Source organism: Suricata suricatta, chromosome 3 (genome assembly GCF_006229205.1).
Source record: "Suricata suricatta isolate VVHF042 chromosome 3, meerkat_22Aug2017_6uvM2_HiC, whole genome shotgun sequence".
Lineage (NCBI taxonomy): Eukaryota > Metazoa > Chordata > Mammalia > Carnivora > Herpestidae > Suricata > Suricata suricatta.
Window position 1 is genome coordinate 93591886 of NC_043702.1, and position 72089 is coordinate 93663974.

At 37.8% G+C, this 72089-nt stretch overlaps 1 protein-coding gene and 1 pseudogene across 2 annotated transcripts; one reads left to right on the forward strand and one right to left on the reverse strand.

Moving 5' to 3' along the window:
• Window positions 1-5913: 5913 nt before the first annotated feature.
• On the reverse strand, window positions 5914-43386 carry SLC35F5 (solute carrier family 35 member F5). 2 transcript variants are annotated; one of them, XM_029934684.1, is made up of 16 exons: window positions 43084-43386; window positions 42156-42246; window positions 41881-42022; window positions 37908-38051; window positions 34653-34715; window positions 32233-32314; window positions 31263-31453; window positions 26014-26095; window positions 25327-25414; window positions 23679-23743; window positions 21611-21715; window positions 18270-18429; window positions 14101-14191; window positions 9466-9620; window positions 8840-8933; window positions 5914-6751 (listed from the first exon to the last, which is right to left on the reverse strand). In XM_029934684.1, exons 1-15 carry the CDS (start codon window positions 43121-43123, stop codon window positions 8858-8860), a joined length of 1575 nt encoding a protein of 524 aa, XP_029790544.1. In that variant the 5' UTR covers window positions 43124-43386; the 3' UTR covers window positions 5914-6751; window positions 8840-8857. The 2 variants fall into 2 exon arrangements, with proteins under 2 accessions (XP_029790544.1, XP_029790543.1); XM_029934683.1 differs by having other exon boundaries at window positions 41881-42025.
• A 13478-nt stretch (window positions 43387-56864) lies between these two features.
• On the forward strand, window positions 56865-57185 carry LOC115286534 (annotated as a pseudogene).
• Window positions 57186-72089: the final 14904 nt, after the last annotated feature.

The window sequence follows — 72089 nt, forward strand, 5'->3', positions numbered from 1 at the left end:
TCTCATATTTCATGTCATACTAATAAAAGGAATTAGCATTTTCAATGCCTCTCTCTAGCCTCTTTCATTCAGGTTTTCAAAAATAGGTATTTCAAATGTACTTGCAGTATCCATCGTGTGGGGAAAACCCTCCCAACCCATGCCGCCCCTGGGGCTCACCCTGCAGACACCCAGCAGTCAGTTGTTTAAGGAGACCATTCTGGATGGATGCAAATGCTTTATTCAAGTTCCAGTTAGTTACACAAGCTTTTTATTCTATGTATTCATCTCCGTATTTACGGTATAGCAGATTAAGATGGTGGGGGGAAGGCAAAAAAAAACCCCTGGCTGTCTGTGAATATTTTAACAAGAAGGACTTAAAAGATGAAAAATCCAGCAGTACTTTAGCCTGGTATTATTAGCATCCCAATTTTTAAGATTAAAAATTCACAATACTGAGTACACTAGTGACTACTTTTAAATAAAACACTGAACAATTTCGTGCTATAAAAATCATGTGCTCACAATTTTAGCTTGCATTTGTTTCGCAGATTATTTAATGCTGTCTAGAAGCCACGCAGGTAATGAAAACTACATATTTTGAACAGGCGTTATTGGAGGCAATGTAGTGAGACTCTAATAAGGCCAGTCACTTAGAAAAGTTGGCGCATTTATCTGATATACTCAGGCTCCATAAAACAGTCAGGGATGCAGACTGTGCTGGAATTTAACTTCTGCGGTGGTGTTTATAAATCTGACTGAAAGCTTTTTAGAGTCCAGATGCTAAGCCCTAACAAAAGCAAAACAGAACTACGGTCTAAGCAGGATTACTGCTATTACTACTCTCTCAAGCACCACACACACTAGAGTGTTTGGCATTCTCTCTTGACCTAGAGAACTTTCCGAATCACAGGATTTGGGAGCTGGGAGGAACTAAGAGGGCACTGATGTCGCTCTTCAGTGTCCACTTGAGAATAGTGATGGGGCACTAAGCAAGGAAGTCGGCATTTATCAAGCACCCAGGCACAAAGGGCCGGGCACTTCTGATTTCACTGTTTTATTTTAGATTAAATAATTTCCCCCAAATCAGATTGCTAATGGGGAACAGGAAAAACCCAACTTCGAAATGCCTTTTCCTCAGGGTATCTACAAAGTGTGGTCTTGGGACCAGTACCAGGGTATTCCTAGAAACTTGTTAGAAATTCAAATTCCCAGGCCTGCTCCCAGCCCTACTGGATGGGCCCTGGGGTGGGGGGGCGTCCAGCAAGCCCTGCAGGTGGTGCTGATGACACACAGTGAGAGCCTCTGCTCTCTAGCATTTCTGCTCTTGTAAGCTTTCCTTGGAGCACACACATTAGAGTATAATCTTACACTAAGTACACATACAAAATGTATTACTATACTTTACACCAGAATAAGCCAAGGATAGCCCACAACACAGTTTGGTTTTGATGTTACACGGTTTAACGGACACTGATTTCTTTTCCTAAAAAAAAAAAAAAAAGTGAAAGCTATTCCAATTAAGCATATACTGGCAGTAAGATTCTAAAAAACTGTTTTCACCTTGTGTCAAAAAATAAGATTCTTGAAACAAATCTGCCTGCCTTTCAAGTACCTGCTGAAATTAATAAGTACTCTTCCCTGACTGATCTTATTTAATTACTTGCTCTAATTAAAACTAGATATAGAAAAGCCAAGTAAAGGGGTGCCTGGGTGGCTCAGTTGGTTAAGTGTCCAACTCTTGATCTTGGTTCAGGTCATGATCTCACAACTTTGGAGATGGAGCCTATCAGGCTGCTCAGAGCCTGCATGTATTCTTTTTCTCCCCCTCTCTCTTTCTCTGCCCGCCTCCTGCTAGCGTAATCTCTCTCTCAAAATAAACACTTAAGGAAAAAAAAAGCAAAGAAATACTAAAGGGTTAGTATATAGGATCTAATTAAAGTTAATAAAAGTAGCTCTTAAGAATGAAACAATATGTAAAATTAAAAACTGAAAAGTTCATGAAGTGCCTTGTTAAAATTTTCACTTTGGGGCACCTGGTGGTTCAGTTGGTTAAGCGTCTGACTTCAGGTTATGATCTCACAGTCCGTGAGTTCGAGACCTCTGTGCTGACAGCTCAGAGCCTGGACCCTGTTTCAGATTCTGTGTCTCCCTCTCTCTCTGCCCCTCCCCCACTGACTCTCTGTCTCTCAAAATAAAATAAAGACATTAAAAAAAAGTTTCACTTCAAAAGTTCCAATTTGGAAATATTTCTTTTCCAACTTTGAAATATCATGAAGGGAGTATCTTCATCTGAGTACTTCTCCACTGCAAATTCCCAACTCAAAAATAAATTCACATTCATCTTACCAAAAATTCAACATGTTCTCATTGGATATTTTAGCGTTTCAGCAAATATGCCTAACCAGAGTATTAGTTTCCCTAAGTAACTTTTCCTTAAATATATGTCAATGATTTCATTGACTGAGATTCTAATAACATGTTGCACATGAGAAATTTTATCAGAAAGTGTTGTTTTAAATGCAATGACCTTAAGATGGTGCTTAATTTTTAAAATATATAAACCACAATTTTTCTATATAACCAAAAATAAGAATGAAAATAAGATGACATAAATGAGAGTTAAAGTTAAAATAACCATTTCAATTATCATGCAATCATTATGTCTAAGAGCAAGGCAGAAAAGCTTTATGCCAATATAACAGTAAATTCCCAGGTCATTATTTGCTTCTAATTTATAATGAACTCACCTCTCTCCCCAGCTTATTAAGATTTAAAGGGCTATTACCTGTGTACATACAGTAGGTGAACTACAAAACAAAATTTTTGTAGAGACAAGTACAGCTGATAATATTAAAATAAGGAAATCGGGGAGCAGTGTAAAAATTGCATGCCTATGTAAAAAATATATCTCAATTTATCTAAATGAAATTTTTAGCACATGACAGACATACTAAAATAGAACCCTAACTTCAAATTCTGTAAGCTGAAAATTTCATATTAGCCACATCACCATTATAAAATAGAAAATAAATCTGCAGATGTCACATTTACTATTTATCTATTTCTATGAATTCTTCCTAAAATATTATTCCATAACAAAGAATATTTAAAAAGGAAAGTAGGAAGAAATGAAGGATTATAAAAACTAGAATTGCTTAAAATAAAAATAACATTTCATTTATTTGCTAATATGATTCGTGAAAAAATATTTTCTAATTAATTCCTACTTTATTCTTCTTTCCAGATACTTTGTTTCTTCGTGCTCTGCACGAATGACCATAATGGGATATTAGCATTCTTCCTGCAACAAGGCTATATTCCTTTGAGCACGTTAACATTTAACCTTGTGAGCTCACTTCTATAGAAACAATAAACTTTATTCATCAGCTACACGAGGAAAATCAGTTTGAGAAGGAATTAACTAAGTGAGGCCAATAGAAGCTTATATATCAATTTCTTAAAAGATAAAACTTATTGAAATAAAGTATGGTATATTACATATACCTAATGGCCTCTATGAGCTCCAAAAAGCATTTATTGAAGCACTTGTAAGACTGATTCATTTTTCAGTTTCGTTTCAGTACAGAGTCTATGTTCATCAAACATAAGGTCATAATTTGAAACATTCAATAGTGGGATTTAAATTACATGTGGGGGGGGGGGCGCCTGGGTGGATCAGTCAGTTAAGCGTCTGACTTCTGCTCAGGTCACGATCTCAGTTTGTGGGTTCGAGCCCTGCGCAGGGCTCTGTGCTGACAGCTCAAGAGCCTGGAGCCTGCTTCAGATTCTGTGTCCCTCTCTCTCTCTGACCCTCCCCTGCTCATGCTGTCTCTCTCTCAAAAATAAACAAAACATTAAAAACTTAAAAAAAATAAATTACATATAGGAAGAAGAGTAGAAGACTGAAAGAAGGAATCAGAAATCCCTATTTTGTGAATTTTAAAAAATTTTTCTTATTTTAGAGAGAGAGTGTGTGTGTGTGAGTAGGGGAGGGGCAGAGGAAGACAGAGAGAGAAAGAGAGAGAGAGAAAGAGAGAGAAAGAGAATCTCAAGAAAGCTCCACTCTCAGTGCAGAGCCTGTGACGTGGGGTTTGATCCTACAAACCTTAAGATAATGACCTGAGCCAAAATCGAGAGTCGGACATTCAACCAACTAGGCCATCCAGGAGTACCCCGCGCCCCATGCCGTCTTTAGATTAAGAAAAATATAACTGCGGGCCTGGGCTGCTCTAACAGAGGAAGGGCAGGAGCAGTTACTGGAATGTATCCCTCCCAACACTTGCAAAGGCCTGCAATGTGGCTGCTGTGATCCGGGGGCCTTGATACCTACATGTCTGAGAAATCACAGAATGGAAGTTATCCACAACTTTATTTCTTGAGAAGACGAACCCTGAACTACAAAGGTGCAGAAAGGAAGTTCTCAATTGCTCACATGCATGGCTGCAGTATTCAAATAAAAAAAATCATTCAGACACAACCTGAGAGAAAAGTAGATGAGCGAAGCAGCAATAATTTGTACTTTCAGTTAACTGATTTAACGATGGTTCCTTCTTAAAAGGTTGTTCTTAGATTAAAAGAAAAACAAAAGCAAACCCCAAAAAAAACCCCAGAACAGTAGCCCAGTGGAAGAAGTCTATCCCGCATTCCAACTAAGGCTTATTACTGAGTCCGAGTGACAACATATCTGTAAGACATATGAACACAGAGCACACGAAAAACCAAAAAATTCTAAGTTCGACCTCATTTCCTACCATTTTTACAGAGTAATTTAAAAGTTGAATTCTGCCTTCACTGTTCTGACAATTTTATCCTGTAGTTTGCTGAAAATATTGGTGACCAAACAAACAAAAAAAAACAGAAAGTAAAGGTATCTAGATAATAAACCTCAACTGAAATTAGTTTGAGCAACTGAAATGTTACTTCATTAAGTTCTTTTTAAGAAAAAATCCTTAGGGGGAGCCTGGCTGGCTCAGTCAGTAAAGCATCCAGCTCTTGATGTTAGGGTCATGAGTTCAAGCCCAATGTTGAGCATGGACCTACTTTAAAGAAAAGGGGGGGCAGGCTCAGTTGGTTGAGCACCCAACTTTGGCTGCCTCAGGTCATGATCTCATAGTTCGTGAGTTTGAGTCCTGCCATCAGGCTCACTGCTTCTCAGCCTGTCAGCACAGAGCCCACTTAGGATCCCCTGTCCCTCTCTCTCTGCCCTCCCCCACTGCGGTTTCCCAAAACTAAATATTTTTTTAAAAAATTCATCCTAAGTGCATATTCTTTACAATGCCTTTACCGTGGGTCACGGTAACAAAATCACTATTAAGTTTAGCTTTACAAGAATTATTGGTGGACCAAATAGAAGAACAGCTATTTGTTTTTTTAAATTTACTGTTATAAACAAACAATCTTTTAAATTAATATAAAAGATCTCAGGACAAGCAAAAAGATGACTAAATTCCATTTTAGACTTATGGTAAAACCAAAACAACTTTAAAAATGTGAACAACACAAACTGAAGTTGAAGTCTGCAAAGAGACTTTTAAAAATCAGATCTGTTAAGAAATTTTGAAGAGAAATGAACTATTCTCACAAAATTTGAAAAGGAAATGGGTGATTCATCAAAAGTCTAGATGAATCCTCAGACACATGTGCACCCACGGCTGTGCGCAGTGAGCAGAGGCAGCTGCAAAGTACATGTAAAAGTCATGGTTAAGAGTTGTAATTAGGAGTATTTTACATTTAACTTATGCTTGGTAGAGGAACAAAGAAAAATTCAAATGGAATTTTTTTAGTAGAATGTCTTTCACCTTCCTTGTTACTTTTACCATTAAACATTTATTTAGGATAACTAGAATTATTTAAGAGACCTCCAGTTCTAGAGTAATTTGGCACATGTGTGAAAAAAATCAGAAACCAATTCATAGATCTATAACACGCAAATACATATATATAAACATTTTATTTTAATAATACTCTTTATCACTTCAATTCAAATCATTCCATTATGAAAATGTCTTAATTGAAGAGAGAATATTTCCTCAAAACTCTAAATTAAGCAGAGCTTTATCAATTAAATTTACAGCAATACAGCTTTAGAAATACATAATTCTTCATTTTACAATAATACTTCCCCTTTAAAAATTTGTCATAGTTTGTCACAGATTTAAAATACAAGGCACCTAATGCTATGAGAAGATAATACAGCGTATGTAGTGTGAGTGAACCAGATTTTTCTCAGACATTGATTCTCTTTAAAGTCCCACTAAATCTGCATGGATACACTTGCATAAAATTAAACATTTTTTCTGTGTTGTTAATTTGCAATGTTCTACGAAACTTAAAAATATAATCTGTGCCTATTATAGGCAGCTTATTTTATCATTTTATCTGTAAGAAACACTGATCTATATACTTCTTGAAAACATTTTCATAATATAGTCCAGCATTTAACAAATAATGTGAAAATAAAGTCTTCAGAACATTAGAATTTTATTCTTTGATTAGTTCAAATTATTTCGTCAGCTCAACTCCTTGAGATGTGTAAGGCAGGTTGGTCTTTTAGAGGGACTATGGATTGGAACTTCCTATAACTGTGGTGATATGTACACAGCTACATAGCAAAGTACTTCATTATGAAATGAAGAAAACAGATATGAGGAAAATATATTTTAGAGTTCCAAAGAACTGAAACTGTTATTTTTCAGACTAGGCACTGAAACATTTTCTACAAAAACTTGCCAGGGATTGTCTTTCCGCTGCATAATGTTCCATTATCAAGCTAAAAATAAAAATAAACACAAAATCATCATTAGATTACAACTGTCATAGCTTTAATTTTCTGTAGTTCATACTGTAAAAAGCAAATTATCTTAACATTGAAATGTATAACAAACACAATTTATACATTTAACAACCGGATACTGGAACTGGAGGTGAGTACTAAAAACGCACAGAAATGAGTTCTACAACACTGCTTACAGATCCTGTGGTGACAGTTTTACTCCTGCCACACCTGTCCTTCACACTCTGCCCAAGTCCATCCTCACTATCTCCCCCTTCCCCAGTTCTCACTCACAAATATCCCGAGTCCTTGCCTGGCCGGGGTGGGCATGAGTGTGAACATGGGAATAACACACGCATAGTAGGGAGAGAGTGCATATGGTACAGCACTACCAAGCTTTAAAGAATAACTATATGTACTTTTTTAAAATTTAAAGATGGTAAGCAAACATATTTAGCTCCACTGTTGCCAAAACCTCAGTAAAAAGACAAGGGATTTTTCTTAAGGAAAAAAACCACATGGACAAAGGGAAGAGCAGAGATTAGAAAACAACAGTTCATCAGGTATCTCTAAAAGGGGGAGTGAAAAAACAACTCAAACCAGAAAGACTGGCACAGTTTATAGCAATAGCAGTTAGACATTCAAATGCCCTGCCTTACATTTTACAGCTGGTTAAGGGCCTCTTCCCTATCCTGGGAGAAGACGGGAGGTGTATTCTCTAAAAGGTGTAACAGAGCGTCTCTGGACTGGGGAAATGACAGACACAACCCACCACGACTCAGGTAGAACTAACATTTACATCATCACGACCATGTGAACACTGCTTACAGACCTACCCAAAATTACACAGTAACTGCACAGGGATGAGCTGGGAGCGCAGGCAAATGGGGCGGGGATGGGGAGGACGGAACTCAAATGTAATCTATCCTCATCTACCAAAGTAGGAACATCCACTGAAGATGCTTAAAACGAAGAAATCAAGAAACAGAAGTAGAAGCATGGTACTGAAAGAGTGTGTGAGGCGGAAGGGGGTGGGGCATGGTCGAACAACTGATGAGTTTAAAGTGACTCCCGGGAGTGGGACCAAAGTGAAAGGTGGGCAGGGTAGGGCATCTCCAACTCTCTCAACTATGTGCACATGTAACCACTGTAACAGTAAAAGCGGGACCACAAAATGACCAAAGAAAACCACGACACCAAGTCACTGAGCCCCAGGTTAGAGGTGGGTCTGCCTCGAAGACGAGGGCACTCAAGCTTCAAAGGCCAGTCTGAGTGCAAGGAGATGACAGGAGTTGTTCAACATTCTGGGTGAGGAGGGGAAGCCCAGCTGAGTCAGGAAACGTTTCAGTACAAACTGCCTCAAGAAGAAAGGGGCCGGACTCTCCAGAATTTCAGTAATTTACTGCGATCTCTCATTCTAAATAAATACATAACCACTTGTACACCTACCAAAAATATGTATTAGATGTATTTCAAGCATTCATTCAGCACAAGATAAAACACAATGTACTCATTTGTCTTGCCAGAAATATAAAAGACAGTATTTCTTAAAATTTTTAAAAAGGGGGGGAAATGTTCAAGAAACATTAAGTGAAAAAGCACAGTCAGAGAATCATGACATACACTATGCTAGTTGAGGAAAACACACACAGACATAGAAAAGACTGGAAATACACCAAATTAATATATTTTTTCTTACTTTTATACAAGGGGAAAAATATTTTTCTAAAGTGTATTATTTAATAAAATTATGATCCTTAGCATGAATAAAAGTAATAGTTGAACTTGAGATCACTTAATCTGAGTCAGGCACTACTGTACATACTTTAAATCTTACCAAGTACTTAAGACTCCCAAAAATCTTATGAGAGAGGAGGGATTATGGCAACCCCATTTCACAAATAGAAAACTGAAGCACAGACAGGTTAAGAACCTTGTACAAGGTCACACAGCTAGTGCACGAGAAGCTAGAATTGGAACCCAGGCAGTCTGGCTCCAGAGTGTGACTCCCTTACCCTCTAGACAGTATTTGAGATTACAGGAATCAAGACCCTTATTCGGCACTAATACAGCTGACATACAAACCTGGACTACAGACAACAGCTAACTAGCTCCGTCCTCCTGAGAAACACCGTGCATAGGAATGAGACTCTCGCACTGTTCACTGTCTTCTGGAACCCTTAAAAAAATTGTTTTTAAGACAATAGTTAAGGAAAGCTGTAGAACTGAAAAGAGCCCTTAAGATTATCTATTTCACTAGCTGAAGCTGTAAGGTCAAAGCCAAGACTGAAGCAAGAATTCCCAACAAACTGCCCCAAGTTCTTTTTATAGTAGGATGTAAAAATCTTTCTCTCTTAAAAAAGAAAGAAATTTGAAGTGGTGTTATCATATTTTATTATATATATTTTATTATAAATTTTGTTCACACCAATGAAGGTTTTCTACATTTAAATTCATCACAGCAAAACAGTAAGCACTTTGGTTTTATCTGTAAATGAAAACATTTTTTTAAAGTAGTAGTGAAGAAACTATCTTATCGCCCAAAGGATCTAAACAACTTATTTTAATTTTATGTGGTAAATTACATATATACATTATAATCTTTCAATAATTCTTCACAAAATGTCTACAAATTAGTCCAGCATAATATGATTTCCAGATTAATCAGCAAGGATTAGATTTTTAAAACCTTATATTAGAACCAAATATACCTCTGAATACGATGTTTTCTGCATATAAAGGCAAAAATTCTTCTGATTCCGACCATCACAGGATCCCAATTATTATAATGGCATAGGAGAGTTACAATAAAAAATGAAAAAAATACAGGGATCGCGCCTGCAAAAAATAACCAAGAAAACTGCACCTAAAAATAAAAAGACAGAAAACAAAAACAATCCACCATCATCACTTAGACAATTTTCTTCTTTAAAGTAAGTTTTCCATTTATGAAAACTTGCAGGAATAAGTCAAAATACCAAGAAGATAATAGTTAGCACTGACAACATATTAAGTATATTATTAAATATGAGGATTCAGAACTTCAACACATGATTCCACTTGCTTAAATTACCAACAAAAATATGCCTTGCTTGGGAAATGGCCTAAAGGAAAGCCAGAAGGTGTGCTTTCCATGTATTAGGGAGAGCACATCTGAGAGCAGAATTATAAAACATTTAGCTTTGTCTTCCACAACACAACACCCATTTTTTCTGTACTGATTACTGCCAATCCTCAAGTAGATCCTCCTCCCTTCAGTTTTGAAGTCATCTTCAAAAATTCATATTTTTATTTATTTTTACTTTTTTATTTTGCAGAGAGAGAGAGGTAGTGCAAGCAGGGTAGGGTGGCAGAGGGAGAAAGAGAGAAAATCCTAAGCAGAATCCACGCTCAGCATGGAGCCTGATGTGGAGATCAATCCCATGACCCTGGGATCATGACCTGAGCTGAAATCAAGAGTTGGACACTCAACCAACTAACCTAGCCAGGCGTCCCAAAATCTCACATTTTAAAAAACTCTGCTATAACATGCTGTGATACACTGTGGACTCTGTTACGGTTCCTTCCTGAAGACAGCACAAAAACAAACTCTTAAGTGCAACTTGTGAAAACCTTCTATTAACAATTTGCAACAAATTCTAATCCTGATTCTTAAAATAATTTGATTATGTAATAACAAATGAAAAACTTTTAAAAGGAAATCACAGCTTAAGTAAAACAAAGACGACAACAGGAATACTTTTACGAAGAAACATGAGCCAGAGAAGACTAGCAGGAAGCAGAGCCCCGGAGTGAAGAGCCCATCAGACATCATCAAGGTTGGGGCTCCAATCCATCATTTTATCAGGGATGTCCAGAAAAGTAAACATAAAGAGATGCCATAAAGTGAAGAAAAATCTTTCCTTCCCTTCGTTAGTTTACCTTTACCATCTAGATTCAACTAAGAATCAAAAACAATTGTCAAAGAAGGCTGCACTGATGGAGACTTAGCTGCAACCCAGTGGTGTGATTTGCTTTCAAAATACTGATAAGGGGCACCTGGGTGGCTCAGTCGGTTAAGCGTCTGGCTTCGGCTCAGGTCATGATCTCACAGTTCGTGGGTTCGAGCCTCGTGTCAGGCTCTGTGCTGACAGCTCAGAGCCTAGAGCCTGCTTTAGATTCTGTGTCTCCCACTCTCTCTGACCCTCCCCTACTTGCACTGTCTCTGTCTCTCAAAAAAAAAAAAAACAAAAAATACTGAAGATAGTAACTCCTATCTTTAAAATAGGAAAGAAAAATTGTGTTGTTTTCTGTAAGTATTTAAAAAAAAAAAAGGCTTAGAACCATACCCAAGACTCCCTCTGGTGGGAAATATATACTACTCTAGTTCACAGCACCATTAGTCAGAATAAAGGGGTTTTGTGAGAATATTTTTTATGAGTGACTCATAATGCATAATGCAAGAATAATCACTGACAACTTTTAACACGCATGTCCTGCTTGTAGACACACACACAGGCTGGCAGCCTAAGAGCACCCAGGGAAGAGCAGTCAGTGAGAGAAACTAAAAAGCCTTCACAGTTATCAAATTATTGGCATAACATATTCTTGGAATACTTACCAGAATATTTATAAACTAGAAAAGCCACAATGTATTTAAGTGATCCAAGACCCGAAAAAGTATGAAAACTTATGACTAATGAAAGTTAAAAATGTAGATATAGTAGATAAGAGTGATTTCATGAATATTCAACTAAAACCCTATTTTATAACTGAGTAAAAGTAAACTTTGTAAAGGTGGGTAAAACCCTAGTTGACTTTTAAAGGCAAAGTTCACCTTTAACAATGAGTTATTTATGTGTTGCCACATAATAAAAAACCTCTAATTTGGTTTCCAACAAGCTATGAAGACAATATTTTATTTATTTTTTATTATACTTTGTCAAGTTGGTTTCCATATAACACCCAGTGCTCTTCCCCACAAGTGCCCTCCTCCATGACCATTACCCCCTTACCCCCTCCCCCCCTTCAGCCCTCAGTTTGTTTTCAGTATCAAGAGTCTCATGATTTGCCTCCCTCACTCTCTCTCATTCTTTTTCCCCTTTTCCCCTCCCTATGGTCCTCTGTTAGGTTTCTCCTGTTAGACCTATGAGTGAAAACTATGGTATCTTTCTCTGCCTGAGTTACTTCGCTTAGCATGACACCCTCGAGGTCCATTCTTTCTCACTGCCATGTAGTATTCCATTGTATATATAAACCACAGCTTCTTGATCCATTCATCTATTGATGGACATTAAGGCTCTTTCCATGATTTGGCTATTGTTGAAAGTGCTGTTATGAACATTGGGGTACATGAGCCCCTGTGAAGACACTGAGAAGTGCCTGGGTAACTCAGTCAGTTGAGCATCTGACTTCAGCTCAGGTCATGATCTCTCGGTTCCTGAGTTCCAGCCCCTTGTTGGGCTCTGTACTGACAACTCAGAGCCTGGAGCCTGCTTTAGATTCTGTGTCTCCCTCCCTCTCTGCTCCTCCCCTGCTCTCTCTCACAAAAATAAGTAACATTAAAATATTAAAAATAGGGGCGCCTGGTGGCTGAGTCAGTTAAGCGTCCAGCTTTGGCTCAGATCATGATCTCACAGTTTGTGGGTTCGAGCCCCACATCGAGCTCTGTGCTGACAGCTAACTCAGAGCCTGGAGCCTGCTTCAGATTCTGTATCTCTCTCTTTCTCTGACCCTCCCCTGCTCACACTGTCTCTCTCTCTCAAAAATAAAAAATAAAACATAAAATTTTTAAAAATTAAAAATAAATAAAATAAAATGAAGACAATGACCAAAAAATGGCCTACATTACTGTCTCAAGCCTGAAAATGTCTAGATATAAATGTGAATACTATCAGAGATGCTTCCTATGATACAAAATATCAATTACAAATAAGTTAAAATAATTTATTTTATTAAGCATGATAAAAATATCAAATGCCAAAATTTCAGAAAGTATATATAAATAACAGTTGCTTATTAGAATTAAAAAAAAAACATGAAAGTAGGGTTCTCCCATTTCTATTACAGTTCTGGGACACCCTGCAACTTTTTCTAGAACTTTTTTCCTCCCTTCGATTTTCACTGGAGGCCCAGTCAACTCATTTGACTGGCTGTCCAATTCTAGATGTGAAGACTGTTTATGTTTTTCTAATCATTTATTTATTTTCATTTTCCTTATATTTTGCCCTCATCTTAAAATATCTGAATCCATAAATTATATAATCATTAAATATAATTAGATCCCCCGTGCCACTTTTTTAAAAATCTTAAAATTAACCTTTAATTTTTATTTTTCAAATCTGCAAAACCTGATGTTTTCAAATTATCAGTACAGAAAAGCTCATTTATACAGTAGTCTACCAAAATCCTCTGAAACAGCATCTCTCCAGCCTCACTAGAGCAATTTCGGTTGATATTCAAGATCCTGAGACATGGAAGGACCTGGTGATATCATTTAAACCTATAAAGAAATCTAATGATAACACTTTAGTGTTATATGTATGTCATAATATTCACACTCTTTGAAAATGCATGATACTTAGAAGATAATCTAAATTAAGGAGATGCTCTCTGTTAAACCATGACAAACAAGAATTTACTGAGCCATGAAACAAAGTATCAGCACAGAACTGTCTTTTACATAAAGAAAATACATATGAGACTATTTTGCCTTTATCCTAAGAACTGCACAAGAATCTAAAGAAAAATATCTTTAAGAATTTGATTATAATTTCTACACATTATAAGCCTTAGGGCTTTCAAGTATTTTCTCTTTTATTTTATTAAACCAAACCACACACACATGCACCCTCACGCGCGCACGCGCACATACACACACACACACATACACACACAAACACATACACACCATTTTGTTACTTAAAATGTGGAGTTCAAAGTTTACAAATACTGAGCTGTGTGATAAATGACTACACTATATCTTTTAGTTGTATACATATGGCATGCCTCTCTTCTCCCCATCACCACCAGAAGCACTAAAGAAACTCCTGCCTTCAGGTTGTTATGAAGGATTCTCTCTTCTGTGATGTTATCTTTGCCAATGTTTATCATAAAAGTCCCTGCATCCAGACCAGGACATCACAGAAGAGGAATGGTGCACTTGCCCCTCCTGAACCAGACAGAAATGAGCATTTGCTGAGAAACTTTATTCCTGTTGCTCAGATCTATAATAGTATCACACTATTACGGAATCCTTGAAATTTATCTTAAAAGTCAACACACTACTAAGTATACTTTAATAATGTGCCCTTTCATTATCTGTTTTAAAAATACATCTAAAATATCTAATGAACAGTCTGCCTTACCTTTTGCATACACATGTCAGCTATTATAGACAGAGGTATTGTAAGGCTTAGTGCAAGTGTGCCTATCAACGATGAGGTAAGAAAGCAGCCCCTAAAAAGGAAAAGAAGAAAATATATGTTTCCATATTAAAAAATTAAAACAACCAAAATATGGACATGAGAGATCAGGAGCAAAAACAAAAGCTTACGACAGACTCAGACAAAATAAAGCAACTAGGATGATTCTTAAAAGTTTACCTTCAAATACTAAAAATCCAAGTACATAAGAATAAAACTTTCTAACTAGTTTACGCCTTTTTCCAGATCTTCTTACAGATATTATTCAATTTATATGTATAGCTTCTACTTCATTAACATTGTTAATAAAATTGTTCAAAGAGTTCTCCTAGTTTTATGATGATGATACTTAGCTAACAAAGGAAACAGCTTTATTAAACTGTAGGACAATACTTCACACCAGACTTTTAAGAAAGTGATAAGCCAACATGTGAGTCTGTCACCAAAGCAAAAATATCTCACTCTTATGAAAACTAAAATAGTCTTCTGACCTGTGTTGCTCTTTTGGTTTGGCTTAGCCTTGAAAAGGACGAGTTATTTTTTCATGAGACTTCCCTATTGCTTTCCATTTTTCTAGCAATTGTCCTAACCAAACCTACACTATTCATTTTATTTTCACGTTGAACTACCAATGTTGGTATCATATTATGGAATATCAATCTGCACATGATTTTGCTTATTTGAAAGAAATAAAGTGATGAAAAGCATTATGCCAAATAGATAAGCCATTTACACAGGCTAATAATTTGAGTGTATAAGAAGAAAACAGGGGTGCCTGGCTGGCTCAGTCAGTACAGCATGAGATTCTTGATCTCAGAGTCCTGTGTGTGAGACCCACATTGCAGGCAGAGGTTACTTTAAAAAAGGAAAAAAGAAAAAATAAGAAATTATAAGCCAAGATAAGACCATAATGTATATAATTAGGACTACAGGCCCATGGAAATTCTAGGCTAGTAAATTCTAGCTCAGTATATGTTAGAATTAATAATGCTATCCTGCAATAAAAGAGGCTGTCTTGATAAAGGGTCACTCAACATAGTCAATAGAGGCTGTGCTATTAGTTCTTAATGCAGGAAAGAGAACTAAAGTACTAGTGGTTCCCAGTACTCATGAGCTGCTCTGTAAAAAGACAGTTCTGGAGGTCAAAAAAAATTTTTAATGAAGCATATTTCTTAGAGATTTATAATACAAACTACAATCACAAAGAGTCTGCGATGAAGTATTAAAAAGGAAACTATTTGGGGGCACTTAGGTGGCTCAGTCAATTAAGCATCCAACTGTTGATTTCACCTGAGGTCATGCTCTCACTGTCTGGAGATCAAGCTTAGTGCAGAGCAAGGAGCCTGCTTAGGATTCTCTCTCTGCTACCTGCTGCCCCTCCCCCGTTTGTGCACATGCTCTCACTCGCTCTCTCTCTCTCTCTCTCTGTCTCAAAACAAATAAATAAAAAAGGAAAATATAAAGAAAACTATTTGACTTACACTGCCTTTTCCTAATTTAGCTAATAATTGAATCCTTTGATCACCCATTATCATTTCAGGGCACACTTTGGGAAATGCTCAGACAGAGAACTAGGTGCTACCATTCAACATCTATACAAATGGTACAGTATATGGACTTTACAGCGCAACTCAATTTTTAAAAAACAAACAATGAGGGACAAGAACACATCTTCAATTTATAAAAAAAAGTTCAGAACCATACTTTTAAATCTGTAGTTTATTACTCAGCCCTTGATTATAAATGCTAAAGTTTACTGTTCTATTTATAGTTAAACATACAATAACCCTGCTTCCCCCAAAAAAAGAAGATTATGACTTCTGAGAAATGCGTATTTTCTTACAATTTAAAATGCTGTAAAATATATAGAGATATGCTTCATATACTTGTTTTGTTGCCAAGAACGCCCAGAATTTAAGGATATGTTTGTTTCATTACTGATTGGTTTACTGTTACTGAGTTGTTACCATTAGTACTCTAAACACTTGAGTATAGAAGTATATCTGAAAAATAAACCTTCTTGAGAGCCTGAAAAACCCATCCTAGGTAAGGATAAACATAGTTTTTATCATAATAAATGACTTTGTATAATTTAACTATTCAACAATACTCTATACTCATATATCAATACTCATATACACAGCTGGGAACAGAAGTTGGGTTCCCTCCATGGAGAATGACATTGCAATTCTCTATCAAAATCTAAAATCCCTATGATTGATTCAGTCTTTTCCACTCACAGGTACTTATCCTTCAGAATGCTTACACATATATGCAAATACATATAGGAAGATATTCAATGCAACTTTATTTACAAAGTAAAGGACTGGGAAGTTAAAATGCCTCTCAATAAGGAATCAGTAAAATACATTATATTCTACTTATTATGTTACACAATGGATTACACAATGGAAACATAATGTATTAGAACAATACATAGGCTTTAAAAAATGAACTGAACCTAAGTGCTGATATGTAAAGATTTACATAACAATCAGTAAAAAAAAAAAAACAACAAAGTACAGAATACTATCTATAGTATGCTCCCATTTGTATCTTAAAAATAAGACAATTTGTTGCGGGGGTGGTAATTAGGAGACTGACACACCCTTCTGCATGTAAAGAAAATTTTGTACAAGATTTAGAAGTTAATAGTGGTTGTTTCTGGGAAAAAGAAATGGAGATTTGGAGTGAAAAAGAGATAAGACTTCCTTTTCATTCTAAAAAAGTTAAATTAAAAAAAAAATCCAAAACATGTTATTATTTATTTAAAGTTTTTCCAAGGGAGCAACTAAAAGAGCTCACATAGAGAAATTATATGTCACATCTCCTACTTGATCATCCTCCAAATCCAACATTAAATTCTGCTAAACATCATAAAACTCTATTGTATATGTTTATTAAAAACAAAGCTCTCAATAAAGAAGGTGCATTTTAATATTTACAGGTGTCACAGTCCATGTTTACTATGAGTCTTGATGTAATAATATAATAATCATCATACTAAAGAAATGTATGTTTCTCTGGCCTAACATACAAAGAAAATTTTAACTTACTGCTTCAAATATATTCATTTTCTTTGTAATTTTCTAATTTTAACTGAACTTAAAAAACTAGAAAACATGAACTTGTATTAAAATACAGTGAGTACACAGTTATTTAAGCTGCAGTAAAAAATGGCCGAGGATCAGCAATTCTACATGACTCAGCTGAGTTCAATCAAAATACTACCACAGTAAGTAGTTCTACCTGTCCAGACCCAAGAGTAGAAAGAGGCAAGAAAAATGAGAGACAGAAGAAATACCAGAATTGATAGAAAAGATGCAACAGGATGAAAGAGAGTATATGATATATATCAATATAGGAAATAAAATATGTAACTCTCTTTCATGAGCACCTAAAATACATGCAATGAAAGATGGAAGAATGAATGAGTAAATAGATTCTGATATCAAAGAGTTTTATATCAGCAAAGGAATTCAAGTACATAAATGACTACAAATGAAAGTTAACCATTAAGTACTACAAATAAAAGGGAGTGTGGAAGACCATGAAGAAAAGACAGAAATTTCCTTAATTGATGATGGGGGGGGGGGGCAAGTATAGGCAAAGCATTAAGGAAATCTTCATGGAAAAGGTTACTTTTGTAACTAGTTAGTATTAACTGGCATACAATAAAAAATTCATTTAGGAGTTTAGATACAATTTGTGTTTTTTTCTTCAGTTCCTATTAGACGGAAACAGGACAAGCATCAAACTCTATATTTGAAAGATTTCTTAAACACCACACATAATATTGTCTTCAAACTATTTTAAGATCATTATGAGATATCAACATGTTTGATATTATAACATTTCAAAGCATGTTAACATTTCAAGTTAACTGGGGTTTAGGGCTACATATCTGGCTCACTTATACGAAAAGCCCTAAGAATAAACAAAACAAAAACATCTATGAACAACCAGACATTCCAAAGTCTCTTAAATAAGCAAAACTCCCTAGATTCTCACTCAGAACTCATGTTATTCATGTTCAAAATATAAATGCTTAAACTTTCCCAAAGTCCATAAACTGATTGCTAATATATCATAGTGTAATAAATAGTACATACCACAACCACAGGAACTCTGAGAGAACTGTTCCAATAAGGCCATTAATGATAATGCACGTTAATACTACTTTATTAGGAAACTCAAAGTCCTCAAATCCAGTATAATGAAGTAAAAAGAAACCTGGCCATAAGAGCAGCAGATTAAACAGACCTACAAAACCTAAATATGTATAAAAGAGACAAAAGTTAGTAACTGTGATTATTTAAAATTTTCACTTATACCTCTATAATTAGAAAACATTAGATTTTGCGCGAAGGGCTCCAACAGGTTTCCTTAACTGAAACTTATATCTATGGACAACTCAACACCAGAAAAAAATTGTACCAAAAAAACCTGGTGATCGCTGAGTCTTCAAGGTTCAACTCTTCACACTGCATGGATCAACTACTATGGAATAAACCACTTAATTCAAAAAGAAAGGTGGTTAACCTTAGCTACTAATAATTTCGTATCTTCAAATTTAAAGAAACAACTGGTATATGGTGTATGTATGGATGTTCAGCCTAAACTAAGAGGAAGTAGGTGGTCTGCTCTCTGATTCAACTCATATTTATGTTTAAAGCACCTACGGTATGCTTGGAATAATGGAGGAAGTTTCCAAAACATTCTTCATTCTTGCCTTTGAGGAGCCTATAAGCTAGTTGGTAAGATAACATACCTACAGAAATAGCTACTCAACGTAGGAACTAAGCACAGACTGACTACTCGTAACAGAAGGCTGTAACATTTAGTGGTTGACTATGTGCTCTGCGGTCTAACTGCCCTGGGTTCCAACACCAGCTCCACCATCCAGCAGTGGTGTAAAATTTGTGCAAGATGCAGAACCTCTTCGAAGCCTCAGTTTTCCAAACCATGAGTGTAAAATCGTATCTAATTGGGTTACTGGGAAAGTTAGGTTAAAACACTTATACAACACAGCATAGTACCCAGCATAGAGTAAAAAGTTAGTAAAAGGTGAGCTATTATTATTATTATAGAAATGCAAGTTTATATATGAGTGAGTGCCTATGAATACAAAGACTATAAAGAAAAAATTTATAATTATAGTAATTTTTATTGCACTTTCTGTACAGTTTAACATTGTAGATCCACTATGAGATTCATTAGATAACTGTAGGCCTGTCTCAAAAGAATGTTAAATTATAGTAAATATATATTTTTATATTCATTGCTAAACAATAGGCTAGTATTTAGGATGCCTACTTAAATCTTAACAGGACTGGAGCACCCAGTCTCTATCTGCTGCTAAAGATTGAAGCTATCTCCCTCTTCTGCAAAACAGTCTTGGAGAGCAAACAAGCCAGCTTTTCCCAAGAAGTGATCACCCCACACCCTCTGTATCCCACAGCTAACCCTTGGAGGATGCACAGGCTGCTCTCATGGCTGAAATCCTAATGGCTCAAGGCCAGGAGTTCTCTGAGGAGTACCTAGACATTACCTGCTCCTCCCCCCATCCATTTCCTGTCTTGACATGTCATGAAGGGGGCCAAACCTCAATTGTATGTGAGACTATATGGTTCTTTCCCCTACTCTGTCCTGATTTTCTTACTCCCTTGTCAGGTATACGCTCTCAATAAATCACCCACAAGAAATCACTGTCTCATATCCTGCTTTTAGAATACCCAATTTAAGACATTTAGTGATAAAAATGAAAACAAATAAAATGACCCGGATACAGAAGGGACTCAAGATCTGAAAAGTTTATACAACATTAACAAGTTGTCATAATTAAAACACCAAAATTTGGCATTATCAAAAACCAAACCTAATTTGCCATCCCTGGACTATCAAGTCTATGGAATCCCACATGAATTACCAACCTTTGAACCTAAGGACAAAGGTCCCAATTGCTTCCACCTATTCTCTAAACCCTCCAGAATCTGGCCTGCACACCTTCCTGTTCTTCCCTAAAGTGAGCTCTCCAGCACAATCACACAGATCTACTCCCTGTTCCCTGGCATGCTCTGCTCACATCCCCATCCCTAAAGAACCCTCCACAACCCAATCCTAACTTCTTTATGGTCCTGCCTAGTGTAAAGGCCAGGTCAAATCAATATTGTGTTATATAACACATCATATATGATACATAAAATTCACATATGACTTTTTTTGTCTGTATGTACTGCAATAAGAATAAATTAAACTATTTTTCCTGAAAATTGCCAATCTTAAAAAAATACTCAAAAAATATTAGCATTTCGTTCCATTCCATGTGGAATTTTCTATGACTCTAAAATGAGACATCATTAAAATTGCCCTCATATTTAAGGTATATTAATTAAATTCCATACTTAAACTTGAGTGATCACCTGGTCTGGTAGCTTTTCAAACATTTTCTTTTTGTTAATCTTTAGGTGAAGATATTCAAACACTTTTATTGCAGAAAAAATATTTTCTATAAATCAAATTATAATACAAAAGCCCAACAACACAGAGCTGTTCCAGCTCAAGCAGGAAAGAGCCCCAAGAACCTGAACCACACATGCAACTCCACCTCCTCCCACCCTTCCTAGGATCCTCTGCAAATCAGTTTGAAAGCTACTCATCTGCCCAATTTCCTTATTTCTCAGATAAGCATGAAATAAGTGAAATTATAACAACCATATTCTTGGTCTCTTAGTTCCCTATAAGCTGCACTATGAACTTTTATCACTAGGCTTTTTTATCTACTAATTTTCAGATATCTTTTAGAAGATACCTACAGATATTTGACAGATAACACAAGTATTTTACTGAGCTGCTATCAGGCAAATGAGAATTTGTAAGTTCTCATATTTGGTATTTTATTTACCAAAAGTAAGAACTGGTACCAGAAACTACATTTGGGTAATTTGAAAAATCTATGTCATCAAAGAGCCTAAATCTTAAAGTGTAAATGGAAAGCCTTTAAGTGTCCCATGAGTTTTAATGAAAAGTACATAGACTAGAATAGTATATCCATATCATTTGGAGGAGTTTCTCCATTTTTGCACCTAAAAATTCAAAAATGGTAAATTAAAATTTGTAATACAACACGTATACTCTCACATGCTTATAATAGCATAATTCTTTCATTATAAGTGAGGAAAATCTCTGATTCACAGGCTAAAGACATGAATGCAAAAACGGCATTAGAAGAAATTTCTTTACTTCGCACTGAGGAAACTGGCAATCTGACATAGGTACACAATTATGCAGGGCAAGGTATGAGAAAAACACTGAGACTGGACTTCATAAGCCTTAAAATATGATGGTCTTAAAGAATCATACGGAGGAGAAGAGAAAGGCTTATTTCCTCCACAACAAAACCCTAAGCTAATCATTCAGAGTAAACAGCCTCACAGGTTAAACATATTCTTACCAAAGAACATTGGAATATCCAACTTATCTTCTCTGTCTACTTTTCTCTTAATCATAACAATATAGACAGCATAGAGCATGGCTCCAACAAGAGACCAAATGGAACCTGTAAAAATCAACATAATGAACTAAAGCATTTGTTCATTAATTCAGTCAACACACACTTATTTAAAATCTAATGAGGTGTCAGATAGTATTTCAAGAAATAAGTACACAAATATGAAAAGATAAAGTATACCCCACCCCCTCCATGTCCTCCAGGAGTACAGGAAGCAGTTTAAAGAGTGAACAAACACATGTGCAAATATCCAATGATCTAGCCAAATATGCATAATATTAAAACCATATTAAGTAACACTTTTTAAATTTTGAAATGCTACTTCAATTTGACACCCGACACTATCAGGAGTTAGCAATGCTTACGCCGTTGCTTATACAGTCCTCCCCAATGCCATGTATTATCTTTAATGTATATTCTACTACCATCTTCAAGGCCCTGCTCAAGTTCCACCTCTGCCACAAAGCATCCTCCTCCTGAACTCCACTGAATTTCCATCCTCCTAGTCTTCTATTCTAGACAATTTAATACTTACACGGTTAAGCGTAGTACTATTTTATTCTCCAATGGTTTCATTTTGTAAATCTCAGGTAATGATTAAAGTCAAGAACTTGAAGAGTACAAACACATTATACTTTTTAATGTTTGCTAAAGTATCTAATACATGGCTTGTAGCACGCACAGGCACAATAAATGCTGTCTTTAATGTTCACTCATTCTCAAAGACATTTAATTAAGTTTTTAAAAACAGCTAAATTAATGTGCTGTCTGCCAAGTGACCACATTTAATACTTCACTTAATTATCCAAAGGTCCAGTGTTTTATGAAATCTATTTAAAAAAATTTTTTTTAATTTTTTTAAGAAAGCAATAAGAAAACCTATCAATAAAACCTCACACATACACAACAAATACATATATTGTTTTATATAAACAATACAAAGCTGCTCTGGGTGAGAGATGATACAGTTCAAGGCATAGCTATCAGTTCAAGGATGAGAAAGAGATAATGCAGTCCAAGGTATGAGCTACATCTGAGCAGTAACCAGGGATAGTTTAGAAAGCAGTGTTCCATTCCGTGAATTTCAAATATCTAAACAAAGTATCCAGAAGGAAGCCATTAAACTGGGTTCTGACTATCTTTGTTTTTGCTCAGTCTAAACAATGGATCAAAACTGAGTGTTCACCATAGCAGTAAATGTTTCAGGCAAGAATCCTGAGTGAACCACAAAATTAGTGGGTGCAAGTATAACAGAAACGGGGCACGTGCATCGTCTCAAAGTATCTCCCTACAAGATGCTTAGTACTTGCAAAGAAAAAAGTTAGTAACTTGACAGTGGTGCATCCTGGCAGACACTGCCTCAAAATTAACTAGTCACTACTAATGGGACCACACCATGTGCTTTCTAATATGATTTGCTGATCACGACACTTCCAATATCATTTCCATGGCATTCCAACCAAAATTACACAACATAAATTTAACCAGAAGGAAGGACCAGACAAACCAAGAGTGAGGCACATGCCACAAAACAACTGGACAGTACCCTTCAAAGTGTGAAGGTTATAAAAGATAAAACAAAACAAAACAAAAAGACTGAGGGACAGTTCCAGACTAAAGGAAACTAAGGAGACATGACAACTAAATGCAACAAGTGATCCTGGACCAGAAAAAGAACATTCGTGGGAAACACAGTGAAATGTAAAAAGGATATACAGATTAGATTATTAAATTATAATCAATGTTAATTCCTGATTTTTGTAACTGTACTGCAGTTATGTACATAGCAGAGAATCTGAGTGATGGCTATATGAGAATTCTATGAACTATTTTTTAATTTTTTACATTATTCCCAAAGGGAAAGTAAAAAAAAAAAGCCCACAGTGTGCACTCTGTGTGTGTGTGTGTGTGCGCACATGCACATACATGCACACGAGGACACAAGTACTGATACGCACAAACTATCTTGCATACTGTAACAGAGAGAATACAGAGTCAAGTACTTACTTACCTATTGTATCTCTTCCAGCAGATTTTTCAGAACCTGACAAGTTTACCAGTACAACACCTCCAATGCTATGAGAATAACAGCATTACTGATGAGCAAAATAATACACTCCTTAAAAGGGCTAATAATGAAGATAACGATTATTTACAAGTAATCAAGACTATGCTCAAAATTGGGCAAAACTAAAACTGTCAGAGAAGTTAGTGCTTTAATTAAATAATATTTAACAATGATAACAGGATAGTATAAGTGCTATATTTGTATTCAAATCATTTAATTCTCACAAGATGTACAAATTATCTTATAATAAAGGTATCACTGTTGTTTCCATTACCACTTGACACATGAGAAAACTAGTACACAAACACATGAAGTAACGTGGCCAGAATCACACAGATAGGACTGAACCCACAGGCGCCTGCTTCTAGGTGAGTGTTCTTACCTCCTATGCTGTTACCTTTCAGTCAGGAAGTAACCAACTTGTCAGCCCTCTTCCAAACTTTTTTTTGAGGATACACATACAGTATACCCATACATCCCTAGCAATAGCACAAATGCTGTCTATCAGTAAAACCTAAATTAACAATAAAACTATATACTTTAATATTTAAATGATTAAATTAATTATAAATTAATGGACAAAAATAAGACTGAATTCAACTTCACGGTTGTCTCAAAAAGAGAAAAACACATCATAATGAGAGCTACCACATAGTGACTGCCAAGTACCTCAGTCCCTAGGATAATCGTTTTTTACATACATTCGCTCCAAACTTTCAAACAAGGTTAACGCTTATCATCATTTCCTCACCCAGGAAATCATCGGAGAGAGCTTAAGGAAACTGACAGGAACAAAGAACAAAGCTCTGACTCAAACCCAGCTTTGACAGCTAAGAAACACTACTCTCTTCATTAAATCAACTATATTCTCTTACAATTTTTTTCTCATAAAAACAACAGCTTTATCAAACCAGTATATCTTTGTTGAGTACTGGTGGTAAGCAAAGCCCTACGCAAGACTCCTGGTGGCACAAATGACCAGAAAACAAGACTCTGGCCTTTAAAGGTTTATAACCCATAGAAAAGACAAGATAAACATACACAAAGTTACATGAAATAAAAGATTTAAATATACTTATTGACAATATGGACGTTATACACTAATTCAAAATTGCCAAATGATTTATACAGAAAACAACCAAAAGACCATGTGAGGATAAAACAATCAGAGAAAACTGCAGGTTTGATTACTAGGAGATATAAAACTCAAAACCGAAACAAAAAGAGGACCTTGCTTTAGGAAAAGGGAATAGGAACTTGGGAGGCTATGAGGAGTTAGTGGCCACATTAGGTTAAATGTAAAACATCAGTACAATACACAGTATTAGCCTGTCTGTCTTCACATGAATGGGAAGCAAAGCTGCTTTGGGGTCCTTCCCTCCAGCTACTCTCCCTAAGACCATTCAGAAAAGTAAGTAAGGACGTGACCTAAGGCTGCGTAGCATGAAATCCGCGTAAACCCTTCGTTCAGCCTCATCTTTCTTGGCCTACATGGTATAAGATAATATAAACTATCCTATGTCACTTCCAGAAATTTTTTAAACATTGTATTTTTAAGCAGAATTAACTAGCTGTTATGTTATATTCTTACCTTAAAATTACAGCTAATAGTTTAGAAAGAGTAAATCTATCTCCACTGTTACTTGGAAACACTGCAGCAAGAATTAAGGTAAAAAGTCCTGCAGAAAAAAAAAAAGATACATCAGCTTTAATACTGTCAAAAGCAGCTTTTAAACTAAATTCATGTTTATTTCAACAATACAGATTAAGTATAGCCCTACTTATTTTAAATGAGTAAAAGTGAAGTTGAGCACTGAGTAACATTATAACCTCATCATAATCAAGCATGTGTGCTCAAGTTATTTTTACAGCTTAAAAATACTTTTTCTCTCCCAGATTTGGAAGGTGATTCAATTTTTAAAATAAAACATCTTTCATTGGGTAAATTATAGTTCTGAAAAAAGCAATTACATTTAGCCAAACGATCCAGAAAAAGATCTTCAGAAAGAATATGTGAAAGGAATGACAACCACAACACAAAAAAAACCAGCCTATAAAACTTTAATATGTTGTTATAGAAAAAATACCATAACACAGTCAAAGGAATATAAATAGCACAAGGCCACAGCATAAAACTACAAATATTATATAGTTATAACACACTAAGGTACATTAGAATGAATGTAACTTGTAATAAGATAAAAATGTGTATGTACATACACATATAGCAGAAAAAGGTTTCAAATTACAATGTAAATTTTGAAGACACATTTCTTACCAGAGGTTGAGGATAAAATATTAACTATAGCAACTTGTGTGTCTGAAAGTGCTTCTTGATATGACAAATTTGCCAGAAACCACTAAAGAAAAAGAAAACAAAGTGAACCCTATTGAATGACATGCATATGTCACAATATATAGGCCCCTCCTTTTTTTTCCCTCTCCCTAAATATTTTATAATAAGAGCTTTTAAAAGTTGCTTTCTATTGAAAAATCACAAGCCTCAAAAAGAGGGCATTTATAATTAAGATCTTTGCTATTGAATTTCCCTTAAGAAATTAACAATAGTTGATTAAAATTAGCATTCAAGTATTTTCTTAATGAGGGTAAAACTGAGTATCAACTTTAAAATTTGCTTTATCCAAGGATTTCTAGCATTCTACTGAAGTTTATCTAAATCAAATTTAAATTTGGGAAAATTCTCCAATATTAAAATACATACAGATAAATATAAATCTACTGAACAAGATGATGCCTATGGAAATGGACAAGGTAGCCACTAGCTAGGTAGACAGATAAAAGAACATATTCATTTTGGAAATCTAAAAAAGTCCAATGAAAAATGTGAATTTGCTAGCTAACTATGATTATTTCTCTGATTCCTAGTTTGGAGACACAATACAAAAAGTTCTCATAACTGGATATAATTAAGGGAAGTTTTCCAGTTTGAGGATTTTTCTTTTCCATCTCTTTTGCTCATCTAAGCTAGGATATTCTTATATCCTCAATACTGTACCTAATTTAAGAAATAAGAAATAAGACTTCTTTTTGATGAAGCCTGATGTGTGTGTTGGCGGGGAGAAGTTCCAAAATTCATTTCTTTTCACTGCGGTTAGATATCCTAATGCCTATTATCACAGCTCAGTCATTTTTCTGTTGATGAATATTTTTTTTACTATTTCAAACAATGATACTATGAACACTCTACTGTATGCCTCCTGGTACATATGTACATAAGTGTCAATAATATATATATTAAGAAGCAGACTGCTGGGTCAAAGTCAAGTATGTCTGTTTTTGGCATCACTGTTACTTAGACATATTCATATTCCACTGAAGAATAACTATCCTCTTAAGAGAGGGACATCTCTTGATCTCTCTCAGAACTTTTAGTTAAGTGAGTACCACAATTATTAGTATTTACATTCATGAAGCAACAATGACATATCCTAGAACACTGCTAGAAGGCAGCAGATAGCTGAGTCTAGTAGATTCCACTGTACTCAAGGTGAAAGCCAGAGTAAAAGTATAGCAAAGTGATTCTGACGCATCTGTAGTTCTCTGACTTCCTAGGTAATTTCACTTGACTTTCTAAACGAGAAAACGAGGTAGCAATTGCTAAGATGAACAGTATCAAACATACATGGCAATAAGAGCCACAATCTGCTTATGGTTCAAGTGCTAGAAGAGTAAAAGATTCTACTCTTAATTATCTTTTGGAGATCTGTCTGCAAGAACAGATAAAACTTCTAGGTTGATAATTAGCTTTCTTGACCTACTTTCCTTACTACTTTAACACATAAATGCTCTATTCGTTTTCCAAACAACCTCACTGGTCTCTGCTAATACAAGACCAAGAAATAGAAACAGATCACGTATATAGCAGCCATTCAAAAATCCTAAGAACTCATTGTGAGTTATAAATTCCTTCTAGAAAGACCTTCCTATTCTATACCTCTCCCCATTCTCTGGCTTTCAAACCCAAGACTCATCTCAGTTACCCTCCAATAAAAATTAACCTTCAGTATTCCAGAGTTGAGGACAACCACTTCCTAATAATCTATCACAAATAAGTTATATACTTCAATATTTCATGAGTAGTAAGTTATTTTTAAATTACCATTAAAGGTATTCTAGATAAATACTGTATGACCTAAATTATCTTCTACAGAGAAAAATTAAAACACTACAAGCCTTCATGAGACAAAAGACATTCTAGGTGGACTGGCAAATACAGTAATCACTAACTCCTTCTGTCCTGCACAAAAATTAGCCACTAGCCACATGTAACTACTGAGGAACTTAAATGTAGCTAGTCTGAACTGAAATGTTTTGCAACTAAAATTGAAATAAAAACTGAAGTTGAAAAGAAATAGAAACTGAAATAAAAATAGAAATTTAAATGAAATTGAAATGCTTGGAAGATTTTGGTACAGAAAAAGAATATAAACTACCTCAATTCTTATATCGATAACATTAAAATATCTTATACATAGTGGGTTAAATAAAACTATAGTTATTAAAATTAACTTCATTTGTTTCTCTTAACTTGATTTCTCTTTAAGAAGTTTTTGAAAATATAATTTTAAAAAATTGGAAGGAGTGCCTGGGTGGCTCAGTCAGTTAAGTGTCCAACTTTGGCTCAGGTCATGATCTCAGGGTCTGTGGGTTCAAGCCCCACATCAGGCTCTGTGCTGACAGCTCAGAGCCTAGAGCCTGCCTCGGACTCTGTGTCTCCCTCTTTCTCTGCCCCTCTCCAGCTCAAACTTTGTCTGTCTGTCTCTTTCTCTCGCTCTCTCAAAAATAAACATTAAAAAGGTTTTTAAAAATTTTTTCTAATTGTAGAAAATTAAAAAATACACAGGACAACCACATTTGAGACTCACATTATATTTGTACTGAATAGCACTGCCCTAAACCTTATCACTCTCTTAAATTAGATTTCCAACAAGTTATATACCTGGACTATATTACTCTTTCTATAGAAATGCCTGTACTAAAGACCAATATAGCTTTCTAGGCCTGTAACTTTTTTTTTTAGACTACCAAAAGTGGAAGCAACCCAAGATCAACAGATGATCAGATAAACAAAATATGGTATATACATACAATGAAATAGTACTCATCCTTTAAAAGGAAGAATGTTCTCGACTGCCTGGGTGACTCACTCAGTTAAGCATCCAACTCTTGATTTCAGCTCAGGTAATGATCTTATGGTTCATGAATTCAAACTCTGCATTGGGTTCTGCACTGACAATGTGGAGCCTGCTTGGGATTCTCTCTCTGCCCTTTTCTCTGCCCCCCTTCATGTGTGTGTACATTTTCTAGCTCTCTATAAAATAAATAAGCTTTAAAAATAATTTAAAAATTTTTTTAATGTTTTATTTATTTTTGAGAAAGAAACAGAGTATGAGCAGGGAGGGGCAGAGAGAGAGGGAGACACAGAATCTGAAGCAGGCTCCAGGCTCTGTGCTCTGAGCTGTCAGCACAGAGCCTGAATCGGGGCTCGAACCCATGAACATGAGATCATGACCTGAGTTGAAGTCGGAGGCTTAATCGACTGAGCCACCCAGGCACCCCAAAAGAATTTTTACATGAAGAAAGTTCTGACACATGCTACAAGGATGAACCTTGGAGACTTTATGCTGAGGTAAGCCAGTCATAAAAGGAAAAAGAGTATTATGATTCCATTCACACAAGGGTAGGACAGGTAAGAAAAGGGGAGTTTTTAATGGATATAGAATTTCAGTTTTACAAGATGAAAACTGTTCTGTTGATAGAGGGTGGTGGTTGCACAACAATGTCAATGTACTTAATGCCACCAAAGTGATATATATTTTTAAATGGTTAAAATGAAAAAAAAAAAAGGTTAAAATGGCAAATGGATAGCATGTATATTTTATCACAGTTTTAAAAAGGCTTTTTATATGCAGATATCTATCTCTATATCAACATGCTATGTGGAATAGTACCTATGTAATATATTCAATCTATGTAATATGTTCTCTCAGAGTCGTGAGTTCAAAGTTTGCTTTATCCAAAGAAGGGAAATACAGTATTTCCTTTTAATAGACAATAAGCTGTGTAATTCAGGAGGTTTTCCTATTTGTCTTTCCTTTTACCAATTTGCCTAGGGATGAACTGGGTGCTCATTCGAAGTAGCTTTTCTCCTTTAAATTGAAGTTCCTGATATGATAATCCCTTTCCACAGCCACATTGCCCCCTACACACACACACACACACACACTCACTATCCATTTAACCTGACTCATATCTTTCCGTCTTTTTTTTAACTATATATATTTATTTTAAGAAAAAGAGAACATGAGCAAGGAAGGGACAGAGAGACAGAGAATCCCAAGCAGGCTCCATGATGTCAGCACAGAGCCCAGTGCAGGGCCTGATCTCATGAAGTGTGAGACTGTGACCTGAGCTGCAATCAAGAATTGGACATTTAACTGACCGGGCCACCCAGGTTTAACTTTTACTATATATATACTTTTATTATTCTTCACCTCGAGTCTCATTTGAAAATTAGAGTCTCACTTGAAAACATAATTAATAAATCTTAGTCTTGCCTTACATTCTTTCAAAATAAGCAAACAGAAATCACAATTAACAGCATAGTCCAAATGTATGAGCCTTTTAGAATATAGGTAATTATCATAACTCGCAAAGATTTTCTGATTGCACTGCTGAATATATTAATCAAGGTATCACTCAGCTAGATGTTATTCAGGAAGAAGACAGAAAAAAGTGGGCTATGCAAGGAGGCAAAACTGGGAAGTAAAATATCTTATAATCAGGCTAATGATATTGATATTAACATTGCATTATCTAGTGTTTACAGAAGATCTATACAAATTTAAATATTATAGGCTCATTCTAAACAACCTTGGATTAAGCTGCTTCCAATGACATATGAAGGAAAGAGCAATGAAATTAATCATTAATTTCTAAGCTCCAAAGTTTCACTCAGACAAGTCTAATCCCAGCTTATCCCAAAATAATATTTGCTACACAATTATTCTATGTGAAATCATAAGCACCCTTTTCAGTTTCTACATTAATATAATAAAGAAGCTACCAATAATACTACAAGAAATTCTGTAGAAATGTTTACTATGAGTACTTGCTAAAACAGTTGATCACATTTATATGAATTTACTATAAAACCACCAAATCACTCTTTTGACAAAATCAATGCATACAGTAAACTCTTATCTGGATACTTATTAGCCCTTCTGTATATCATAGTATAAAGTAACTACTAATTATTCTGACCTTGAAGCAATGCCAAATTTTGAAGATATATAGAAGTAGCTATAATGTTACAGTAATTTTGAATTCTTTGAGGTATGGCAAACATTTATTGACTTTGATATTCAAATTCCCCAATGATACCAGATAGTTGAGTTTAAAGTCACGATTAAGCAAACTAACAGCATTACACTTCAACAGCATACTGCTGGTATATACAATGTCTTAAAATTCAAGATCTAAACATGTAATAAAGAGAAGACCTACCACAAAGCAAAAAAAAAAGCTAATTTTTGCTACTTGAGTTGCAGTAAGTTTCCCCACAGTTTTGAGCAAGGATTCTTGTTCTTTCACAGTAGGATATGACATGCGAGACAACTTAGCTTCCAACGCATGGCTTGATGGAAGCTGTCGAATCTCCATGATATTGCTGAACCTTACACGAGACTTTTTGGGAGCTTAAAAGGAAAAGTATAATACAAAATCATTAAACGTCTCCCCTCCCATCCAACAAAAGTCATAAATTTTAATTTACTGATAAATGCATATTCTTTAATCCATATATGGTCAGACTTGGACAGCAAAGAAAACTAGAGATACATTATTACCTGGGGCAGCTCTGCTCAAAGAGTTAACAGGGAAATGATTTTCATCTATGAAAATGTTTTAAAGGCTTTAAAATGAGACCAAATATTCAAACAGGGTTCTATAATTATGTACATATATTGCCTGGTTCAGGATTATAGTATGGTTCTTATTTTAGCATTTATTATATAACTTTATTTGGACTTTTTCCTCATAGATACTCACTTTATGAGAATTATTTTCCTGGTCAAGCATGCAGAACACTCCTCTAGAGGTTCATTCTTTGCAAGAGAATACTGTGTCTTATGTTAAAGCTGACATTCTTTACATAATTCATAGATATAACAAAACCCTTGTAATTTGCTATAGGGGTGTTTAGTGGTATGGTTGAAGAGGACACTGTTCATTTAAAAATTATATATAATGAATCTGGTTTTATTATATATGTAATTTTTAAATTATTTCTAGTTGAATTAATAAAAACTTCTAGACAAAACTTCTGGAAGACTACAGGCCAAGCCAACACCAAATAAAAAAGAATAAATGCCAGGTGTTCCTAGTCAATCCACAAAATGACAAAGTTTGGGGATGGCTTAAATGAAACTAAAATTGCTTCCCATTTCTAAGTTACAAAATTCTAAGTTTTGCTTACTTTTTTCAGTATCAATGTTTGTGTTCTCAGGTTTTTCACTTGGAATATCATGAAATTTCACAGGAACATACAGAGGTTCACTCTAGAACATAACAAAAACAGAAACAAATACAAACAGCAAGTGTTAACAGATGATATATCAGCTAAAATTTGAGAGTGTGTAGGCATATATACCACTCAAAACACAGCTTTTACCAACATATTTACACAGTAGAATTTTCTAAAATGTACTGGAACAGCACATTATGTATTAAAACAGTACATTATGATACTCAGCCTTTAAATGTCAAAAAACCAAACCTCTTTCTCAAGCTAACAGATTATCTCCTATTCCTTTTCATTTATTCTTTTAACAAATACATGCTAAGCTTCTACTATGTCATAGGCCGTTCTAGATCATGGCGATATAAAAGTGAAAAAAGACAAAGTCTCTGTCATCAATGATCATGTAGTTAAAGGGGAAGGCAGACAATGAAAAGATAATCAAGTATATAATATGTATATATTTGCCAAATTGTTTCCTCTTATTACTTAAGATTCAACTAAAGATTAAGATTCCTGAAAACTACTACAGGTTTAAAAGACCAAAAAAAAGGCTACCACTTATCAGTTCTTGCAATGCACTAGAAACCAAGTCCAGAGAAGTTAAACATGTATTTCCTATCAGTCCTCATAACAACCTCATAAAGTGGTATTTAAAAAAACTTTATGCACTTGCGTGGCTCAGTCAGTTGAGCATTTTATTCTTGATTTCAGCTCAGGTCATGATCTCATGGTTGTGGGATTGAACCCAGAGTTGGGCTCCATGCTGAGCCTGCTTGGGATTCTCTCCCTCTCTCTGTCTGCCTCTCCCCACCCCACTCACTCCTCTCTCTCACAAAGTATCTAAATAAACATTAAAAAAATACCTTAATAGAAGCTGAGATATAAAATAATCAAGTGGTAGACAATAGAACTGTCAGGTTTATCTAACCATGCTTTAAAGGTCTATGTTTTTAAATGCTTCTGAATTCCTCTACTGTTCTTACAAATGTTCTTTAAATGATCTGTGGGGCGCCTGGATGGCTCAGCCAGTTGAGCGTCTAGCTCAGCTCAGGTCACAGTCTCATGGTTCAAGGGTTCGAGCCCTGTGTCGGGCTCTGTGCTGACAGCTAGCTCAGACCCTGGAGCCTGCTTCAGCTTCTGTATCTCTCTTTCTCTCTGATCCTTCCCTGCTCATGCTGTCTCTGTCTCTCAAAAATAAATAAACAGAAAAAAATTTTTGAAGAAAAAAATAAATAAAATGAATGATCTATATTTAAGGCACAATTCTTTAACTAGGCTGTTTCTTAAGTTAACGGGAAATGTTCTCATTTAATTTCCCTTTTAGCTCTTGGTATAGAACTCTGCCAATGAAAAAATATCCAGTCAATGAAGAGACAATAGGATCTTAAAATAGACATAGTCTCTTCATTCACTGAACTTTTCATTATATAGCATTTGGTCCCAAAAATTCTGACATACCCATCTAACAGATAACAGCAAAAATTAGTAGAAGAGTAGTTAGAAGAATAGTCTGCCACCTTAACTCTTCCTTCTATGCTGATAGAGGCAACTGATATTAATCTTGTTGATTTTAAAGATCCCAGACAAAAGAAATGACATTTTTCTCTAAGCTTCATAAATTCTTTACAGCACCTGGTAGCCTACCCTGTGAACAACTATAGTTCTAAAAGGTAGACAAACAATAAGGTCACCACACTAGTACTTTATGAACTGATGTTAAAACTTTAGAGTAACATTATAATTTTTACAAGATAGAATGCCACATCTGGAATAATACATTTTAAAGAGAAGCCTTAGCGATGATCCAAAAAGACCAGATTTCTATATACTTTCTCTCCAACTAGATTATAAATGCTTAAAATAAGTGAATAGGTTAATTACTTTACTTGTTTACTTATTATCTGTCTCTTCCTCCCTCTCCAAACACACACACTCACACACTAGAACATAAGCTATATTTCTAGAGCCTGGAACAAGTGCTTAGAAAATATTAAGTGTCCTTAAAATTTGTGTAAAAAGTTTGTGGAATAATCTGCTTACATATTCTCAGTATCCAGCAAAAATATTTGCTCCTAAGTGATAATAGTAATAATGAACACAAAGTGACAAAGTCAGTGAGAAACAAAGGACAAAGGACTGTCCCTTATATTTTCACTCCATAACCAAAGTACTCTTCCCCTCTCTCCCCAGAAGGCAGAAATGCTTACTTTTTGTTCCCAGGAAACAAAGCACTAAATTACAATTCTTATGGAAGGCACCGAATATTAAGATAGATCTCCATCTTAAAATAGTGGTGCTATAAAGCTATTTCGGTACTTCCTGTCATGGCTCAGTTCCACCCATTCCACTTCTGATGAGAAAAAAAAAGCACTTACCAAAGAACTATTCATAGTTGTATCTGTTGTGCAAGCAGCAAAGTAACCTTCAGCATCTGCAAACTACAGATAATGGGACATAAAACTTAACTAAACTCATGTTATAAAGTAAGGCTGCTGTCAGTCACAGCTCAAAGGAACAGAATAAAAAATCCAGAGTACACCAGTAAGAGTGTAATTATTAAAAATAATAGTATTCAATCATGCAGGGTAGGTATTATCAATTTCATTTTACTAATGAAGAAACTGAAACTGAGAGATTTCATCTAAGTAACAGAGACAGGATTAAAACCCAAGTCAGTCTAAATACAAAACTTAGGACCTTTTCACAATACTATTATAATAGTTCAGATCAACAGGAAAAGGATGGGTGGGTTAGTAAAAAAGACAAATAACATCTTAGGGTTACACTGATAACAGTAGTAATACCAAGACCCCCCTAAATGGATCTCAGGGCCTGGACCACACTTGGAGAACTCTGGGCGAGGTCTGCATAAGCATGCTTTTATTCATACCCATAGATACCCTATTATCCCTGCGTAAAGGCTGAAGAGGTTAAACAACTTGCTGAAGGTCACACAATCAGCAAATGACAGAACAAGATTCAAATGCCAGAGCCCAGTCTCTTAAAGGATTCTTGTAAGTCAGTAAGAAGGAGTCAATGTAGAAAAACAAACAAGATACAGATAACTCAAGGGAGAATTCTGTTATGCAACAAATAAAAGAAAAAAGCTACCAAAAACATGCGGATTAAACAAAGTATCACCATTCACCTGTCAAATTGGTAAATGTTGGGGTTTTTGTAAGGATTCAATCTCATGCACTGTTAACAGAGAAATGAATTATAGACGATAATTTAGTAATAAGAAACAAAAGCCTGAAAAACGGCATTACTGCTTTATCCAGCAGTTATGCTTTGGAGAATTTATCATAAGTAAGTAACTACAGATGTGTATAACAATATTCCTATTTACTTACATCAAAATAAAAAGTGAAAAATCTAATTATCAAGGAAAAGTTAAATAAAATAGAAAAGACAATAACAAATGTTTATTTATTAGCCTGGAAAAGTATTCATGATATATTGTTACATGAAAAGTAAAATCAGGTTGACAATGACATAAACTAAGCTTATTTCTACTATAATTTTAAATATATGCATATAAATACATAGCTCTAGAGAGTATCAAATATATATAGTGGTGGTAGAATGGTGAGATTATGGACAGACTATTCTTATTCTTCTTGTTACCATAATTTGACTTCAACAATGAACATTTATCACTACTATAAAAATATTTAACATTAAAAAATGTTCTAGGAATATTAAATTGCTGTTCATGATATACCACTAAGAACAGAAAGCCAACTGTAAAACAGGACATAAGAGCACAATTCCAATTTATAAAAAATAAAAATATACACATGAAAAAGAATGGCAGGATATATGCAAAATACTCTGGGGTTATTTCCTGAATGATGGAATTTCTTATTTTCTTTTTTCCCCCCTGTATTTTCTAAATTTTCAGTAATATGCATATTTTATATACACATAACGTAGTCCTACATGTAATACTACAAGGTATATGCATTTCTATAATACACATGTATTACTTTTGCAAAGTAAAAAACAGAAAGCGCTCCTTAGAAAAGACAAGAAATTATACTAGTCGATGCACATAAATAATACACATAAAAAAGTGGGGGGTGGGGTGCCTGGGTGGCTCAGTTGGTTAAGCGTCCAACTTCCACTCAAGTCATGATCTCAAGGTTCATGGGTTCGAGCCCCACGTCAGGCTCTGTGCTGACAGCTACTTCAGAGCCTGGAGGCTGCTTCAGCTTCTGCATCTCTCTCTCTCTCTGACCCTCCCCTGCTCGCGCTGTCTCTGTCTTTCAACAATAAATATAAAAACAGAAAAAAAAAAAAAAAGTGGGGGGAATGGGAGTTAGTCATTATTTAATGGATAGAGTTTCTGCTCAGGATGATGAAAAAGTCCTGGAGATGGACAGTGGTGATGACTGCACAGCAAAGTGAATGACTTAATGCCCATGAACATTTAAAATGTTCACTATATGCCACTATACAATTATTTTTATTTTTTAATTTAGTTTTGAGAGAGAAAGTGTGAGCACAAGTGGGGGAGGGGCAGAAAGAGAAGGGAACAGAGGATCTGAATCCAATTCCGTGCTGATGGCAGTGAGCCTGATGCAGGGCTCAAACCCACAAACCCTGAATTCATGATCTGAGACAAAGTTGGATATTCAACTGACTGAGCCACCAAAGCACCCTTATGCCACTATACATTTAAAAATGGTTAAAACTGGGGTGTCTGGGTGGCTCAGTTGGTTAAGGGTCTGACTTCGGCTCAGGTCATGATCTCACAGTTTGTGGGTTCGAGCCCCACATTGGGCTCTGTGCTGACAGCTCAGAGCCTGGAGCCTGCTTCAGATTCTGTCTCCCTCTCTCTCTGACCCTCCCCTTATCATGCTCTATTTCTCTCTGTCTCAATAGTAAAAAATGGTTAAAACTGTAAATTTTATGCTACATATAACCTAACTACAATTAAAAAAAGAGGGGAAAGAGAAAAGAGGCTACAATGGTTAATCTGATGTTATGTATATTCTATCACAATTTTAAAACAAGAGAAAAGAAAAAGGGAAAAAGAATGTAAGAGGCAGTTTTTTATTCTTCATTCTCAAACATTCAGTTTCTACTTTCTACAAGGAAGATAATTGCCATTTCTTTCAACTCAATCAGCATGTTATGTTACATCAATGAAAGAATATAATTTGGTGAGCCAAACATCTGAAAACACGGCCTAAAAAAATGCATTTTTCTTCTTAATAAATAAAACCTTGAATTACTTTATCTCTATAATCAACTTTACAAGTAATTAGATGCTATTCATCCAGTCTGCAAATGACCAAGAACTCCAGATATTCTTCTTATTTCTCGCTTTCATCGTCATCTCCATATTGATTGATTTGGGCAAGCTCAATAATTTTTAACAACTCAAAGGATGTTATGAGGTAACAGAAAAAAAGTGATTATGCACCTTTGATTTCTCACAAGATATCTGATACCAAGCAGATTAGAAGAATAAATTTAAAATTGTGAACAAAAGTAGATTTCTCTTATATTATCTTCACTCACTTTAACAACTTGAAATCTGACAGTCCTTTGAGACACTACTAACTTTACACTTTAAAAACATAAATCCCCTTTCCAATAAGCACTTAAAATTTAAAACTTACAAAAGCAGCATGCTTTCCTCGAAATCCTCTTGTACACTGTTGTCTCCATGGCTTCCAAATAATAAAGCCCAAGAGGTATAGAACAAACATAGATGTTTTTGCAAAGGTGCTGAAGAACGGCTTGTTGTACTGAGTAAAAACATACTGTAGAGGAAAAATTTATATAAACTATGAGATGACTTTAAACTTTATTATTTATCTCTAATAATAAAATAAGCCCATTACATGATTTTTAAATCTAGAAGTTCATGAGGAAGAGAAAGTCAAAAAGTATTATAAAAATACTATATGCTTATTTCTAAATACTGCATTTGCTTGTATACAAAGAATATTCCCAAACAAAACAGCAACAACTCCCCCCAAAAAATGTTCTGTTCAATATTCATTAAAAACCTAGTATGCAAGAGTACTTGTGCTAGGGGGGTAAGGAAAAATAAGACAGCCTTTCTTTTCATTTATTTATGAAAAGAACACAACATAATATGTTAAGTACTACAGCAGGGGTATACAGGTACCATGGAATTACCAAAGGGAGACACATCATTTTGAGGATTATGGAAGTTTCCTAAGAGAAGCTATTCTTGAGCTGTGTGTGGGGAGCTGAAAAATAGCCTAGAGGAAACAGCATAATGGAAGGTAATAAAGCAGAATAGTGTATAAATAAAACTGCATGAAGTTTAATATTGTTAGAAAATTACATAAAACCTGTCATCTTCATTTAAATTAGAATTCATGATTTTCTTGTTTCCTAAAAAATATTCCTAGTTATGTACACTGAAAGGCCAGGAAAAAAATGACCCAGAAGGAATAAGCACCTATAGAATCCTGACGGTAATCTGTATCATCTTGCACTAAATGAAACCATGGGTTCTTAAAGAAATGACCAAATCCAAGTATAGAGCAGGAAAGGTACCAGATGCGCATGGGGCATCTTGCACCAGAAAGCAAATAGGATGTAAAAGATTAATAGGGTCATACTGACAGGACAGTAGAGCCAATTTGAAGAGGCCCCCACTGGTCAAAGACAGGCCAGTTTAAGCATAAAACGCAGTAACTACAATTGTCTAAAACAGTAAATATACAAAAATCCATGAATGTATAATGATACTCTATTACTGGAAGTTGCTATGCAACTTTACTCCAAAATGAACAAAAGAATCAAAATGTATTCAACCCTTCCTATATGGATCATGTTTAAGGATAACCACATAGTAGTTGTGGAAAGCTCTCCTTAAAGAATTCCAGCTGATAAATGTAGAAGTGATGATCCTTAGATAAACCATCATTTTACAATCCCAAATGAAATACTCCATCTAGGCAATAATCATATGGATAATCGACTATTATGTAAATGTTCACAAGAAACTCTATAGTGCCAAAGTTGGCATCACCCACAGTATTTGTGACTCATGTGTTGTCAAAGCCCCATCAGGGTATTTTTTCCTAAAAACTGAACCTGGATCAAATCAAGACTTTACACCTAAGCATCATTTTACAGGAAGTAAGAAAAAAGAAGGAGCAAGTTAAATGACACCCCAAGGAAACAATCAGCCAAATTTGGAATGTGTGTGTTATGAATATGTGTGAATATGTGTGTCCTCCCCAAGTTCATATGTTAAAATCCTAACCCCCAATGTGATGGGAATAGGAGGTGGGGCCTTTGGAGATAACTAGGTCATGGGGACAGATCCCTAATGGATGGAACTGGTGCCTTATAGACACCTGCCCTTTCTGCCTTGAGAGGAAACTGAGAACACTGCCACCTAAGAAACAGGAAGCAGGTCCTCACCAGACACTGCATCTGCCAGTGCCTTGATCTTGAGTTCTCCTGGACACAGATGTGAGAAATAAATGTTTGTTGTCTGAGCCACCCAGGCTAATGGCAGTCTTGCTGTGACACTGGAATGTGATATATCCTACAGGAAAAATGATCCAGTTTTTCCAACAAATTAATAGCATGATTAAAAAAAAAAAAAAGACAGGCGTGGGGGAATACAGTTAAGGAACAAAAGTGAATTAAAAGAAATTAGAATATGGACCAGGTATCTGATGATTTTAAAAAATTATAACTAACTTTGATATGTTAATGGCAGAGTGATTATATTTTTAAAAATTAGGACCTTTCAGTTTCAGATGAATATGAAAAACTTTACAGGTGAAAGGACAAGTAGTTAGAATATGCTTTAAAATACTCCAGGAAAACATGTCTGGGGAGACACTGTTAAGAGAAGATTGGCAAAATTGATAATTGTCACATATATGAGGGTAAATTATACCATTCTCTCTATTTTGTATATGTTGGAAAATTTTTAAAATAAAAAGATTTTTCTTGTTGAAATACACAATATATCTCAAAAGTTTGATGAGCATATTTTACTGAAGAACTAGACATATCACATACGCTCTTGGATAACAAAATTATAAAATATTTTCTTATTAACAGATAGGGTTTGCTTAAATTATAATTTGATCAGGTTCTCTTCTGTATTAAATTTTATTTATTTTTTTTTAATGGTTTATCCATTTTTGAGAGAGAGAGACACAGCATGAGCAGGGGAGGGTAGGAGAGAGAGGGAGACACAGAATCTGAAGACAGGCTCCAGGCTCTAAGCTAGCTGTGAGCACAGAGCCTGATGTGGGGCTCGAACCCACAAACTATGAGATCATGACGTGAGAGGAAGCCAGACACCCAACCGACTGAGCCACCCAGGCACCCTTCTTCTGTCCTAAATTTTATTACCAAATAAATAAAAATCAGACCATTTATTTAAAACTGAAATCAAGTTTTAAAGATAGATATTTCACTGTCAACATTAAAGAGATTTCTTTGTGCTTAAACTATAAAATGTTAATCTAAAAAAACTGTTATAGAAGAGTGAAAAATAAATGGCTGCTGTATTTCAGAGCCTACTTCCAAAACAGCTAAAATTTTATTTATTCATTGGCCACAATGTCAATTATTTACTTAGCTATGATGTGAGATGACCAGCAGTAGCAAACTGCTTCTTTTTACATTAAAGTTCATTTTGTAAATGCTAGTTTCCTTGTATTAGCCTCAAGAGTGCAACAAGTTAAGCGGAAAAGAAGTAATTTCTGAAAGTCAAATTGCCTTTTTATAGAGATTATTAACTAAACAGAAAAAAGTACACATTAAATTAGAAAGAAAAACTACTTTGTGCATTCAAAATAGCACATTACTATGAAGAGGGCTGATAAAGGTAAAACAAAATTTAATGGAATGCACTGTGTACCATGTATTTCACAATGTTTGAATCAGCAAATGTATAAACATGTACACACTCATGCTTATGCACAATAGTAAAAACTCTGATCACTTTCACTCATTTGTCCAAAAGCATTCTTACTATCCAGTAAATGGTGACAAGTGGTTTTGCATCCTACATACTTGTTCCACTAGAAAACAGTATTTAAAAATGAAAAAAAACCCTGAATTTAGGAAAAAACAACAGATACATATTCAAATATTAGGAAAAGATGCACAAAGTCTCATTTTTGAAATTAAGTCTCTAGAAGATAGAAGAAAACTGTATGATACAAAAAAAAGTATCTTTTGCTTCAACTTGGATTGACACAAATTCACTTATCAGAGAAAATATAAGTAATTCACCATTCAAAATACTGTTTAAAAAAAATTTTTTTTAATGTTGATTTTATCTTTGAAGGAGAGAAAGACAGAGCATGAGCAGGGCAGGGGCAGAGAGAGAGGGCGACCCAGAATCCAAAGCAGCTCCAGGCTCTGAGCTGTCAGCACAGAGCCCCACACGGGGCTGGAACTCAGGAACGGTGAAATCATGACCTCAGCCCAAGTTGGAGGCTTAACCTCCTGAGCCACCCAGGCGCCCCCAAAACACTGGGTTAAGTCAGCAGGAGGGCTGGAAACGATGAGAGCAACACCACAGATGAACAGCAGCACTACTAGAAGGCAGCATCGCCCCTACACGGGATTACGTACCGAAGTAAGCTCGGAGGACGCCACCCATATCACATCAACAAGTAGGAGAATAACAATCCCAAGGGCCATCCGCCTGCGCTGAGTGAAACCACTGCTCTGGGCGTTCATCCGGTTCATGATAAATACGCACACCATTTGCAGTCTGCTTTGTAGAAAACACAGATCCCATTAGAGAAGATTTTCAAAGATAACCGTAGAACATGAGATTAGCCTAGGGAAACAGCCGCTGGTTAGCTCATGTTCAGCGTGAAGGTCACACGGCAAATGGGCATTACCTTATCTTGAAGGCCTTTCTGAGATCTTCAACAGCAATGCCTGAAACCTTGGCAGATCTGAGTCTAAAAGGAGGTAAAGAACTCAGCGCTCCTAAAAACAACCAAAAACATGATGATTACGAAAACATCGACGACTCATCATTTCTTTTTCACTCTTAAAATTCAAAATGAACAAATGAAAAGAAAAATACCAAAGTGTGTTCAATACAACTGACACTGTTCTCTAGCCTCTAATGGTATCCGCTGAATTATTTCAAATTATACTCAGAAAAGTACACAGGTCAGGGTTTGGGGAAAAAAGGGCAATCTTCAACAAACGGCAACGTTTAACAACAGCTGCTGGTACATAGCTCCTCCAAGTTTCATAAATACTTCAACTCCACTCGCCTCTCCCTACGGAGGAATCCACCAGAGGGGACAACGTCTAGACTCGCGCCTGTTTCTAAGTGTCTCTCTCTCGGAAGGGGAGTCTGATTATTAAAGAGGAAGTAATTCGTTGTGAGTCTGGGGGGCACGCTCCCAATCGCCTCACGTGGTAGATCGAGGGGGAGGATACTTCACGCTCCCCCCGCCCCACCCCTGCCTGTCACCGCTTCGAGTTTCTCGAGATCGAAAGAGGAATTCACGAGACTAGTGAGGAAACAGCTGTTAGAGGGAATCCTCTACATTTGAGCGAGGGGAGAAAAAAAGTTAAGCGGGTGACGCCTCCTCAGGGAGTGAGAAAAAGCCCGGAGGCGGCGCCCCAGCAGCTCCCACTAGTGCCTGAGTCCGGAGCAGGCTCACACGCCCCTATCAGCCTTCCCCTCACGCCGCCCCTTGGAGACCAGTACCATCCCGTCCGGGGCGCTCCGACCGCCGCCAACAGCCGGGGGTGGGGCCGTCCGTGGGCACTCGGTGCCGGTTTCGGGGCCCTCCCCTGCCTTCCTACCTGGCCTTCCTGCCCCGCGTTGGTGTCGTGGCGGCACCATGAGCGGCCTCGGCCCGGACCCGCCGCCGCCCAGCGCCACGGCCGCGGCCTCGGACTCACAGAGCTGCCGTGGCGCCTGACATTACGCTGCGCTGGAGGCCCGGCACCTGAAGCTGCGGTGTCCCTCGGGGCGAGGCTGCCAACGCCACCCAACCCCACTCGGCCCAGAAGGGCGGGAGTGGGCGAGGGGAAGGGACCGCGCAGACAGCGATGGCCGCGAAGGCCCCGAGCTGGACCGCGGCCACGCCCCCAGCCGGCCAGCCAGCCTCGCCGCCCCGCCCCCCAGCCCCATGGCGGCGGCGCTGGGGTTACGTCATGGCGGCGCGACGGCGGACCCCGCGTGGGCGCGTCTCCAAGGTGACTCGCTAGGTGGAGCGGAGTACTTCGGCTTCCTGGTCGGCGAGCTAGAAGACCGGTCCCTGGCGCAGGGGAGGAGTGGAGATCGAAGATATAAAGCGGGGTGTGGTGAAGAGAAGCGAAGCGGCCGTGGGTGGCTGGGGCGGAATGAAGGCCGAGGGAGGTGGCTGAGGTTCCACATGGCCCCGCCCTAAAACCAAAGCTAGCAACTCCGTTTCCTAGAGTTGGAGAGGACCTGAAAGCAAAGTGGCTTGGGAGAACTTTTGCTTTCTGGAACCTTTTGTGGGTCAACTAAATCCCAGCTCTTGGAGGTAGAAGCTGTGTCCCTAGGGGAAATCTACTTGACCTCCTTGACTCTCTCTGTTTTCTCACATACAAAAGTGATGGCACCTGCCTCTGTAAGGACACAGGTCTGAATCAAACTGACTCTGACCTTGGAGGCCTAAGTGTCAGTTTCTCAGAATCATTAGACAATAGAAGGGCACATATTGCCCGAGGAAGGAGGGACAACCCTTGTAACACCCAATCAGGAAAGGCCAGTTAACACCTTTAATATTTCTAAGGGCAGGCCTAAAGATAGAAGCTATGCCCCAGGTGAGGGTCCTGGATCCACTCTGTAATTGGTTAAAGTTACTGCCATTGATGTTATGCTATAATGATTAGACCCCTGTACCGGAGCTTATAAGCCCGTAATAATAAAGCCCTTTGCTTTTGCGTGCGTGACTCGGTCTCCCTGGCGGTCTCTGGTTTTTGAGGACAATATTGGAAACTTGGGTATAACACCTCATCTTTATATACATACACACTCATGTATGTACACACTCATTCTAGATATATATGAGCGTGTGCGCGCGCGCGTGCACCAGGATTACATTAGTTTACAAATGTGAAGGGCTTAGATCAATTCATGGCTCATGGAACTCCACAAATGTAAATAGTAAGCTGTATAGATTTTTTCTTCTTAACTATCTTTTGACCATCCCATAAAAAATGCTTGGCCAATGCTTTAACTTGTACTTAGAAAAGAAAAACAAGACTAAAGGGTTAACTGGAGTTATCCACCACCAGTGCATTTTTAACATCTTCTGGTACAATAGGAAGAAATTAAACTTTCTTGCTTCCATAGTGACAATATACTGCATTTCTTAATTCTTTTAAATCTTGTTTCACTGAAATCACGTATTTAGATGACTAATGAAACAATACCAATGGACATTTTTTGTGTTGATCCAACCAGTTTCTAATAAATGATCAGTATCAAGCATCTCTAATAAATCATTCAGAAACCTGCCATCCAGAGTTGGAAAAATCTTAATCATGTTCTTAAAATTACTTCTTAGGGGAAATGTGGTTGCATATAGCAAGTAATTTAATCAGCAGCCTTTTTATTCTTTTCTTTAACATCCTTTAGGGTGTCAAGCTCATAATTTACAACATTTGTAATACACAGATTGAAAAAATAATATAATGACATCTGATGATCTAAAGATCATAGATTCTTAAATGTATGAAAATGCAACTTGCCATTATTACCATCTATATTCAGGGCATCTGCTAAAGGACAATGCTGTGATATTCTTGTGGTAGTGAAGATAGGGCAATTCTAGACCAGCTGTCCTGAAGCAGTCTTCAATCCTAGGTTAATCATCCATTAACATTTTCCCAGTGCCCTCTGAAGGAGATTCCGCTGTACTGCTCTGTAACCACAGACTCTGGTGTGAATTCTGTGCTGTGATACCATCCTAATCTCAGGCTTCACTTTCTTTGGACGCCAAGTATAGATCTTGGATAATAGATACTCAAGGAGAAGTCCTCAGTAACTTCAAAATCTCACACCAAATACCAACTGTCTACATTTTCATATAGGAAGTTCCACAAGAACAAGGATTTTTATCAATGTCATTCTCCATTATGTCCTCACCATCTAGAACAGTACCTAGCACATACTTGGCAGTAATATTTTTTGAATGAACTTGAGCTTTCTGCAGTCTCGACTTTTATACCTAATTCTTTTCCCAAGTCTCCATTTCTGTCAGTTGATGCCACCTTTATTCTAGTCTCACAGACTTAAATGATTGACTTTTATTAATTTCCCTTTTACTCTTCAAATTGATCACTCTTTACTGAGATCTCTCAAAAGTAGATCCTTAAGATTCATCAGGTATTAAGTCTAACATCTTCAAAAAAAATCACCAGAAATTTAGAGAGTATAATTTCTCCCGTAAAGTATAAATGTCACAATATGAGTATGAAAGCAAAGTTCTGTATGTACTGAGCAGTACTAGCTAACTCTCCCATGCTCCAACCTCAAACTACAATTCAAATTCAAGCTCTAGTAAAATTATAAATGACTAGGAGTTACTGGCCATTTGGGACTAGTCGCTGCAGAGATTGTGGTTTGGCTTTCTGGATTGACTGCCGCAGTGGTTGTAGGTCAGAGTCCTATTTTTATTTATGGTCTGGTCATTGTCCCTTTGTATTTTCAGTCTCACAGAAGTCTATCATTCTATTCTCTGCAGTAGCTACCAGCATGCTGGTCATATGCTCAATAAATATTTGATTTTATTTGCTTCCAAGACATAGTTTAATGGATTGAGGTTTGCAATTAAAAAAAAAATGTGGTATAGAAAAGACTGCTTTTGAATGTGGCCCTTACTGCATTTTATAGGGTAAATCATATGCTTCAGGGAAAGTCATAAACTCAGGAGGTTCTGAGACATCTCAGGTACTAGGGTTTACTGAATACAACCAAGTCTTAGATTTTAAAGGGTTTAAAGGCAAGTTAGATGAGCAAGATATCAAGACAAATTTGACTAAAGGTTCCAAACATACACAGGATATGCATGCCAAGTCAGTACTTGATTGATGATCATTCATTGCCATGTCCTTGAGTGCATGGACTAGAGTTCTGAAGGCATGATCCCGTCAAACAAGTCTAGGTAGAGAAGGCCTTAGGAACAGGTAGAATCTGAGCTTCATTTTAGTGATGTGTAGGATTTAATGAGGGAGAAGGGGGAAGAATGATTTTTTTTTGAAGAGAGTAAAGTCTGAATGTGAGGGAGAAAAAATTATTTTTCCTCTTACCCTCCTAGGTTCTTCTGCTGAGATGGTATAGAATTAAACTGACAGAAGACAGACTGACTAAAGAAAAATAGTTTATTAACATGTACAACAATCATCATTCAGGAGACACCTCAATGAAGAGTAACTCAAAGCGGTGGTTAGAACTTGGGCTAATACAGGATCTTAACAGAACAATAATAATTTATAGAGAAATAACAAAACAACAGGAAAAGAGTTTTATTAAACTTTCAAGAGCACTAAACCATTGGAAGATAAATATATGAAAGAAACTAATGGAATAAAGGTTTATGCAGGTTCATCTTGACACTGACCTTCCATCTCCTTCATGGCCATGAAACCTCCCTGGGTAAGGGTATTAATAAAAGTCCTCATTTTTCAGAAATTTCTGCTTTTAGTCAGATAAGGGAAGCCTTGGGAAGGCGTTTCTCTGCATCAATTGGTTCTCTTTTGTCTCCAGCTCAAAATAACCCTTATGTCAAAGTAGCATCTTTTGGGGTGGCATATTCTGGTCCCCTACATGAGCAACAGTAAAAGGTGGGTCCAGAGGCAAGTTATAAAACTGATTTGGCAGAGCACAGCATGTATGTAGAGAAGCAATGGGAAATGAGACAGAGCAGATGAGTTCTGAAGTTGCAGCATGCTCTGGAAACTAGGCCAGAGAGTTTGGACTTTTATTTTGTATATGATGGAATCTAAGAATTTTAAATAGGAGAGAAACACTTTTAGTAAATCAGAAATTACTGATTACCCACTTGACATTTACCAGTATGGTAGTACTGTGTGGACTTTGCGTACAGCGAGGAGCCTGCCTTCACGAAATTCACGTTATAGGAAAAACTGATCATGTAATTAGGGCAGGTATTTACTAAGCTAGAAAACACTGAGTCCAAATGTACTTCTCTAGTATCCCATTAGCACTCTGTGTTTAGCCACCAGATTGATGCTCATTTTGAAAAGGGTCTTAATTTGAATATTACTTCCTCTTGTAACTTCCCATTCAAAACATAATCAGCAAGGTACTAGACCATAAGCTAAAGGCCATCAATCTAACTGATCCCGAGGAACTTAAAATGGCACTGTCCATGCCCACCTTGTGCCTTCAAACCAGACCAGGTCCCAGCCAGCTGAGTGGCCCATGCCAGCAGGCTAGAGCATGGTAATGAGGAGTTCTCTGAGGGCCATATCCACTTCCCAACGTGATCTTGACCTCCTCAGCTTCTAACTTGTTCTCATATCTCCCATCTTTGGCTTGTGCTCTATTCCTGATACTTGATACCTGATATCACTCATCCAGGACAGCCTTGGATCTTTCCTCTCGTATCATTTGCACCAACAGCTGAGCTCCCATCTGCTGCTAGGCACTAAGTAAACAACCCAGACTGAGCCCCATAGTCCCTGGAACCCTCCCTCAGCCCATGCGACCGACCCATGAGGCCCATGTGGCCTTTGTACAGCCTGAGTTGCCTCAACTCCCAACCGAAAAGATTTGAAATAAAAAAAACAGATTGCGGCTAAGACATGTGTAGCACATTGTTAGTTGTGACTATCCTTGTTTTCTCCTGCTTTGACCAGAGGCCCCAAAACACAGAATCAACAGTAGGTACCAAGGACAGTATAAGGTGAGGTCTCAGACTGTCTGTGGGAGACTTATAAAGGGGGTGTCCAACTCCAGTTTTGCCATCAGCACACCACTGTATTCAGGCTGTATATGCAGACTCAGGATCCCTGTGAGGATTCAAAAGATGGGAAAATATTTGCTTACAGAGAATTGTCATGTGATCTGAATATCCCCATCAGCATTCCCATAGGGAATTGGGAGGTGAGCTTCTCTTCAAGCCAACCAAGGGGGCAGGCACTTCAAGAGAGCATTCAAAGGTCGGCATATGTTCTGTCAAGAATGAGGAATACAAGGCCTGGTGTCCAAATCTGAGAGTGACAGGATGCATCTGGAGCCCACAGAAGGCTTGCTGCTCTCACCGCAGGATAAGCAAAGGGAATTGTGATGGGAACGACCTGTACTTTCAGGTGAGGCAAAAGAAGGTGAGTTCCTCCTGAGCCAGAAAGGAACCCCGTAGGAAGGAGCAGTTTGAGATACTTGGGGTGACTCTCTATACTAGGGCTGACTAGATGAATGGGGTATCCCGAACAGAAAACTATGTGGGGGAAAGTTGTAAATGGTCAAGTACATTTTCCACCAGAGGCATTCCAGGAGAATGAAGATATGCATTTTGAATATACCATGGGAATGATGTTCTGGTAGAGGTTTAACAACTAGATCTTCAGGAAAAGGGTCCAGATTTGTAGCATTTCTGACTTCCAAGGTATAATTCCATGGCTCCAGACTCCCACCACAGCCCACCTTCATGCCAACCATGTGACATCTGCGTGGCACTGGGAAAAGATGCCCAGTGGAAGACCACTGTAAAGTACATCCACCATGCAGGTGCAGTAGTCATGAGTAAACTTGGGAACATACATTATAGCAAAATGTAGTTAAGTAGGAGGTGATGAGTATTTATTATCTTTTATTTTAAAACACTTAATTGTAAGTCTGTGTGTAATTTAATTTTTAATGATGGCTGCATTTAACAACTACCTAGTATTCCTGATAATTGAACAATTAGCTCTTGTAAGTTGGTACAGGCAAATGAGTGTACCACTGTGCCATTCCCAGAGGTCACAAATGGCATAATACCACCAAACCAATCAAGTAACCACCAGGTATGCCACCAAATGGCATAATACCACCAAACAACAAGTAGACAAGTGTGACTGGGGCTGGAAGGTTCTGAAGAACCCCTCCCCCTCACTTCCACCAGCACACAAACACGTACACAAAATCCACAAGGAAGACTAAGCTTTCTTGCCAGAGAGAGACATGACTGTCCTCCAGATGTCCTCTGAAATGCACTTGAGTATGAGAACAAATGCAGAATTTCTTTTTTCTCAATATGATGCTTTAGAAAAAGAAAGACAGAAACCTTTTCTGTTCCTTACCTGTATTCCTTCCTCTACCCAACTTCTCCCCACAGAGGCATCAGACACAGCATAGGGAGCGGGTGAGAGGAAGTAGAGCAAGATGGGAAACAAACCAACCACACTTCCCTCCCAACCACATGCTTTCAGGCCTGAAATATATCCCTGAGTTGGCAGAGGGGTGAAACTTTAATTGCATATGAGCTCAAATTATAAGATTACTAGACAAAAAGGGGCTTTTTAATATCTAAAAATGTCCAGAAAAACTAAACATGCCTATTATTTCATCCTGGAAAGCAAAGACCAAAGAAAGAAAGCATATTATTAGGTGAAAAACCAAGAAAGAATAATGTTATTATCTGTTTGTACCCAGCAAAGTCTAGTTCATTCAATAAATATACAATTATATATTGCTTTGTAACAAATTTTCACTGTTTCTGTGGGTCAGGAATTTGGAAGTGGCTTGGCTTTGTGGTTCTGGCTCAAGGTTTTTTTTCATGAGGCTGTAGTCAGATGATGGCTGCGCTGCCATCACCTGAAGGCTGGAACGGGGCTAGAGGCCCTGTTTTTAAGATGGCTAACTCTCATGGCTAGGGGCAGGAGGCCTCAGTTCCTCCCTTAGTGAACCTCTCCACAGGTACTTAAGTGTCCTCATGACATGGTGTCTTGCTCCATGCTCTGGGTTCCATTCTCTGGGTTCCTCCATTAGTGAACCTCTCCACAGACTACTTAACTGACCTCATGACCTGGTGGCTTGCTCTATGCTCTGGCTCCATGCTCTGGGTTCCTCCAGAGCAAGCAGTATGAGGGAGAGCAAGGAAGAAACCACAGTGTTTTCTATGACCTAGCTTCTAAAGCCACTTCATCACTTTCACCATATTCCACTCATTAGAAACAAGTCACCAAGTCCAGCCCATATACAGTAGGGATGGAGAGGTAGAAAGGATGGGGGGTATGAGAATTAAGCTCCACATTCGATAGAGAGAAGTATCAAATTTGTGGACATTTTAAAATCACAACAACCAATAAAGATCTGAATAAATAGCCATATGTATTTGATATAGTCAAGTTAATCTAAACCATTATGTACCCATTATTGAAGGCTTAAGCATGAATCCTTTTATCTCTATGTAACAGAAGCTCGATCTGGAATCTAAATGACATTTAGAATTATTTGGGACTCTGGAAGGTACATGAAGACCAAGGTTTTTCTTAAAATTGGCTCACCCTAAGAAAGAAAGAATCAGGGAGCAAGACTGTGGCCCTGTAAGAAAGTCTTGGTCCTCAGAGAAGAGGAAGTAATCAATGTTAAGTGAAATCTTACATTATTCTCATTTCTAGCATATCAATCTCACTGAACACTAGCAGAAAGAAGTAACAAAGAAGGGCTTCTTCCTTTCAAAAGTCTATCAGAAATTGATAAATGAGCAGCATTCTAAAAGATCACAAAACACAAAACGAGAACCACACAACCTTGATGCCATCAGTGTCATATTGAGGGTGCACAGGAGCACAACAATGATGCTGAGAGGTAGAAGGCCTCTGTGGTGCCCCCAAATATAGTGGTTTCACCCAGTAAGAGAAAGCTTGTGTACAGGTACGTGCATGGTCACAGCAGCACCATTTACAGTGGCACAAAGTGAAGCAACCTTAGTCCATTTAGGCTGTTATAACAAAATACCACAAACTGGGTAACTAATAACAGAAATTTACTTCTCACAGTTCTGGAGGCTAGGAAGTTCAAAATGAAGGCACTGGTTGTATTTGGGTGAGGGCCCTTTCATAGCCAGGACCATCTCTCACTGCCCTCACATGATAGAAAGGGCAAGAGATCTCTCTGGAGCTGCTTTCATAAGGCATGAATCCCATTCATTATGGTTTCTTCCTCATGAATGAAGTATCATCCAAAGGCCCCAACTAATACCATCACATTGGCCATTAGCATTTCAACATTTGAATGCTGGACACAAGCATTCATTCCACAGCACAACCCAAATGTCCAACGAATGAATAGAGGTCCATTTATATAATGGAATACCAGTCAACCAGACAGAGGAATTAAGAACTGATCCATGCTACAACATGGATGTACCTTGGAAACATTCTGCCAGTGTGAAAGAAACCAGACACAAGAAGTCACCTATTGTGTGATTCCATTTATATAAAATATCCAAGGGGCACCTGGGTAGTTGAGTCAGTTAAGCATCTGACCCTTGATTTCGGCTCAGGTCATGATCTCACAGTTGTAAGATCGAGTCCCATAGTGGGCTCTGTGCTGAGTTTTGGAGCCTGCTTGGGATTCTCTCTCCCCCTCTTTCTGCCCCCCATTCCTCCCACTTTCCCTCCCCCTTCCCCCTCCCTCTCTCTTCTCCCTCTCTCTCTCAAAATAAATAAACAAAAAAAATTTTAATATCTAAAATAGATAAATCCCTGGAGAGACAGAACATACATTAACAGTTGCCAGGGGCTTGGAGGAGGAGGAATAGGGAACAAATGCTTAATGAGATTAGTGCTTCCTTTTGGGATGATGAAAATATTTATAAACTAGATGTGAATGGTGGTTGCAAAATATTGTAGATATACTGAATGTTCACTTTAAAATAGTTAATTTTATGTTGAATGAATTTCACCTCAATACAAAAATGTTTTTAAACAAAAGAGAGAGAGGAGAGGGGGGCACCTGGGTGGCTCAGCCAGCTAAGCATCTGACTGTGGATTTCAGATCAGTTCATAATCACACAGGTTTGTGAGCTGAACCCTGCGTGAGGCTCTGTGCTGGCAGTGTGGAGCCTGTTTGGGATTCTCTCTCCCCGACCTCTTTCTGCCCCTTCCCTACCCGTGCTCTCTTTCTCTCTCTCAAAATAAATAAGTAAACTTAAAAAAATATTTTAAAAAGAGAGAGGAGGCTCTTGTGTGAGCCCATGCTTGGAGCATCTAGACTCCAGAAATCACTAGAGGGGTAAAGGAGATCTTCTTTCCAGGGTCTGAGCTCCAATGTTATGGATGTGTGCAGATAAGAGTGCAACCTGTGAAACGAGAGATCTAGCTGCTACATGAAGTGTACCCACTTGAAAGCCTGAGTAAATTCAGGTTATAAACTAAAGGTACCAAAAATAGTGTCCTGTAACACGTTGGCCATGCTGGGCAGTTCATGTAGTAGGAGTTTGATTCGTCCAGTCCCTATTTGACTCTTGAAAGCCATCTGTCTGATGGAGGCAGGCTTAGCTTTTGGAATCATGAAAGAGTTCCTCTCCCCTTTGAGATTAATTAATTCATAAAAAGATTCAACTTCGTAATACTAAGAAGTCTAAAAAAGGGAGACTTTTATACTTAGTCACCTAAAATGACTGAGCCCATTCCTTAAAGCAGCTGTTCTCCACCATCACTTTCATTCCCCTGGTTTGTCCCCAAGGGGGGGCGGGGGGGCGGGGCACAGAAAACAACCACCTCACTGCTCTCAGTTGCCCGAAACCCAGTGAAAGGCTGTTTCCTAGGAAGTAATTCTATCAAAGGGCACATGCTTCTGTGGCCAGAGTTACATCCCTGAGAAATCCTAAGATGGTTCTGGGCCCATTGCTTCAGGCACGCCTTCTAGGGCCTGGTTTTGCTCCTGGAGCTCACAGAAAACCTGTTAGTAGGTGAGGTTTATTTGTAATGTTATAATTTTTAAATATCTAAGTGTGCCATTTATGCATAGGATATCCTTTAGAAAGTGTTGCAATACTTTGTACTAATGTATATACATAGAAGTGTGTGTATATATACATATATATTACTTACACTAAGTATTTTATACCACAAGTTTATGATTTTGTAATTCCTAGTAACTCTGAAGAACAAAATGTAGAACTATAACTCAAAACATAATTCTGCCAAGGTATTGTTTTCTATCAGAGGCCCTCATAGGGCCATTGAACAAAAAGTATTTATTGGGGCACCTGGGTGGCTCAGTCAGTTAAGCATCCAACTTTAGCTCAGGTCATGATCTCACAGTCTGTGGGTTTGAGTCCCACATCCGGCTCTGTGCTGACAGCTCAGAGCTTGGAGCCTGCTTCAGAGACCCTCCCCCACTCACACCTTTATCTCTCTCTTTCTCTCTCAAAAAGGAAATAAACATTAAAAAACTTTAAAAAAATTATTTATTGATGCTCTCTTGTATGACCATTGCTAGACAATATGGGACAAATAGCCACTGACTCTACAAAGATTTATTGAGTGCCTACTATGTTCCATACTCTATTTAAGATTCCGAACCATCTAAGAATTAACCTCAAGGTATCTAGAGATACAGAATAAACAAAGCAAATCGAACCCTTATATTATGAAGTTTGTTTTCTGGAAGGGAGAAGCACAAAGATAAGCAAATACGAATTGTGATAAATGCTCAGACGGAAGTAAACACTGGGATGTGTTAGTAACTAGGAGATGTTCATTTCCAATAGATCTGTGAGGGAAAGGCCTAACCAGGTGACTTTGGCTCCAAAGACTGAGATTGAGCCAGTAATGGAGAACTGAAGGCTGTGAGGAGAGCAACCCCATGGAGGAATCAGCAGGTGGGTTTACAAAAGAAGACCAAGTGTGGTTAAGCATCCAGCTCTTCGTTTCAGCTCAGTTCATGATCTCCTGGTTAATGGGTTCAAGCCCTGCATCAGGCTCCACACTGACAGCATGAGACCTGTTTGGAATTCTCTGTCTCTTCCCTCTTTCCTGCTCATTTTTTCTCTCAACATAAATAAATGAAATTTTTAAAAATTTAAAAATTAAGAAAAAATAAAGAATGCCAGGTGTTCAACACAAAATGGTATGAGATGGGAGTGACAAGTGGCACCCAATGTGCAGAGTCCTGAGGCTTATGGTGAAAAGTGAAGATTCCCTTCTTAATGCTGTCAAAAGCCATTGGTCAGTTTTAAGCAAGGGAGTGACGATATCCTGGGTGATTTTAAAAAAAGAAATTGCTATAAGAGAAAAAATTTAAAAAATATATAAACAAATGAAAATGAAAATATAACAATCCAAACTCTTTGGGATGCAGAAAGGCAGTCCTAAGAAGAAAGTATATTTCAATCCAGGCCTATTTCAACAAACTAGAAAAAGAGCAAATACAAAATCTAACAGCACACCTAAAGGAACTAGAAAGAGAGCAACAAGAGCACTCCAAACTTAGCAGACGAAGAGAAATAATAAAGATCAAGGCAGAAATAAACAATATAGAGCCCTCCCCCCAAAAAACAGTTGAACAGTTCAATGAAACCAAGAGTTGGTTTTTTGAAAGAATAAACAAAATTGATAAACCTCTAGCCAGGCTTCAAAAAGAGAAAAGAAAAAGCATCCAAATAGACAAAATCACGAATGAAAATGGAGCTATTACAACCAATCCCTCAAAAATACAAGCAATTATCAGGGAATACTATGAAAAATTATATGCCAACAAACTAGACAACCTAGAAGAAATGGAGAAGTTCCTAAACACACAAGCACCTCCAAAATTCAAGTGGGAAGAGATAGAAAACATGAACAGACCCATAACCAGTGAAGAAATCGAATCATTTATCAAAAATCTCACAATGAATAAGAGCCCTGGGCCAGATGGCTTCCCTGGGGAATTCTACCAGACATTTAAAGCAGAGTTAATACCCATTCTTCTCAAGATATTCCAAAAAATAGAAATAGAAGGAAAACTTCTGGACTTATTCTATGAAGTCAGCATCACTTTGATTCCCAAACTGGACAGAGACCTGACCCAAAGAGAGAGAGAGAGAGAGAGAGAGAGAGAGAGAGAACTACAGGCCAATATCATTCATGAATATAGATGCAAAAATACTCAACAAATCGAATTCAACATTCAGCATATAAAAAGACGTATCCACCATGATCAAGTGGAATTCATTCCTGCATTACAGGGATAGTTCAATATTCACAAACCCATCAATGTGATACATCACATTAACAAAGGAAAGAAAAAAATATATGATTCTGTGGATAGATTCAGAAAAAGCATTTGACATGGATAGATTCAGAAAAAGCATTCTGAATTGATAGATTCAGAAATACCATTTGTCAAATGGGTATTTATTAAATACCCTTGAGAAAGTTGGGATAGAAGGAACTTACATAAACATCATAAAAGCCATTTATGAAAAGCCCACAGCTAATATCATCCTCAATGGGGAAAAACTGAGAACTTTCCCCTTGACATTAGGAACACAACAGGGATGTCCACTCTCACCACTGTTGTTTAACATAGTGCTGGAAGTCCTAGCATCAGCAATCAAACAACAAAGAGAAATAAAAGGCATCAGAATTGGCAAAGATGAAGTCAAATGTTCACTCTTCGCAGATGACATAATACTCTACATGGAAAACGCAACCCACTCCACCAGAAGCCTACTCAAACTGATCCATGAATTCAGCACAGTCGCTGGGTACAAAATCAATGTACAGAAATCGGTTTCATTTTTATACATGAATAATGAAGTAACAGAAAGAAAAATCGAGAAACTGATCTCATTCACAATTGCACAAACAACTATAAAATACCTAGGAATAAACTAACAGAAGATGCAAAAGATCAGTGTGATGAAAACTATAGAAAACTTACGAATGAAATTGAAGAAGACACCAAGAAATGGAAAAATATTCCATGCTCATGGGTCAAAAGAATAAACGTTGTTAAAATGTCATTATTACCCAAAGTAATCTACACATTCAATCAACTCCCAATCAAAATTGCACTAGCATTCTTCTCAAAGCTAGAACAAAGTATCCTCAAATTCGTATGGAACCTCAAAAGATCCCAAATAGCCAAAGTAATATTGAAGAAGAAAACCAAAATGGGAGGCATCACAATCCCAGACTTTAGCCTCTGCTACAAAGCTGTCATCATCAAGACAGTATGGTATTGGCACAAAAACAGACACATAGACCAATGGAATAAAATAGAGAACCCAGAACTGAACCCACAAATGTATGGCCAATCAATCTTTGACAAAACAGGAAAGAGTATCAAATGGAAAAAAGACAGCTTCTTTAACAGGTGGTGCTGGGAGAACTTGACAGCAACATGCAGAAAAATGAAACTAGACCACTTTCTTACACTATACACAAAAATGAACTCAAAATGGATGAAGGACATGAATGTGAGACAGGAAACCATCAAAACCCTAGAGGAGAAAGCAGGAAACAGCCTCCTTGACCTCAACCACAGCAATTTCCTACTTGACATATCCCCAAAGGCAAGGGAATCAAGAACAAAAATAAACTATTGGGACACTCAGAGCAATACCTGCCATTGAGGATTCCTCCCCAGGAGGCGGCGGCTTGTCAGCATGGCCGAAGAGTTTGTGAACTGCAGAATCCAGCCCGGGAAGGTGGTTGTGTTCATCAAGCCCTCCTGCCCTTATTGCAGGAGGACCCAAGAACTCCTCAGCCAATTGCCCTTCAAACAAGGGGTTTTGGAATTTGTCGATATCACAGCCACCAGTGACACTGGCAAGATTCGAGATTATTTGGAACAGCTCACAGGCGCCAGAACAGTGCCTCGGGTCTTTATCGGTAAAGACTGCATCGGCAGATGCACGGACCTAGTGGAAATGCATCAGAGTGGGGAGCTGTTGAAGCGGCTAAAACAGATTAGAGCTCTGCAGTAATTACAGGACAGACCCCAGGATGATGTTCCCCTTGAGAACTGGATGGCATTTCAAATGAGGACCACACTTCCTGGTGGATGGATCTGGAGCTAACAGCCACAGCAACAGTTTACTTAAAATTCTGAAATGTGTTCACACAAAAAAAGGGAGGAGGGTGGATTTTTTGGGAAAAACAGCTTTTCCTTCTTTTGACTCAGTATTAAATGCAGACCAACTTGTCCCAAACTACAGAGAGGGTTGATAGATATCTTGGGTTTCTTCTCCATTGGCCCTTTGAGTTCCAAAAGACCATGACAGGGTATGGCTTAGGGTTCACTCAATGACCCCAAAGATATTCTTTCTCTTGGGCACGTTTCTCTTACTGTTCTCCATATGTCAGGACCTCTGAGCCAGTGTTTCTCAACCAAGATTACTCTAAGCACCCTAGGATGAAGCTATAATTGATCTCCTGCTATTGACTCAAGGTTATTTGTTGAGTTTAACTTGATAGAATTTGCAGTATGAAAACAATAGGTATTTGGACTGTGCTTTTTCAACTTGTAAGTGTCTCCCCAGTCATTATCCCCATACCACCCCATCCTACCTTGGGAATCACTGGTCTGAATTCATGTTCTTAACCTTGACAATTCACAAATCTCATAGAAAACGCTCAACAATTCTGTGAAGGGTCATAAGGACCCCACATGGGAAGCACCACGTGAAATGTTAAGCACGGTTGCTGGTGCCTCAGGGATCAGAGGTATCAGCACAGGTGCTGCAATCACAGGTTCCCTCCGTTATGCAATAGGATCATCCAGGCGATCTGAAAGAGCAGTGTCTTAACTTGTTTAGGTTACGAACGGAAGTCAATGCAACATTTTAAATGTTACTACAGGAAACTTGCAAACCCCTTCCCCAAGAGTATGTCTGTAAAAGGGGCCAAATTTGAGAAGCATGGTCCTAAGTGATTGTCTCTCCCTCCTTTTTCCTTCACTCTAAAAACTTTAGAGTTCTTTATTGTGAGGTTTGATCTAGAACTGCAATGTTAAAATTATTTCCATCTGTGGTCTCTAGTGGGTATAGTTAATTTCTTTTCTAATAAATACCCAGAGGTGACAGTGATTTTTTGCTTAATTCTTTTCTGTTCCCAATACTTAAAGAATGATATTAATGTAAAAGACACCAAATTAAACCTTTATTCATGTTTGTTGCCAATCATTATCAATAAAGGTACATGCTATTTTCCTTCATTAAAAAAATAAAAAATAAATAAATGAACTACTGGGACCTCATCAAGATAAAAAAAACTTCTGCACTGCAAAAGAAACAACCAAGAAAACTAACAGGCAACCGATGGAATGGGAAAAGATAGTTGCAAATGACATATCAGATAAAAGGCTAGTATCCAAAATCTATAAGGAACTCACCAAACTCCACACCCAAAAAATGAATAATCCAGTGAAGAAATGGGCAGAAGACATGAATAGACACTTCTCTAAAAAGAACATCCAGATGGCCAACAGACACATGAAACGATGCTCAGCGTCACTCATCATCAGGGAAATACAAATCAAAACCACACGGAGATACCACCTCACACCCATCAGAGTGGCTAAAATGAAATCAGGAAACTACAGATGCTGGCAAGGATGTGGTGAAACGGGCACCCTCCTACACTGTTGGTGGGAATGTAAACTGGTGTAGCAGCTCTGGAAAACAGTGTGGAGATTCCTCAAAAAATTAACAATAGAACTCCCCTATGACCCAATAATAGCACTGCTAGGGATTTACCCAAGGGATACAGAAGTGCTGATGCATAGGGGCACATGTACCCCAATGTTCATAGCAGCACTTTCTACAATAACCAAATCATGGAAAAAGCCTAAATGTCCATCAACTGATGAGTGGATCAAGAAGATGTGGTTTATTTATACATTGGAATACTACATGGCAATGAGAAAGAATGGAATCTGGCCATTTGTAGCAACATGGATCGAACTCCAGGGTATTATGCTAAGTGACATAAATCAGGCAGAGAAGGACAGATACCATATGTTTTCACTCAAAAGTGTAACAGGACAAACTTAGCAAAGGACTATGGGGGAGAGGAAGGGGGAAAATAGTTGGGGAGAGGAAAGGAGGCAAACCATGAGAGACTATTGAATACTGAAAACAAACAGGGCTAATGGGGGAGGGAGAGAGGGGAAGGGGAGTCATGGGCATGGAGGAGGGCACTTGTGGGAATGAGCACTGTGTGTTACATGGAAACCAACTTAACAATAAACTATAAAAGCAAAATAAATAAAAATAAAAATTAATTAATTAATTGATTAATTAATTTTTAAAAATTGCTCTGGCTGCCATAAAAAGCCTGAATAGGGAGTGGCTTAAGAGGAAATGGAGAGTCAGAAGGTCACTGTGGGAGTTCTGAGACAATGGAGGTGTCTCAGGCTTGATGAGAAGTTACGAAAATGTAGACAAATGGAAAGCCTTAAGATAGATTTTGAAAACAGAACTTGCTGATGAATTGAATGTGGTATTGACACAAAGAGTATTAAATGTCATCCCAACAATGTGCATATCTTAAGTGCCTCCAAGAGTACCCGGAACATGCCCAAATTCGTTGATGGGAGAAAACTGGCTGAGCAGATAGAAATGTAGGAACTGAACAAGAAATACAGAACGGTATGTCTGTCTATGATAGCCACTAGGAAACATCAAAGATAAAACCAGTGGTCAACTGTTCCAGGCATGAAATGGGATTGACAGGTGGCAGAGCAGAGCAGAATACTGCTCCAAGTTGGGAAAAGAAGGGGTCAAGAACCAACTAATAATAGGGTGTGGCAACTAGAAAACTGCATTGCAGGAGGTGGGGGAAGTATAAATTCTGGTGAAAAATCTCCTTAGTTTGCCTCCTAAAAGATGCATTTAAATCTTCAGTCTCTCTTTTTTTAAGTAGTGAACGATCATATATGTGGATATTGTTACACTAGATGTTAAAAGCTGATTCTTGCAAAATTTAAAATACCTGAAGTGCTGCTTTGCCTTCCAAAGTTCTCTTTGTTGTGCTTTCAAGGATTTTAACCTGCAGTTCAATTAAGATATAGAAAAGGTACTTTGGAAATCAGGCAGGTGTGGGTGGCGAAAAACCAGGCAGCCGAAGCTGTCAGAAAAGCCTCATCTTAGAATGACCTTCACTGCAGCTTCTCCCCCTCCCAGGAGTTTGCATCATTAATATCTCCTTGGTGCAGCTGTTATCACTGAAACCATGTGATTTTTCGAGGTCGTTAAGTATGAGAAGGACACATGAAATAGGAAAATTTGAAAAATGTAGTTTGAGTCCACTAAACATAGCATTAATGTTTTAGCAAATGTTAAGACATTTCTTTTTCCCCATAGACTTTATTTTATTAAAGCACATTTAGGTCACTGAAAAACTGAGCGGAAGATATATAGAATTTCCGTGTACTCCCTGCCCCCCACCCACCAGACTCCCCTTCTACTAGCATCCTGCACCAGATTAAGGTAGTATTTTAAATGTGGTGATTTAACATACACCCATTTTCCCGAGCTTCTCCAGTCTGACGAAGACAAACCAAAGCTTCTTTTGCACACGGTGCATCTGTTACAGCTAGAAAGGAGTCTCTGGTAGTTTAGATGACTGACCCTTCAGTTTTCCTGACAGACCAAGTTCATCACTCTCCCAAGGGCAAACTGGCCCCTCTGCATATTCCACACGGGAATTTCCAGTGAGAGATGTCAGCGGTCTTCCTCCCACCACCTTCCCTGCCCCCACTTAAACTGTCAATGATCTTTTCCTTAAAGTAAATGAAATGAAGAGATCTGAAACTATAGCTGGTCCCCAGCTAAAAATGGCCAGACTTAATGATTTTTCATATGTCACTTTTTAATTTTTCTTATGTTGCTGTGAAAGCACTATGCGTTCACTTGAAACAGTACTCTGAAAACTTGAACTTGGATCTTTTCCCAGGCTGGTGATAAGCGACAGGATCCTCTCTTGTGACCTGGGCAGCGGGCTGTTGCTTCTGGCTAGCCAGCCAGTCACAAGGGCAAACCAATACACTTACAACCACTGGGGACCGGGTAGTCATTCTGATTTTCACTTTCAGTAGTCATTCACTTCCATGAGACAGTCATCACTTCATTATACAATTGGCTTTGTGTTAGATGATATTGTCCACCTGTGGGCTAAGGTTAGCATTTGAAGCACATTTAAGATAGGCAAGCTACGCTATGATATTTGGGAGGCTAGGCGTATTAAATGCATTTTCAACTTAGTGTAGTCTCGATTTATGATGGGCTTATCAGCCTGTAATTCCATCATCAGGTGAGGAGGAACTGAAATTGCATACTGTGCTGTGTTTATCCACCTGTATTTTATGATGGGTCACCTAGGGCTTTGAACTTTCAGTGAAAAGTATTTTCATCATAAAGATTACATGGAGCCAACCCAGCCCTTCCTGGTTCAATCTCAGAGAAAGTCTGTAGTGGAGACAACAGAGTACAAACATAATAGGGATACTGAGCAAATTAGCACAAATCTAGCACTTTAATTCACTAGCTTGCACTTTATCACATCCTTATTCTGTGTCAGGTATGGTGCTTGCCACACAATAAGTTAATTAGAAATGGCCCCTATCCTTGAGTAGTTCCATCTAATGTGGTTCTCAGTGGGCTGATTTTATCCCTGCAAAGGACATTTGGCAACCTCTGGGGATATATTTTGGTTGTCACAGTGGGGTAAGGGCTACTGGTATCTAGTGGGTAGAGGCAAATAATGGTGCTAAACAACTTTACAGCCCCTTAAAAAAGAATGTCAGTAGTGCCAACAATGGTCCTATTCCAAAATGTCAGTAGTGCTGAGGCTGAGATACCTTGGTGTGATGAATGGAAATGTGTTTCTCACAGGTTTACTGAACAATAAACTAAATGTTCTCTGGAGGATTGCTCCTACTGGGAATGCATATGTAGAATGATGTGTTTGGAAGTCCGTATAGATGTCTCAAACCTGCAAACCGAAATGGATCCAGCCAACATCAGAAGAACGCACAGGACAAACAGTTTCTTTGGCTTACTGTGATGTTTTCAGGTTCTATTACAATGACTCTCAACCTAAGGGCCAAGGCAGAATTACACAAGGATGCTGTAAAATCTTTTGTGACAGATTACACTCCTATGTTATATCCAATAAAGAAATGCCCAGCCTAACTCAGAGAGTTGGAGGCTAACCCTGACCCTATGATGTTTTTCTCTCCCTCTCTTCCTCTCTCTCTCTTTCCTTCCTCCCTTTTTTCCTTCCTTCCTTATTCTCTAAATTCCTTGAGCTCTTACATACACCTTATTTCACTCTTGACTATATATAGCTTTGAAGCTATATTCTTGTCATGTCATGAATGGAAATATTGTCTTCTCAAGAAATAACATAATAGGAAATTCCTTCTCTACTTTTTTGTCCTCCCCTAGCCTTGTCCTCCCCTCCACTTAAATGGTTAGTGATGCTTAGTGACTTAAATAAGGGAGGGAAAGACTCATAACATAATGGCTCTGACTATAGAGAGAGGTAAAGAGAAGCATCAAATATGTCATAAAGTGACAACCAAATACAATGCAATGAATCTGAAAAAAAAAAGAGTATAAAAGCCATTACTAGGACATCAAGTACAAGTTGGATATGGACTGTGCACTAGATGGTAATGGGTATCAAAGTTAAATTTACTGGACCTGGTCATTGTCTGTGCTTATATAAGAAAATATCAGGAAATATATCAGGAAAAGATAAACGGTTATGGTATCTGTAACTACTGCTACAACACAAATAGCAGTAGTAATAATACACGTGCATGTGCATTTATATGAATATATACCCTATAAAGAGATGGTGGTAAAGCAAATATAGCAGAATGCCAGCAATTAATCTAGAGGAAGAGTGTATGAGAGTTCATTGTACAATTCTTGGCAATTTTCTGGAGTTTAAAGTTTTCAAAATAAAGAATTTTAAATTTACATACATACAAAATAAAGTAAGGAAAATTAACTTACTCTTGGCAGTTGCCTGAATGCATACAGCAGAGAGATTGAAAGACAGTTTGCTCAAATGGAAACAACCTCTACCATCTGCTATATGTGTGACTTACTCACGTGGCTCCAGCAAGGTTCACGTGTGAGATGGAACTAAGCCAATTCAGCAAGCGTTGTGCTTTTCTTATTAGGCAACATATGCCAAAGCCACATTTGGATGAAACCTGTAAAACTTGGATGGAGAGATTCTCTAGTTCCCTGTTCTGGCTGAAGAGGCAGCTTATTCTTACATGGTCAAGAAAAAATTTTACTTTATTGAACCTCTAAAATAGTAGATCAGTGGAGGAACACGGTCAAGGTAAAAGTCCCAGAACTTAGGGGGAAATGCCTACATCTTTTTCTTCCATCCTTTACTTCAAACCCTGAAAATGTTCTGAGCTTCAGTCCACTGCTAACTACTAGTTATTTTCTTTCTGCCATGGCAGTCCTAAATATTCTTTTTTCAAGGGTTTCTATACCCCAGTGCCTGAAATTCTCTGATGATCTAGAACGATTCTCAGCCACTACACACACTTATCATCTCACCATAGTAAGGAAGTAAACTGCTCGTCATCCCCATCACCCCACTCTAGAGCATCATTGATTGTGGGATTTATTGAATCATTCAACAAATAATAAGTGCCAAACCTTCTCCTCCCCCGACCTTTCACCATCTCAGTAAATGGGCGTACCATTCACCCTGGGGTAGGGAGTGTTAGCCTTTATTCACCTTTTTTCCTCACACCCAAGTACATTAACAAGTTCTGCCAGCTCCACCTTCAAAATACGTCTGGGCACTTTTCACAACCTCTACCCCCACACCCTTGTCCAAACCACCGTCGCTTCTCACCTGGACTACCAATAGTGCATCCTACAGATCTGTGTCCACGCTTGCCCTATACAGTCTTTTCTCCAAACTGCATTTAGAATCATCATCTAAAAAAAGAAATCAAATCATATCATTCCCATTCTTGAAACCATCCACATTTCTTATCACACTGAATAATCCAGTATTCTTACGCACCTACAAGGCCCTAGATACACTGGCCCCTGCCCACCTCTCCTGCCATGTAGCCCCTTGCTCACAAGATTCCATCCATACCGCCTTCTTGCAGCCCCTCCATCATCCTTAGCCCTTCCTGCCTCAGAGCCTTTGCCCCTGCCATTCCTTTCTCTTGGAACACTGTTTCTGAAGTGTTCCAAGTCATCTCCTCAGAGGGGCTTCTCCCCAATCCAGGCAATCTAAAATTGCTGCCCTCCCATCACTGCACACATAGCTGCCCCCTTCACTCTTCATTATCCTACCTCACTGTGTATTTTTCTTCATAGTACTTAGCACTATTCGTTTGTTTTCCATCAGATTATCAGCTGCATGAGTGCAAGAAGTTTTTCAATCTTGCTCATCACTGCATCCCCGGCATCTATATCACTGTCTAAAATGCAAAAGGAACTAAATTATTATTTACTGATGGAATGAATGCATGGTAAATTCTCTCTAACAAATATCCCTAAATAAGGTCCCTGCTACAGAGCAGCTGGCTTACACTTAATGTTGTTGTCTTCAACTTTTCAGAACTCTGGCTTTACTGCTTGCCCTTGTCCTCCTTTTAAAAAGAGCTCTTAAAATCCAGGAATATGAGGGTGTAGAGAATGAGATGAACAGATTAGAGGAGATCAATTCACTTTTCAAGTGTGGCATAATACATGGGTGTAGTGTACGTGTGGGTGTGTGGGATCACCTGAGACAACAGGAAAAGCAAGAATGACCAAAAAAAAAAAAATACCTCCTTGGTGGACAAGGACACATCCTGAAATTCTACTGTTAAGAATTAAATTATTAAGTCATCTACATTAAGGTGTTGATTCTTCTTCAATTATTCAAACTATTAATAAGTTTTAATGAATGGTACTCTTCTCCTTTCTCAGCGCCTAGCCCATGATTTGCACGTGGTTGTATTCAATAAATATTTGTTACATAAATGAGAAGACTCTTCTCTTTGAGTTTACTGCCTCATTTTCCTTGCCATTCAACTTGTCTCTACTATGCACACTCCATTTACCACTCCAAACTCTGATAGTTCCTTTCCTACTTTAATCATACATTCGGATTTTTTTCAGAAATAAATATGTTAGCTATTGGTCAACAGTGAAGACCTTGGCAGCTGAGACAAAGGCACAAATGCTTTTCTGAAATCTGAGCTCTTGCAGCCTAGTGTTCAAACTTGCCAGGAGACTGATTCTGGCCCATATATTCCAACGTATCTGCTCAATTTCCCAGCCTGCACCCTCCATGGTGAGGTGGCCAGCCACCCCACTGTCCTCCAGGCCATTTTTACTCTCAACTTTATAAACGGCTCGTGCGTTCCTTCACCCCTTTTCTACTTCAACTCATGTAAATGACACTCATTTTTCAGGGTTTGGATCAGGGAACAATCCTCCATAAATCCATCTCAGACCATGCTAAACTAATAAATGTCTGTCCTCTGAAATCCCATAGCAATAAGTATTAGTGTCACTTGTTTGAACATACAATTACATATTATCCGGGATCGAAATCTAATTCTTCCTTCATTTATCTTGTCTCTCCAGTGTGACTGTATAATCAGGGAATAGTTTATCTTTCTCATGTATTTCTTCTGTATTTTGCAGAGCCCATTTGGTTGCTTTTATACAATAGTAGAGCTTGGTTAATACTTGTTGGATTGCACTGAGTAATGAATTAAATATATTTGACTACAGGAGAGATGTACCTGCCATCTAAAAGGTTTGGGTGAAGCCAAAGTTGAATTGTAGGTCTAGGTATTGATAGCAAGATGTCACATCCTGGGCCCTGGTTTCAATACTGAAGAGAAAGGATGAAACTGACATAAGACATGATGGTGACCTTCCCCTCTTATTCTCTCCCTTATCTGGCCCTCACCAGATATGGCGTGGCTCTCTTTCTGAAATACAGTGAAAACAATCTCACTACCACAGTTAAAACTTTGAATTTTTAAAGCATATTTTATATACAAATTGTTCTGGTCACAAAATTACTTAATTTTCCAACTAAAAATAAACTCTCTTCAAATATATTAAAGATTAAGTTGACTCTCCATCCCTGGGTCTATCTATATATTATAAAATTAAGTGTTGAATGCCTGATGTGGAGTCTGAAGCATCCTGTCATATCAGAAGCAATGAAGCTATCAAAGGTTAGTTGGTCATATCAGAAAGGTTCAGGTGTAACTTCACAAAGTTCTCACTAGCAAAACATGGGATAATTTGAGTAAAATCATATTAGTAATTGCAATAGATTTTGAAATAACAAATATGTTTGAAATCCATCAGTGAATTTAAAAAAATTTTTTAATGTTTTATTTATTTTTGAGACAGAGAGAGACAGAGCATGAGCAGGACAGGGGCAGAGAGAGAGGGAGACAGAATTGGAAGCAGGCTCCAGGCTCTGAGCTGTCAGCACAGAGCCCAATGTGGGGCTTGAACCCATGAACATGAGATCATGACCTGAGAAGAAGTCAGAGGCTTAGCCGACTGAGCCACCCAGACGTCCTTCCATCAGTTAATTTTTAAAAAAATCTTATAAAACTCACTTGTTAGCTTTTGAACATGCTACATGTCAACTAACTATTTTGAAAAATCAGTAAGTTTCTTTTTATAGAAATATTCTGGGGGTACCTGGTGGCTCAGTCAGCTAAGCATCTGAATCCTGATTTCAGCTCAGGTTATGATCTCACAGCCCCTGAGTTGGGCTCTGTGCTGACAGCAGGGAGCCTACTTGGGATTCTCTCCCTCTTTCTCTGCCACTCCCCAGTGAGTATGTGTGTGCTCTCTCTTTCAAAGTAAGTAAATAAACATTTTGGGGGGGAAACTGGGTGTCTGATTTCAGCTCAGGTCATGATCTCGCAGCTCGAGAATTCAAGCTCTATGTCAGCTCTGTGCTGACAGCACAGGGCCTGAAGCCCGCTTCAGATTCTGTGTCCCCTCCTCTCTCTGACCCTCCCCAACTCATGCTCTGTCTCTGTCTCACAAAAATGAATGAATATTAAAAAAAATTTTTTAAACATTTTTTAAAAAGGAAATACTCTGGCTACTTAATAAGGAAAGAATAATATTAGATAGATTTGGTCCAATATTGGGACCAATTAGTCTCTCTTTTCAGGATCCACATCCTTTTCTGTGTAACTTTGCCCCTTGTTGAGTCACAGGAGTCCAAGTAGTCCATCAGGGCAACAGCCAAACTGAAAGCAACGGTTTGGCCTTATTCGTTGCCTGCAACAATGCAGGTAAGAGGCAAAAGAGAAAGGCACCAGCTCCCCCAGCTTCTGGTTTTCCCTGAAACCACACAGGACCAGGGGCAGGTGGACGCACTGCAGATGGGGAGCATCAGCTCACTTCCGAGGAGCCCTGACCCAAAGGCTCCTGCCTTTTTGTGGACCCAGGGACTGGGAAGAAGGAGAGAGGGCTCAAGGTACAAAAGTACTGAGGCTGAGTGGAGAAAAAATGCCTCAGCAAAGGTCCTAATAAGAGTCTTGGAGCCTCTACCTGGGAAGGGCCTCACCTGAGACCCCTGCAAAGTTGGAGGCACCTGGGCTAGGAGAGTAGCCATGTGTGACAGCATGGCTTCTGAGGGAGAGGCCCAAGTCCCTCTCTGAGCCTCCAAAGATTGTAATGTGCCTTGTACTAACTCTGGTGTGGGAAGGGAAGCTTCTCCCTATGAGGCCTTCCAGGCAAAGCCTTGTCATTGCCTATGGTCAGGCCAGAGAGGTCACACATAGAATTGTGGCCAGGAGCTTAACTCTTCACCTCTCACTGCAGGCAGAACTATGTTGCCACCTCCTGACTTTGGCTTTGACCATATGACTTACTTTGGCAAACAAGATGAGATGAAAGTCAAGGCAATGAAATAGTTTGATCCTTTCTTCTGTAGTGATGGCTGATACAATCTCCATTTCACAACACCACACTGACCAATGGATGGATGGGGGCACTAATTGTCAATGGCTGCTAACATCACAAAACAAGAGATAACCTGATGCAATGCACCTCCTGACACAAGTATACACCACCACTTATGGCACAGCCTTGCCACAAATCCAGCCTGAAATTAATCAAGTCTCTATCTCTAAACCACAGGCAAAAGGAGAACTTATTAAATAACACTAAACCCACATTGTAGGACACTCTGAGGACAAATAATCCAGTTTCTTAAACAAATGATTTGAAAGAGGAGGGGGAAGGAAAAGGAAACCAATAGATTGAGAAATTTAGAGATATAAAAATTAGTTGCCATGTGTGGACTTCATTTAGATCTTGGTTACAACAAAATATTTAAGGGGTGCCTGGGTGGTTGAGTCAGTTAAGCGTCCAACTCTTGATCTTGGCTCAGGTCATGATCTCATGGTTTGTGAATTTGAGCCCTGTATCAGGCTCTGCACTGAGCATGGAGCCTACTTTAAAAAAAAAAGAAGTTTAAAAAAATATGCAACAAAAAGATAATTTATGATTTTGAGCACTGGATCTTTGATATTTTAGGGAATTATTGTTAATTATTTTAGTGGTGATAACGGTAATGCAATTGTTCTACTGTACTAATTGCAGCATAGTAACCCTGAATTTAGTGGCTTAAAACAACAAATATTTCATTAAACCTTATAATTCTGTGGGTTAGGAATCAGAGCAAGCCTCAGCTGTGGGATTACTCTGTTCTGGATGGTACTACCTGAAATCACTAGGCAGCATTTGCGCAGCCCATGGGCAAGTTGAGAAAGGTTCAATATGATTTTGTTTGTTCATTTTTTTGTTTGAGGATGATTTTATTTATATATTGGTCCCTTGCAGAGAAAGAATGGAAGCCTGCGGTCAACTGAGACTTTTGACCAGAGCACCTATGTGCGTTCAGTGTAGCAGTTTCAAAACTTGACATAGCTGCTCAGGGCTCTCAGAGAATGTGTCTCAAGAGATCTAGACAGAAATGTCAAGCCTTGTTGAGACCTCACCTTGGAAACACCAGAAAGATACCTCTGCCACATTCTACGGTCAAGCAGGTCACTGTGGTCAACCCACATTCAAGGTGAGAAGAATTAGGCTTCATCTCTCAGTGGAAAGCATGGTAAAACATCTGGAGCCATCTATAATCTACCACAGAATAATGGTAAAGATGAACTTACCATTTGTGAGACTGAATGATAAGTATGTGAGGGTTCCCTGCATTATTATATTATTTCTATTTCTCTTTATTCTGTTTGAAAATTATCCTTAAAAAGAAACTAATAAAAGTAGGGTGATGTTTTCTTTTACCTGGAAGTTATGTGATATGAAAGAAAAGACTACTATAAATACCTCTGGTAGTGTGTATTTGGTGTAACTTCACTGATATTAAACATTGAAAGGGCCTAAACAAATTACTATTATGGATAGGAGCTCAAGGATTTGGAATTTGAAGGAGAAAGTTTCATTTCCTTAGATTACTAGTGTGCAATAGTATATATGGTGTGAAATATACAGATGTCTTCTATTAGAAATATTATCGGTAACTTTTGTGGTCTATAAAGAGCTTTTATTTTTTAAATTATTTTTTAATGTTAATTTATTTTTGAGAGAGACAGAGAGACAGAGCACAAACAGGGGAGGGCAGAGAGAGAGGAAGACACGGAATCCAAAGCAGGCTCCAGGCTCTAAGCTGTCAGCACAGACCCAATGCAGGGCTCGAACTCACAAACTACAAGATCATAACCTGAGCTGAAGTTGGCCACTTAAACAACTGAGCCACCCAGGCGCCCCTTTTAATACCTAGTACAGCACAAATTGTAATTTAAAAATTTACATTCTAATAGTTATAGTGGTAAAACCCAGGAAACAATCAACTATTTTTCAGTTAAAAATTAACATGCTTTAATAACCACATTTTTCCTTTAGACATACTGTGATGGCTGAATTTCTTTTCTTCCTTTTAGATCTGTCATAAAGTTTTTTATGCAAGCACAGCTTAAGTAAACTAAATGAAAACAGGAAACGCAGGACATCTGAATGTGTAAATTCTGCAAAGTATCTTCATTCTCCCTAAATTCCATGTAACCACTTGTTTTCATACTCACTAAGCCTATTTTTGAACAATCTGCAACTCTTAATAATATTTTTCTTGTTGATTTATCTTTATGTACAAAAATATGGAGGATGATTTATCTTTATGTATAAAAATATGGAGGACAGGTCACTAACATATACATTACTAACTATATGTTCAAATGTCTATTACCACCAAGTTGGTTTTGTGCCTTATAGAGGATCTCAAATCTACACAACACCTGTACAACAGGATTTGATGCCAAGGATTATTGCTATTCCAACGCTACAGTGAAAGGAAGTCCCACACAGCAGGTAGGATTCTAACCTAGTTTGACAGATATGCAGTGATTCACAGGAAGAATGGCTTGAGGAGAAGGCAGATAACTTTGACATTGGTGCCATGTTTTTATTCACCAACTTCCCTCCCCATCCCAACACTACCACAGCCCTTCATGGAAGATTCTCCTTCCCACGATGTTTCCACATGATGCTGAAGTAGAAAAACTAAAAAATAAATTAGAACTCACAGACATGTGAACCTGGGGAAGACATTTATTACTTCTGTGCCTCATTTTCATATCTATATAATAAAGATTACAGTCTCTGTCCCACCTACACACGGGACTCTTAGGATCATCAACTTATGTAACGTTCTCTGAAAACTTTGAAAGCTTATAGCTCTCTATAAACATTACTAGAAGTAGTATTCAACATGTATAGAAATATTTTTCTTAGGGGAAATCTAGAGCTATTCTGTTCAAAAAGGAGTCTTCATTTTAAATACCTTTAGGGGCGCCTGGGTGGTTTTGTCGGTTAAACGTCCGGCTTCGGCTCAGATCATGATCTCATGGTTCATGGGTTTGAACCCCGCATTGGGCTCTGTGCTGACAGCTAGCTCAGAGCCTGGAGCCTGCTTCAAATTCTGTCTCCCTCTCTCTCTGACCCTCCGCTGCTCGCGCTGTCTCTCTCTGTCTCTCAAAAATAAATAAAGAACATTTAAAAAATTTTTTAAAGAAAAAAATAAACACCTTTCGTATTCTCCACCATTTTGCTTTAGAAAATCAGGTGTCATAATTTTTAAAAATAGAAAAAAATTTTTTAATTACATGAACATAGAGGTGATGACTCATCGGCTACTCAGTAGGTACTCTCTCTTCTTCCATTCCATTAGAACTAAAATGTTATTCACTGTGCCCAGCTAAACCACAGTACTTCCTGTCTCATATTATACCTAGTTATAATCTTTGACTATGTCCAAAATTGTGACAGCTTACTAAAAGATTTGAAGGTAAACACCAAAACAATCAGATAGGAGGGTAGAATCATCACATTTTCCTCTTAATCTCTCTCTTCACCATGTCTCTCTGCTAGGCTTATTTTTCTGCATAGATGATAAACATTTTCCAAAGTGCTCTCAGCAGAGCCATCAAATATAGAAAAACTTGAAGAGCTCATTCACATTAAAGTGCTAATGGCTTATTGTAACTTAAAATAGTCAATGGTTGAATTTAGTATAATTCTCCAATCAAAAGTAAGGCTAAGAAAATTCAATCTCCATACAACATGATAAAAACCTATAATGTCTAAAACTGATAAATAAGAAACAGCAGTATGAACTGTAACAACAAAAGGAACAACTAAAAGATTTCAAGCACAGAATAAAGAGTGCTGGGGTGGGCTTGGGGGGGGGCAGAATCCTATTGTTTTTCTTAAGGGACAGATCATTTCTACCTTTTCTTAACCTTTACGATCTTTGCTGCTTCTGGTACCATTCAAAAACCG

Coding starts and splice junctions, on each gene's coding strand:
- SLC35F5 (XM_029934683.1), bottom strand. CDS start 43,123: ATGGTGCCGCCACGACACCAACGCGGGGCAGGAAGGCCAG. Junction 38,052..41,880: donor CGTCCTCCGAGCTTACTTCG/GTACGTAATCCC, acceptor TTTCCTCTACAG/TATGTTTTTACTCAGTACAA. Junction 32,315..34,652: donor CAACTATGAATAGTTCTTTG/GTAAGTGCTTTT, acceptor GTTATGTTCTAG/AGTGAACCTCTGTATGTTCC.